We start from the raw sequence: 70117 nt of genomic DNA on the forward strand, positions 1-70117 counted from the left end.
AACACCCTGTCCTTGCTCTCAGAGGCTTTCATGACCCCTCTCATGTGGGACAACTGCGCAGGCCCTGAGGCGGCTATTTTTCCACTGGCTATTTTCAGATCATCTCTAACATGAGAGTGACAGTAATATAGTACACAGTGTCAGTTCCAGAATCTAAAACAGTCGCTTCAAATACCATGTCAAACTTATAGTGTCAGAGTTGGCCCACCATCGTTTTATTCAAATTTGTGCAAAATCTTAATTATTTCAAACCCGCCCCACCCCCACCCCGTCTCTGCTTAACCTTCCCTCTCCCTTCTCTCTCTCTCTCTCTCTCTCTCTCTCTCTCTCTCTCTCTCTCTCTCTCTCTATCTCTCTCTCCTATAGTCTCTTGTCCTCAGCTGCACCACCCCCCCCCCCCCTGCGATTTGATTTTCCTTGCCTCACCATGCAGAAGCATTACTGTAACCCAGATGCAGGGCTGGACAGGGGAAGGTCTGCAGTAAAACTTGAATGTTGCCCATTTAAACCCCCTGTTCTGAACATGCAGGACAGCAGCATCTGTGAGAACCAAAGAAGAGTATGGGGATCAGATGGCTGAGCGGTTAGGGAGTCGCACTATTAATCAGAAGATTGTTGGTTCGATTCCCAGCCGTGCCAAATTACATTGTGTCCTTGGGCAAGGCACTTCACCCTACTTGCCTCGGGGGGAATGTACCTGTACCCACTGTAAGGCGCTCTGGAAAGGAGCGTCTGCTCAATGACTAAATGTAAAAGTAGTAAGTGAAAGACAGTTTGTCCTTGGTTACTACATGTCATGTCTGTGCTTTTGTCTCCCGTTTCCACAAGCATCCACACTATTTAAAAAGAGTGAAAAGGCCTCTTTTCTTTTTTCCTTTTCTTGCATAATGTTTTGAGTTGTTCTGCAGCTCTGTCCTTGAAGTTTATGTAAGAGCAGGAGTTGCAATCAAGCTAAATGACGTTCGTGGTTTTGAGGGATCAGAAGTGAGCTCAATGAGAGAGGGAGAGAACCAAATAAAGGAAAGTCGATGTATTAATCTAAGATCTGAGTGCCATAGCTAGGTTGAAAAGGCTACGAGCTTAGAACGTCTTGACCTGAAATTCAGATAGCAGTCTCATGAATCACTGTATGGAGAACCAGGTCATTCATTCAAATGCTCCTTTCTTGTATAACAAGATCTAGAAAAAACACAGGCAGTTCTCAGTGTTACCAACATTTGCATAAATTGTCCAAATATTTTACATGACAATGTAACAACATGTCCATGACATTTTGAATTCTCAATTTGTTGGTATGTTTAAATCTCAAACAATGTTTTCCACTAGTTCTTCTGGTCCAGGCATGTCCTACTCAGCGAAAAATCCAAGTCTTCTAGCTTCCAGACCATCATGTGATCATGAAGCCTTTCATTACAGCTGCACTTCTTTTGCGGTTTCCTCTTAAATGGAAGGAATTATCCAGAACCAGGAACTTGCATAAGGCTCTTCTGTCAGCTGTTCTATAACCGCACAGCTGCTCTTGTGTGGATGAGCTCTGTTCACTTCCATTCAACACCACCATGTGGAAGGTTCTGTGTGTACTATGTGTGTCCTTTGTACAAACGCAGGGTTAAACAGACAGATTGTTTTTAATCTGTTCCTGATTAACATGGTCGGGACGTCTTTTACCGGATGTTGACAGATTGTACTGTCTCTTAGCTAATGGTATATCATATTGCCTGGGCATTTTCACTTAATGTACAGAAGGGTGACACATGATTTTAGCCACTCATCCCCGCCTCTTCCTGCAGTCCAATGGGAGAGCTGCATGGCCCCTGTTACAGCACTGATAATCCCAGAGTCATCGTGCTTTGGATACTGTAGTTACCACAGCTGCTTGCTCCTGCCCCCCTGGCAGAGTTCTCCCTTCCCTTGGGCAACCCATTATGACATGGAGGGTCGTCAGCGGGGAGCAGGAGCGGCCAATGGAGAGCGAGTTGGCCCTGCGGCCAGGGACAACTCCCCCATCCTGTCAAGTACAGAGAGCAGTCTGACTTGGTCCATGGTGGTGAAAGAGATAACTTGGCTATAAAATGTTTATGTCTCCACACAGCATGATTTTCCCTGGCAGTAAAGCTTAAATCCCTCATGTTTCAGCACTTAGTAAAAGGTTTTAGGTGTTCCCCACAGAAAACCAATTGTAATTTGTTATTTTCTCATTGCTATATCCTCCCTCCTCCTCAGAGATGAGTCCAGTCTTTGTCTCCAGAGAGGCCTGCGGCAGGTTGTCTTCACCTGCTGACACCCTGTCATGAGACTCCGAGAGAATATACCAGGAGAGCAATACGCCCATTCTGAAACCCTCGTTCAGCACTGTGACTTGCGCATGGTCTTGAATAACAAGAATTAGTGCACAACTCCTTGGACATTGTTTGAAACTGTGACTCTTTAGGCAACTTTCTATAGTTGTAGGTTTTCTTGACTTTTTTGTAATCCCCCAGGAGGAACCTACACAGCCCACAAGGTTATAGAGTCAGCTCTGTACATGATCATCTACTTAGTCATGAACCTGTAGTAATGTCATGTGAGACAATTTAGAACACAAAGTATTTGTGTTTGTGAGAGGGAGATAATACTCTAGATAATGGACACCGAGACATAAAATGGCAGCAGTCTTAAGTCTGAAGTCTAAAGCCACAACATTAGTTGACATTAATTTGATTGAATGTTATTCATGGGGTCAGACAGGATAACTTGTAATTCACCATCCACAATTTACCAGATCTCATTTACATGCAAATTTTGCACTTGTTTGAAGAGACCTTGTTTTCATGAATAAAACTGCCTGTTCAATGTCAAGCACATTCTCCTCTTTGATCATATTTCCCATATATGGAAGATAAAGCTGCACAACCAGCTCAACACAAGTTTAGTTTCCATCCACCCCAGCCAGCGACCACCTGAGGTGGACCTTGGTGGATCTTGTTAGGAAAACAGAACTGGATCTTTTCGGTTTTGTTCGGTCTGTAAACTTTAGTTTTCCCAGCAGCGTGCAGGCCTTCTTAGAGTGCTTCTGGGGCGGAGTGTGAGTGAGGTCAACAGTGATCTAAAAACAAGGGGCCCCCCACTGCTGCAGCACCTGCAGGTCAGCCCTTCTTCCTGGCATGTTCTTTCTTTGGACACCCCATCTCTTTCCCCTCCTCTCACGCCCCCACCACCACCCCATCCATTTCCCCCTCCTTCATTCACCTCCTCCTCCCCCTTAAATGTTGCGTAACTTCGTCGGGGAGTGGGAGGATGAAGAATCGGGAAAAACACAGGTTTTTCTCCAGTCACATTTTATTCGACGTCCTGTGTCCCTTTCATTTCAAAACATTTTTTACTTATTTTGTTACTTTCAAATCACACTTCATTAATGTAATTGTTGTCTTGCGTTTTACAATGACAAAGTCAAGACCACTTCAATGCTCCAGCCTGCTTCCAAGAAGGTGAAAGAGATTTCTGTGACTACGCATTTTCAAAGGCGAATTAAATCCAGAGAAATCATGTCGTCTGTGGGGACATGATGGAAGCTTTGAAGGGCACTTTGAAAAGGGGTCTGGATATTCTGTTAGTGAGCTGGATGATGATCAAAGGTGAGCACGAGGAGGATGACAAGATCAAGAGGATGTCATCGAGAGACCACAACTGAATTTCTCTCTCTTTTCCTCTCCTTTGAGCTGTCAAGTCATTAGTCATTGTTCGGTCGAGTTTAATATCTTTCCCTTCTCTCCTTTTTGCTCCGGCTCCCTCTCTTTTTTTCCCTTTCACTGACTCGCTCACTCACTCACACAAATATGAATGTAGATGTACTTACCTCTTGTTCTCAAGGGATGTTAATCATCCTGTTATCAATTATGAATGCGAACTGGTCGGCCCCCTACAGTATCAGTATGGCTGGATGTATAAAATGTTAGAATCAGACGGACACGCGCGCAAACACACACAGACATAGTTCAGTCTATAGGTCAGTGCATCAACTTAATCCTACATCTCCATCTCCATTCTTTGAATGGTGTGGTAACAGGAGTGTGAGAGGTGTTGTGTAACCTAGTTGATTCTCATGCATTGGACATTACTGCTCACATTGTGCACTGGTCTGCACCAACACACACACACACACACATGCATGCACATGTGCAGGCAGGGAAGTAGTCACTCACTCATTCACTCATTCACTCCCCCACTCACTCACTCACTCATTCACTCATTCACTCATTCACTCCCTCACTCACTCACTCACTCACTCACTCACTCACTCATTCACTCCCCCACTCACTTACTCACTCACTCACTCACTCACTCATTCACTCCCCCACTCACTTACTCACTCACTCACTCACTCATTCACTCATTCACTCATTCACTCCCCCGCTCACTCACTCACTCACTCACTCACTCACTCACCCCTGGCGATGCTCCATTGAGGAAACTCAGTGTCTGAATTATTTCTGCCAGATGACAACTGTTTAATTTATATCACAAATCAGGGTTATTTTATCAGACTTGGTCTACTAATATAATGCCAGTTGTCATCTTCATAAGGATGTGATGCTAAATATTGGTATTAGTTTAATCAATCCGGTCTGTCCACAAAGTTATTGGACTTCAGAGAACAGCTGACACAGACAGACAGTATATTACAAGAGGGACTGGGTGGCTATTTTTAAAGTCCATATTTTCCATGATGCCCTCTCTGTCCTTTCGGCTGTCTGGATACACTGCTGTAAGTTAAGTTGAGATGAGTTAGTAGACTTTCAACACTTTGGATACCTGATACCCAAACACTGGCTTCTGGCATCCTCCTGCTGCACACTCACTCTCTATTGACACCAGTTGAGTTGATTCCAAACAATCCTGATCCAATATGTACCTTAGTCAAGTTACATATATGTACATTTTTTTTTTTTTATCACGATCATGAATGTACAACCAATGTCATTAAAAAAATGTCATACTAATACTAATATGTTGTGCTGCTCTTTACACTATATGACATAAAGTTGACCTACTGTATGGCATTCAGAGCAACAGACAGCAAAAGGACTTGGTTTCCTGGACAAGAGGGAGATTATAAACGACTTTGCCAAGTGTGATTCAATGTGGGGTCAACACCTATTATGACTGTACAATATCTCTGTCTAATTATAACTGCTGTCAGGAGCTCTCATGCAGAGACACCATCCTTGTAAATCCTGCTTAAACATGGTCACACGTGACCGATGTCTTGGTGCAGGGGAGCTCAAGTCTGGTCTGAGACAATAGCTCAGTCAAGCCAAAGCCCAGCCAGCAGAAGGAAAACAGGTCTTACATTCTTCTGTGCTCAAACGTCTGTCGTTAGCAGATGAATTGCACTGCCGTCCTGCCACATCCACTTCCCAAACCGATACATGCTGTACCTGATCAACTTGACAAACCACTCTTGATTGATGAAGGAATGTTGTTAGCTATGGCCCACGGACATGTAAGATCAGAACATGTCCGTGGGCCATAGCTAACCACATAATTACAGGCAGGGGCAGTAAAATGTCCTTTCTGGCACTATGCACTTTAGAGTGTACTGGAGCTGTTGACATTCTTAAGTTATTTCTTAAGCTATTCCTGTGATGCCTTCACTTGTATTTTGTATTATTTTGTTCCTGCATTTGTTGTCTCGCTGTGCTTTTTAATAATTATGTTATGTCCACCGTACTGTCCGGTCTGCACTGTTGAATGTATCTCTGTTTTCAAGCTCTCGGTGCAGAACAAATTCCCCTCGGGGCAATAAAGGTTATCATTCAGGAGTGAATTACCTGGATGTTCCAAGGGCCCTGGTCCAGGCAGGAAGCCCTCGGAGCCCCAGCCCTGACAGATCGTCCTTCCTCATTGCTCCTCCACTTGACCAGCTAATCAGTCTGAAGACGGCAGCGTGCAGGCTAGCAAAGGGTATTTAGAGAATGTCCCACAGTACAGACAGGATAAGCTCCTTCTTTACCTCCTGATGAGCTGAGCGCTGCTACTCTCTTTCGTAACCTAGAACTTTCAAGGCAGGGTGACTTTGCAGTTTACTGTCGTGATTCACAGCCATTGAAACATTGACTCATTTGTTCAGGTGCTTGAATTTATAAGTCAATAAAAGGGACGTTGCAAAACTGATTCAGCCTGATATGTAGAAATAGAAAACAAATAGAATTTGTAAGAATGCATCATCAATTGTAAGGGTTGGTCAGGCGACAACACACGCATGGAAGTCTTGTGTGTTCCTGTCTAGTCAGCACTGTACCAGGAAGAAACTACCACAAAATATGCTAAACGGCATCAATCATAAGACATTATTTTCCAAAATGTGTCCAACTTTGGGCCAGTCAATAATCAAATGTCTGTTGCTTTAAAAGACAGATCTGTCTCACACTTCAACTCGTCTTCACAGTTTCTGTTCATACCAAGTATCCTGCTTCATCACATTATTCCTCCCTGACTGAAAAATTCAGTCATCACTTTTAAGGAGTTTTACGGAATCAGTCTGTATTTATTTTCACTTCCCAGTGTGAAATGTTTAGTCAGCATTGGCCAGTGTTAAAAGGATTGAAAAACATGTTTTCTTGGGATGGTCGTTCCATGAGATGCCTCATTTGACACTGAAAGCTTTCAAGGATACATTTCTATTTCAACAAGTGGCATACAATTAAATAGTGGGATGGGAATTATCAAGGCAAAAACTGGTGTCCATGAAATGACTCCCAACATAATGGTGTAACAACCCTAACTTTTGTTGGTGGTAGTGGCAGTTTGTTTAAATCTTTGGGTTCCACATTAGAGCAAGGAAGCTCCGCATCAACAACTGCCATACACCATTCGTTCAATATCAATAGAGGATGGAGTGAATAATGCCTTAAGGTCTTATTATGCAAGTGGCCTTCAACAGAAGCATCTGATGATGTGAAAATGACACCCAGCACAGCCAGTCAATTGCATTACACAGTGAGACATTAAATAGGCCTCTTTTTTTATCACCCAACAGCCATGGTGTTTCTGCATGACATAGCACAGCCTATTGCCTCACTGGCTGGGGTACCAATGCAGTCTATTACAGCAGGGCTCTTAAAATAAAACAATGGGCATGCTTTCTCTTTCAGGGTTATAGCAGGTACTGTAAATTCATGTTGATGCATCACCATGTGGATGGGAAATATGTGCTGTTATCAGTGGCAAACAGCTTGACTGCCTGTTTGCAAAGAGGATGGAAAATTAATTACAGGAGAGGGTCCAATGGGACAGGCAGCTTCTAGTAACAGAGAACATCACTGTGAGGAACCAGGAGCAGAACATCACTGTGAGGAACCAGGAGCAGAACATCACTGTGAGGAACCAGGAGCAGAACATCACTGTGAGGAACCAGGAGCAGAACATCACTGTGAGGAACCAGGAGCAGAACATCACTGTGAGGAACCAGGAGCAGAACATCACTGTGAGGAACCAGGAGCAGAACATCACTGTGAGGAACAAGGAGCAGAACATCACTGTGAGGAACCAGGAGCAGAACATCACTGTGAGGAACCAGGAGCAGAACATCACTGTGAGGAACCAGGAGCAGAACATCACTCTGAGGAACCAGGAGCAGAACATCACTGTGAGGAACCAGGAACAGAACATCACTGTGAGGAACTAGGAACAGAACATCACTCAAGGAGCAGGCAGGACTTGGTTGCTCTCTTTCTTTTCTTCTTTTTTACTGTGATCATTTTAAACTCATCGTGTTTTCAAGATACAACCAAGTGAAAGAAAACTTGGCAGACATTTAAGATTTTTGCTTTGATGTCCATAAAAAAAATCCCCTTCTCATTGAATAATTGCCTACGTATCATCTATGACCCAGTTGTTTCTTGTAGCATTGCATTGTGTGGGCATACCAGCCCCCAGCTCAACACCCCCCCTCCCCACCCCCACACTCACATTGTCTCCACTGGCCTACAACTCTGGGTAGTCACATAAATGCTGTCAGACCTGTAAGTGTTTTTAACCACCTCCTTCCCTCGACTTGTTCCAAGACATTGAATGAAGGAGCAGGGTGTGACTGACGGCCGCATCTTTATGAGCCAATTAGAGATGCTTTTAGAAGGCGGCATTAGGGGGCTCCCGTATCATAGAGACCGGATTCTCCTGGGCAGGTTTCCCCCTCCTCACGGGAACGGTAACCTGACACCTGCTTTTGTTTTGTTACGCAGGTAGATAAAGGAACAGGTGCGGGGGAGGGGGAAGGCTGAGTAGGGATGCATCACTGTTCTTTGGTTTCTCGGATTTCAATAGTGCGAGGAGAGGGGGAAGAACCCGAAAAGAGGAGACAGGGAGGGAGTCAGAAGCACAAGGGAAGTGTAGTGTGGGGACATGAATCGCCAGACTTGTGAATTGTCTACTTCCAACCGTGCTGCAGTGAGATAGAGAGAGCGAAGGAGGGAAAGAGAGGAGCACATTAAATTAAGAGAGCAGCCGCCGACAATTTTACATTCATTCACACAAGACCAGTCAAGAGACTGCTTCAGACACAGTGTCTCTCTCTTTCTATCACATACATTCAGTTGGCACACCCAGAAGCACTCACAGACCGCAGACAAGAACCAGAAGTCATGAAGACCGGCAAGAAATCCTTCATAGGTAAGAACCAATTCAATTAATTGAGTGTGAAATACAACAAGCACGTGTTGTTGACGGCAGCAGCAGTCTACGGATGGGGTAACTGCTTCATTTTTCTTTTCTTATTCATCGCTGTTCGTCTCCTATTCTCTTCTTCATTGTGTGAACGATGTGATCCTGGTCTGAGTGGAGGGAGGTCATATCACCTCCAGGAGAAAGCATCCTATGCTTCACTCCATCCATTGACCAAAGAACAGCTCAACAGAACCCAGGCTTGGAGGCTCTGAAAGACAGATCTCAGTCAGACAACTCTGTCTGATATCTGGACTGTGTTGGGACTGTGTTGAGACTGTGTTGATATATATTCTTGCACTGGCTACCCAGTCAATAATTCATTCACATTGTCACAACCTAGACCATGTATGGAGATAAAGGGGGGAATCCACCCTTGAAGTAACTTGAGTCACACCATTCTGACATGGACTCAATGAGGCCTATGAGCATGAAACGTGTATTGGCTTGAATGAGGAAGGTTGTTCTCTAATACATCTGTCAGCTGTGCCATTTACTGAACTGTGAGAAGATGAGGGATCCTGGCGAGGTCCCTGACACGCAAAAAGTATTTAAAGATTCACCTGCTGCACAGACAACTGTGGCCAAGGGAGCGAACTGTAGGGATCTACGAGTTTCTCACAAAATACAGATACAGATACAGATATCCCTGTTCTTAGTTATAGGAATTTTAACAGTGAAATGGCCATAGTAGAAGGTCATAGAGTTATCACTGGTTGCCCAGTTTAGGTGGTTGTGTCAGTTAGCTTGACTGTTCATCTCCTTCCTTAAGTTCTACCAGAAACACTCCAAGGTTGTCAAAGGTGAGCTCATTAGATGGGATTCAATACCAAAAAACAAGTGAAACAACCAGCCTTTCTATCTAGTTGAAAAAGTGAAAAGTTATTTTAGCCTCTCTGTTGGTATAATTTTGTGTGCCTGAGTACAAGAAGCAATACCAGTGATACCATAACGCTTAAAGCACAGGGTGGACACAGACGTTAATTCGAATAGGCACTGGCAGAAAAAGAGCTGCAAAAGAAAGGAGGTGTCGGGTGAAGAGGCTCTGGAAGAAAAAGAGGAAAAGAGCCATCGATAGAGAAAGACAGGAATGACGGACATCGGATTATACGTGATTAAACAGGTGAGACGTTCAAGGAAATTACAGTGTGGGCTTATTACCTAGAGGCACTCTCATCAGGGAGGGATAAATCAATGGAGCTGGAATGACTGAATGGGCAGAAAGCCTTCGCTCCGCTTGCCTCTCTCCGAGCAAAATAAAAGCGCCCCCACTTGCCACCCACCTGAAACTCTGGAGCCCAATCCCACCCCACAGCGTGAGGGGAAGCGGGGGAGGCCAAAGTGACTCATGTCCCTGCTGCACCTCCAGACGGCCTCCCTACCTTCCCACAGCCACCATACCAGAACCAGGCAGATGGAGGCCCTGGCTAGGCAACACACAGCCAGCACACCTATCAACCAGGCAGAGGCTCGTGTAGTCAAGGCAATGGAAAATAATTGTAGTAACAAGTGTTGAGAGAAAACCTGGTGTTTGAGGCTTTCACTGGCACTTCCAACTGCAATAGCGGTGCCATTTGTGCCACCTGTCTACTTGGCATTAATCAGACAACCAGACTGCAAAAGAGAAAGGGGAGGGGGGGGGGGGGCGATTGCATTTAGACTTGGTTTTGAAAGAGTGGCTAAATATAAAAGCTTTTCGCTAGTAGTGCTGACACTGAGGTGTTTTTTTTCTATAAAGATAACGTATCTGTCCCTACATTAAGCAAATGTAAATTCACTAGGCAACTATTGGTTTAAGCTACCACAGATTGTCATCAGGCCTGGCAACCACCTCCAAGTTTAGTTAGTGGACAGAAGACAATGGCAATGGATGTTTCATTGATCACAATGCATCGTGGTCAGGTTTCAGACATACGTCTGATCTGAGTTGTCTTACAGTTGTGTTCTTTTTGTTCTTCTCATTCTACAAATTCTCACCGGTCTGCGAAAGCTGAAGTTAGACAGGGTTGAATTTTCTATAATAACTCTATGATTATTTGTAAATATGCCTCATTGACATACAGTGAGGGTAAATAACACACAATCATTTTTTCATTCATTTCATTTCATTTCCTTTCTCAGTCCTGGTTTGAGACTTTGACAGTGACATCCGTACCTTTGATGTGCTCCTAATCAGCTGACACTCTGGTATGACTTAGAGGAGACTGTGGGAAAAAGACAAGAGGTCAGATAGTATGTCCTGCCAAGACGGCTGTACGGTGTCAGTGACGTGCAACCGGATCTCCTCTGAGTGTAAAGAGATCAAGACTGAGACGGCTTGCTAAGGTGACACAACACAATTCTGACCAAATGTCCTGTGCTTTCCTACCAACCAGCGCACGTTTATCAAGCTTAAAGAACTTCTGTCCTTGTTTTACACACGTTGCGTCGCATTGAAATGCACGTTTAACAACTCTTGTTGAATTGTAATCAGATCAGAGCATATCAAGGTAAAGAAATAGAATATAATTGAAAAACTGGACGATGCAAAGTGTGACAACGTAGTTAGATAACTAACAATTTCCTTTGTGATCTCACATACTTATAATTCAGGCTTTGGTGAATCAGGCTGACATAGATAGGCTAGATTTGACACACATATATAACTTACATAACAGGGTCAGTGGACTACATCTGGATAGTATGTTGGGCTTAAAGGAGCATGATGTCATTTTAGAACAGGGGTTTATATAATGTCATGGCGATGGAAAGCCACCTTTCAACCTTGACCTCCAGAGGCGCTGTGAGCGCTGCAAGTTGAGGACATCTTCATTTGGTCTTATGTCACCAAGATGGACATAATGACGTTTCTTCTTTAATTCGGATTTGTACAGTGTCACTCAAAATGCACACTACTTTCCCCACTGTTTTTTTTTTGTGATGTTATACAATACGAACAAGTCACCACATCTCTGCTGGAAATGCAGACTGGAAGCTGGAATGATTTAATCATGCAATGGATTCCCTCGTCTTCATGAATGAATCATTACATAACATCATTGGTCCAAGCAGTCTGTATGGGATACATTTCTTTATGAGATCTGTTGCAGAAGTCAATATGATTATATTATTGCATCCATTTTTATTTCTATTGATACAGACTGCCTTTAATCATTTGGTTTCAGCTTTTAGGCCAGCAGTATCTTTCCACTGAGAGAAAGAGGTTGCGGTGAAGAGGCGGAGGAAATGACGGGGTGATCGTGCCTTCGGCATCTCCGCCAATGCGGTGAGCTCTTCTCGCAAGCCCCCGCCTCCTGCAGGCAGGGCGAAGAGCTGCGGAATCCCGTGACATCACTTAACCAAGAGTTGCCTTGGTTACTCTGATGATGTCAGTGTATTTTGCGTCCCGAATCACGTGCTCTCTATATAATAACTGGTTCCATCTCGCAGTGGATAGGCAGTTAGAACGGATCGCTTCCTTGACAGGTTCTATAGGCGCGCAGTGAGGCATCTAGAGCAAGCAAGTTGGGTGACTTATTTTATCAGCTGTTTGGAAGCCTGTTTCTGCGCTTGTTGGATATACATTTACATTCCTCACCATGGCTGTCACAGAGGCTGGATGTGATTTGACTTATTGCAAAATGAGGGGCATTGTAACAGTTCTTACTGGTAAGCATCATTGTTCAACCTTAACTCGTGATCGAGATTGTTGATGAATTAACTTTTGAAAAACCTGTAAACGGCAGTGTATGAGAATGTCTGGAGATTGGCTTCACCTGTAAACCTGTTGTTTTATAGGCGACCACAGGCAATTTTCTGTTTGGCTATGATATGGGAGTCCGACATCCCGGCACCAGAATTTGAATTGTCAATTGTTCCTTAAAAACGCTTGCACAATCTCTATATTGTGATGGTTAGCGTGTTATGTGATTTTCACATTTTTGTATTACCGCATTCATTCTTTAGATATGGCGGGGATACCCAAAACAGTTCCGTTGCGCAACGCATAATATCGTAGCCTAAATGTACATTTGGCCCACAACAAATTTTCCCCTACACCATATTATAATGTTGAATATGTTGAAACAATCTCAGCAGCTCGGCTTGTAGCTCACTTTATTGTTAACATACATTGAGTCTGTAGGTGCTGGCACCGCACAGCGCAGGATTGGAGAACAATATGACTGATGATGAATTATCTAGGTTCACAACTGACGTGAGCTGCCTATATGCTTATTATCCAATTGCAGCTTTCATCAAGGAAAGGAAAATGGGCCTGAATGACTTCATCCAGAGGCTAGTGTCTAACCCGCACATCTGTCAACAGTAAGTATAAAACGTGAAAAATATGGTTTCAGAATGGAGCTGTAATAATAGCCTACACTCCAAATAATAGCAAGAAACCCCACCAACACTCAAATGCGAACATTCCCTCTTTGTGTGTCACTTAAACCTTGAGCGTGTCTTAATAAAATAAATGGAAGATCAGGTCAACGTCCAGTTTCCAATCCAATCAGCCTCATTCAGCCGTTGCTTGGTTTGGCTGTACATTCTGTGACCTGCGTAATCTGCCCTCAAGCAGACAAAGCCATAGCCAGAATAGTTCTTTCGTGTTCCACGTAATGTTCCCGCTACAGCTTCTGGAATGCATAAGCACCTTTATGCAAATCCCCTTGGTCCGCTACACTAGATAACACCATAATTCAATCAAGTGCTCACCACACAATATCCTTCCGCCATTCAAGTTCACACAGGTGTCCAGGTTCGGACCTGTAAATGTCCTAATTAGCTCATTTGTCCAACTGCTTCCTCCAGATGCTTGGGCAGTCTGTCACTACTTTGATGTCTTGATTTCAAGGCCATATATAGATAGTCCTAGCCTCTTGTTAGGAACCCTTCCTTGATCAGTGTTGTTTTTTTTGACGTTGCTCTTAATTGACAACTAAAATGTCTGGAATACATCCTATACCCAGGAATGAAGATACCCTCATGGACAGTCCTATTAACAGTCTCTCTTTGAGACTCATGTTTGCCCTCTCCCTTCCATTGTCATTTAAGCAAAGCACAGATTATTTTACTCACAGCATTGAACCTTATCATAACAGATACTGAGAAACAAAATAATCAATGACTATTCAATCTAACATTGTTCTCTCTCTCTCTGATCTGCTTGTGTCTCAGCTCTGAAGTTAACACATTCCTAAAGATTGATGAAAACCAGAATGATGAGATGGAAAATGATGAATATGGAGATAGTCCCGTAAGTAATCTGCATGCTTGACTATTAAGACTAAAATGCAGTAGGATAGTATGTATTGTTCCTTAGCGATGGATGTGGCATGGATGTTACTCTAAGATGGATTTTCATCTGTCTTCTGTCCATCCCCCTTTTCAGATGTGCTTGAAATCAACAAGAACCTCATTGGCTGAGGAGTATCAGTAAGTAGACTTGACACCTCCTTATGTAAAAATCTATCTCTGTCTCCTCATTCGATGTTTTGCATGTCCATCTTCACCATTTTAAAATGTTATCTTTCCGTCTATCCTTTACCTTGTACCTTAGGGTAAAGCCATGTGACTTTGACTACCTGAAAATCATCGGAAAAGGAAGCTTCGGGAAGGTGAGCGTCTGTTTGTGCAGCACCATTGACGATGATATTAGACCATTAGTAGTGTGATAGTTGCACTCTTTCAGTAGTTGAGCTTAACATGTTGTCTGCTGTGTTACAGGTGTTACTGGCTCGGCATAGGGAGAGCACTAAGTATTATGCTGTCAAGGTTCTTCAGAAGAAAATCATTTTAAAGAAAAAAGAAGTAAGCGTCACTCTCAATTACTGCACCTAATTGCTGTACATGTCCTGTTGTCCTCTGATGAGTCTTCTTTGCTAACCCAATTGCCTCTGCCTTTCCCCATCCAGCAAAAGCACATAATGGCAGAGAGAAGTGTTCTGATGAAGAATATCAAGCATCCCTTCCTGGTGGGACTGCACTACTCCTTCCAGACAACCGATAAACTCTATTTTGTACTTGATTACGTCAATGGAGGAGAGGTAAACCACTAGAGTTACCTATGTTCTGCACCAAATGCTGAAAAGAGGAACTTGAGTTTATCCACATTAAACCTACATTCACTCAATTACTTAATCCTGCTGTATTTTCTTTCTCAGCTGTTCTACCATCTCCAGAGAGAGAGGGTATTCCTGGAGCCCAGAGCCAGGTTCTATGCTGCTGAGATAGCCAGTGCACTTGGCTACCTCCATTCCCTGCATATCGTTTACAGGTAGGAACCAACAATCCAAAGCGCCCCCTGCTGGAGAACAGGGGGTGACACAGCAGAACAATTTCACTGGAATGAATGGTCAACGTGCATCGTTGGAATTTCATTGAACACATTTCCTTTCTCTCATTCACAGAGACCTCAAGCCTGAGAATATCTTACTAGACTCTCAGGGCCATATCGTCTTGACTGATTTTGGTCTTTGCAAGGAGGGTTTGGAGCCCACTGGAACTACCAGCACCTTCTGTGGGACTCCAGAGGTACGGCAAACCCTACTACAACCCTCTCACCTCCTCCTTGATTCATGTGTGATTTAAACAGCTGAAGACAGTCTGGATTGGGGCTTTGGAAGGATTTGTTTCCAATTGTGCTTTCATGTCCTCCACAGTACTTAGCCCCTGAGGTGTTGCAGAAGCAGGCGTATGATCGCACCGTTGACTGGTGGTGTCTGGGGTCCGTGCTCTATGAGATGCTCTATGGCCTGGTGGGTGACCTGATTTCTTTTAATCACCTCTTTTCCTCCAAAAACCTTTTCTGGCCAATAGGTTATAGCGTAGTCCATATATGATACCTGTTCATAGTGAATGTGGCCCCGGTATCCTCAATTGATTTTCCTATCTTTGTCTCTCCCCATAGCCTCCCTTCTATAGTCGCAACACAGCGGAAATGTACAACAGCATCCTGCACAAGCCTCTGGTGCTGAAGCCCAACGTGTCCAATGCAGGCAGGGAGATGCTGGAGGGACTCTTGCAGAAAGACCGCACAAAGAGGCTGGGCGCGAAAGATGATTTTGTAAGTAAATACAACACATGCTCACACACACATACATTGGGATAGGTTGTTTGTGTCGGGTGTTTTCTGTCAGTGGATTGACAGTGTTTTCTTCTGCTTTGCTCTTGCAGATGGAACTCCAGTTCCATTCGTTCTTTTCACCCATCAATTGGGAGGATCTTATGGCCAGGAAGATCATACCTCCATTCATTCCCTCAGTGGTAAGTAAAGTACACATCAATGTATGTTTACATTTACATGTATTCATTTAGCAGACGCTTTTATCCAAAGCGACTTCCAAGAGAGAGCTTGACAAAAAGTGCATAGGCTAATGATCATAAAAAACGAGATAGCCCCAAAACATTGTGGGTAGCCAAAACATGAAGCATATTTTGTGAAAAGGAAATAAGTGCCAATGGGAAGAAACATAAGACTGTGTATGTATGTATGTATGTGTGTGTGTCGGTTTTTGAACATGCTACAACATGCCATCCTTGTTTCCTTCACAGAGCGGACCCACAGACCTGCAACACTTCGACACAGAGTTCACCCACCTCCCAGTGACATCCTCCCTGTGCAACACTGACTCCCTGATGGTGACCAGCAGCATCAAGGAGGCGGCTGGAGCCTTCCCTGGCTTCTCCTACGGTCCACCTGCTGACCACAACTTCATGTAAAGGCACATAGCTCTGTCTTCCTCATTTCCGACCCAAAGACCACAGAGCCTGAGGACAAAGACAAGAGAGGACACAATGCATCAGTCTGGGAATTCAGAACCGACTAGAACACCCTGGCATGGTTATGGCATGGACTGCTGACAAGAAGTCTGACATGCTGATCTTGTGGATATGAACTTGTGAGGGGACCCCTACTCCTCTCCACTGTTGGAACTGATGCAAAGAGTGCCAAGTTAAGAAAATAGTGAAAACTCGTCCTCTAAAAACAGAAGATGTTGCTTGCTAATGGTTATGGACCACAGCCTCTGCCAGGAGACCTGTGAAGTGCCTGAGGCTAGAAGGCTATTTGAAAAAGTAGCTATTGAGCTAAACAAGAGCCAGTAGCATCAAAACTTAAGACTGACTATCTATGTGGACCACTGACCATGGAGGTAACTGTAGATTTCCATGGCCTGATGATATTCTCCATCATCTTAAAGAACAATATCTCTTCTCATTTCTGGTTGTTTTTTATGTGAATGATCAGTTGCACTTGAGAAAAACAAGGCCAATCTTAAATGAGTAGATAGCTGCATATCTGGTCCCTTTTAAATTCAAATTTCAGTTACAGAAGGTAAACAACCAATTGACCTGGCATTTCAACAAAATATTTGCATTTGTTAATACCAAATGTATTGGACCAAATGATGAACGGTACTTTTAAATAGTTTGTTGACCAATGTATTCTCAAACTACAGTTTCACAAAGTCAGTTGTCACAATCCTTGTGGTATCTTTATGTTGTGGCAATGTTTTACACGACAGTAGCTTTTTTGGAAGAAGAACTGTCTAAGAACTTAAAATCTGTACCTGCTCATTATTTGCTTGAAACTCAAATCTTATATATTTGCTATATCTAAATGTTTAACTCTTACATATGACATGAAAAATAATAAAATTCATGTTTTATTTTCTTACCTTTTGTCTTTGAATATCTTCACTTCACCTATTTACCGTCAGAGTCTATGTTGACTTGAAGTCACATCTACTGTTTGTAAACATTCATATATTTTTATCCATGAATTCAGAGAATGCGATGTGCAGTTTTCTTAGCAATAATAGGCTTGTATTGATAATACATAATATAGCAACTTCTTGTGTGAATGTGTGTTTCATATCAAACACTCCAGATAATCCACCGTCAGATTGTTTTATATGCATCATGTACAAAGTTCCTAGAATAGAGAGCTGTGAATGTTTTTTATTTTATTTTGTTAAGTGTGCCTGTCCAGTGATGTAAGGCTCCTAGCTTGGCAGTCCATCATGTTTGTACTGTATGTACATATATTGGATCTTCTCTGTAATCTTAAGGCTCTATATTAGGACCTGAAAAGCTTTGAACTAAAGAAAACTAAAAACAGAAAGAGGTTTTCAGATAGTACTGAAGTCATTGCTACACATGGCTCTGGAAAGTGCAATAAAATCTCAGGCAAGAAAAATTATATTAAGCAGTCAAATTCTGTAAACATATAATGAAATCTTGAAAACAGTTGTGTAATCCACTGTGTAATATCTGCTACAAACATATTATAGATAGATAATATCGAAATAGTTCTGGATACATTCTTTTTGATGGGTACTCTTTGATGAGTTTTACTTAAATATACTTGACTTGAAGTCTTCTAAAATACTCTCTCGGGTTGACTCTTGGATGACAACTTGATCCAACCAGTTGAAAACGAGCAAAAGGTAATACAATTTTAGGAAACCTTCTTCCATATTTGGAAGCTTATCTTACTTGTTTTGAATTGCATCCATGTATATTTATTTACATGTCATTTCACATATTGTACTGTATGTTTTAAAAATAATATATTGTATGGTTTAATTTAATATCGAATGATAATCTGTTCATAATTTGTCCAAATGGCTAATAAAATATGACCAAATTACAAACCCCCAAATTGTATATTTCTGTGGCTTTCTTTTATTGAGCTGAGGAGTTGCATGTAAATGTGTGACATTATAGGCTTCTGAGAACAAAACGTTCTCAACTAAACTTTTTACCCAATGGTTAGGCTACTGTAGGCATACCTTATGTGGATAGAAAAGGCTTTGTAATAAGCAAATGGACAAATCAATGTGCAATAAACTCCAATACACTCTCGTTGTAGAAAGCACCCCTTCAGTTCATGGTTTAGAATTAGGCTACCTTACCACAACCCGTTCTCTCTACAGTCTACTCCAATCATTTAAGTAGGAATTTGTTTATATATATATATATAACAAATAACTTGTCGACACATCTAAGAGCCTGCGTTTTGACCTGGATGCATGCAATGGCTCTGGCAAGTAGCCAGGTGCAGCATGCATTACTGATGCTGACACTCCAGAGCAGAGGGTGGCGGTAATGCACCAATAAACTGGAGGCCAACCACCGTAAAACAACAAGAAGTTCGTTTTCTTGCTCGACTCCTCGGCCCGACCTCGCTAGTTAGCTTACTTGAAATAGCGTACGGTGTCGGTGAGTGGTCAGAACTTCCTGCAAAATATAGTTCCCTAACAACAGACAAAGCTAGCGAGCTAGTACTTGTAGTAGTCTAGATTGTCTGGATTCAATACGAATACGTTTATTGAACAAAAGCACAATTCATCCCCTTATGGTAAGGTTAATAACGATATTTTATTGAGCTCATCTTAAATATAGCTAGCTAGGGCTACATTGTTTCCAGAACGTTGGAAAAAGAAGAGGGCAATGCCATCCAAACCCTAGCTGGCTAGATGGAATTTACTGTTGCGTTACACGTTGCCTTTTGCTTGCTAGCTAGCCTATCTAGCTGAGTGTTATTGTTAGCCAGTTAGCTAGCTCTAGCTAGCGTAATAATGTAGCCAACCATCTATTAAAGACATGTCAATAAAGCCAGATTAAATACTTAAATGCTAGTTGCGAGAGACATTTTATCATACCAACTTGCTAGTTGCATGGCTGGGGTAACGTAACGTAGACTACAGTAGCAAGAGAGTGCTGTAGCAATCTTAACTAAGCTAGCGGTATGAACTGCTTAGCTGGCTAACGCTACATTGCTGAATTTCACCTTCAGAACATACTGTCCTTGATATGTAATTAACGAGGTATTGTACACACTATCTCCACACGGAGTAAAGAAAAATTAAGGATGTGTGTAGCTCTAGCTATATTCTAGCAAGTTGCATTTGCGAGTTGGCTTAATTCGCGGATAATGTTTACAGTTAGGCAACTGCTGGCTGCCAAAGCGTAACGTTACTCACTACTGTGGCAATGTAAACTATCCGTCTTCGACACACTAGTAAGCAAGCACATATCTCAGGAGTCAATAACTTTGCGAGTGAATGCATCGTCTGTAATAGCAACAACAACAAAACATTTAGACTTATTTAATACCTAACTACTGTGAATTTCATTTCATTATTGTTTCATTTGATTTTTTTCAGTGTCTGAATACATCAGGTTTCTGTGAAGACTGATAATCAGAAAGATTTTACGTTGACATTGGTCGACTAGCGTAATTGATCGAACTATCTTGATTAACATATAACATAGACTACACTGTTGAAATAAAAGTTTCAAGGAAATAATACATGTCACCGTCATTGCATGGTCAAAGGTCCTCCTGTTGTGTTGAAAAGAAACGTTTTGAAGTAAAAACTATTAGTGAGAACCTTGTTCTTGGTGCTCAATTATTCAAGCATTTAATTCATTTTAATTTGACACATTACAGGTAGTTAAGGTACCCCAATACCCATGGATCCACCATCTACTTCCATCCATCAGGCTTTAATTGGAAAAATAGCATTCATGACAGCACAATGGTCAGCGGACATAAACTGAGCTACTTTTCCTGACCTTTTCTGCTTTTGTCAGATTGTAGCCATTGCTGCATTGGTCAATAACTTCCTTCAGTCAGCCACCATGTGCTCTGGCACAGAGGTGGAAGGGATGATGGGAAAGGTTCACAGGACAATAGAAACAGCCGATGACAGGTGTGATGTCCTTTTTTACGTTACCTAGAGCAACGGCAGGTCTCGTGGGCCTGGGTTATGTGTGGTTGCTGGTGTCATGGCATGTTATTATCTGTCCACACCCCTAAAATGACCTTGTACATCATTTAGTTTACTGAGATTTAATGTAGGACAGAAACGTCAAGCAGTTAGTAGACAATGGCTGGTAAAGCCACTTTGAAAAATTGCACTGTTAACTTTATAAGCCATTTACTTGTCTTAAACAAAATAAAATCATATATCCTACATTGTGTCTCACTGCTTGTTAAAGACAAGTTAAACATTTTAAGCAATTTAACGTTGTAATGTTGTTCATCTCTGAGGTTTGCAATGCAATTTTATACACGTTGCGGAATGTTTCATTTTGACATGCTGTAATTCCCTTCTAACCTGATGCAGGTGACCCCCTGCTCATGTGCTCACATGTGTCTGATATTTTAAAAAACTATGTCAATCGAGGTGGACTGGAGGTAAAACTAGGTTAGATCTTATCCCTCGGACCACCTATTTATATACGACAGCTTGCATCTGAAAACCTAATGCCTCTGAATGATCCGCAAGGAATACATTTCGTCAAATGTAGGTCAGGTCACATGTAAGGAAGCACCCTCCCTCTAATCCAACTGTAAACACAGGAGTTGATGAGACAAGGGGGGTGACGTCTGTACGAGGCCTACACGTGCCTCACATGCTGCTCTTGTGTGGGGGATTAGGCCAGTGTGCCCCATTTACTGGCTCTCGTGGGCGACATTGTACCTCTCTTCTGATCACCCGTATGATAGGACGGGTGGAGGGGGGTGAGGATGGACAGACCATAGAGGGACTACATAAAGCAGTGGCTCTGTCCACTCACTTGTGCCATGTGTTTGTGTGTGTTGTTTGTCTTGTGGTCTTGTGAAGCAGGGTTCTAAGGGTCTTTCCAGAAACAGCAGAGTGTAAGACTGCAGACATGTCGGGTCACTCGGCAGACATGGATGACTTGCAGGAGCAGCCGGTAAGTTCGCTCATCAGATACTTTTACCCGGATATCTAAGATATGTTCATCCTCGCCATGATGTGTTAAACTCTTCTTTTTTTTTACAGACAAAGAAGGCCAGGCACGAGCTAAACATGGGACTTGATAAAGAGCCCAGGTCAGTTTTTATTGGGTATTTTGAACCTAGGGATGATTTTAATTGCCACTTTTACACTGAAGGAAAAACACGCAGGATGAAACAAAAAAGACTGCAGGAGCAGGAATTGTCTGCCAAGGTTATCAATGTCTGCTCCCTGGCTTTTGTGATTTCTTTTGGGGGATTTTTCCAGTTCACTTTTCATTTAACTCTGTTTTGGAATGACATGTCAGGAACTTACATTTGTTTTCAGACCGAATGTCACAGAGTAGTTCTGGCTATCTGCAGACACTGTGTGGGTTGTGGTTGGTAATATCTACTGTTTTTTTCCCAGGGGCTTAGGTGATGAAAGTAGTCCCTCTGCTCTCTTGGGCTCAGTAGAACAGGACAACTCTTACTCCACCTTGTCCAGTGCCTCTCTTGGAGGTGAGTGGATGGCCTCCTCTTACAACCGCAAACATACTATCTTACAGGACAACATGGACAGATTTAAGGGAGGGCACAGACCCACTTGGAGGCGTAGATATTTTTTGATGATGAGAAAATGGCCTAAGATTGTATGTGTGTGATGTTTGTTTTGTCTTGTAGGACAGCCTGGACCAGAAACTGGGTCAAGGCCTCAAGCATGTGATGACAACATGAATTCGTACACACACACTGGTAGGAATTTTACACATATTTGTTGAATATTCTTTATGAATAAGACATTTACTCAATTCAGACTGACTTTTTTTTTTTTTTATTAAGCTGTGACCTGCAAAGAGCTTACCACAACAACAGCCTCTGAATATACCTCACAGATATACCAAGGAAACAAGTGAGTAGCACTGTGTTAGGGTCAGACAATAAAGATTTACATACATTTTGCTTACTATATAAAGAAGGGTCTTTGTCCTATACCTATATACAGGTCTGTAGCCCCAACAGCTGCCCCGACTGTTCTCTCTTTGTTTCTCTTTTCTTTCTCTCGTTCACTCTCACACATTCTCTCTTTCTTTCTCGTACGCTATCCCTTTCTCTCTCCCACACCATATCTCTCTCTCTCCCACTCCATCTTTCTCTCTCACACACTCTTATTATGTAATGTAATTGTAATTTTATGTGATGCTGATGATTGTGGGTTGGAGGGTGTGTGGTGGGGTTTTTAAACCTAAAAAAAGATTGATTTAACTGTGTGTTTTTAATATGAGAGTCTCTATAAAGAGCGTCTCTCTCTGTCTCTCTCTCTGTGTCTGTCTCTGTCTCTCTCTGTCTGTCTCTCTGTCTCAATAACCCCTCAGCCCAGCAGTGACATCCTACACCAGCCAGGTGGGCTTCCCTCCTCTGGCTCAGTCCACGGTCTACACACCCTTCCCCCAGGCAGGGCAGACATACGGCCTACCACCTTTCGGTCAGTTTCCCCCTCTCCTCTCCACATCTCCCCCACAGCCCTACTTAACATCATCACCTGGTCCTAACCCAGCTCCCAGCCCTCTTAGTTTACGACGCTGAAGCTGTGACATGCTTTTGCGCTGTTGATTTAACTACCTATGGTCTCTTCTTGTCGATGCTAGCGACACACGTCCTAACAGAGAGGTCTATTTTTTTTTTTACTCTCCCATCTTGCTTGTTCCCCTGCTTTTTACACACACACACACACACACACACACATACTCTTTTCTTTTTCTGCTTCTTTTGCCACCTCCCTCTCCATCTATCTTCAGGTGCTATGTGGCCAGGCATTAAGACAGAAACAGGGCTGCCTGAGGCGCCCTCTGTTGGCCAGCCTGGGTTTCTCAGCTTCAGCACTGCCTATACCTCCACACAGCCAGGCCAGGTGCACTACTCATACCCCAGCCAAGGCAAGCCATCACCTCTCCCTGTCTCACATGTGTGTCTGGCTCTCTACAAATGTGACCGAAAAGAATGTTGAAATCGGTTCTTGAATTGAAGGTTCCCACGTGTTTCCCCTTCTTGACAGGCTCCAGTTTCACCACATCCAGTGTGTACACTAATCTCACCTCAGCTACAGCCGCCACCACAACCTCGGCCTCTGTGGCTCACCAGGTAAGAAGGACAGACCTCAGAGGGTCGGAACAAAACCCTCTTAGTCCCTCCATCCATCCCACGCAAATCCACCGGCCTTATCCCACTGATCTGTACATTTCCCCTTTTTGTTTATGAAGGAATTCAGCAGTTACAACTCCTTGGGACAAAGCCAGTTCCCCCAGTATTACGCCCCGGCCCCCACCTATGTGCCCGCTGGCCTGCCCAATAACGACGGGCATGGTGCCAATGTGGGCGTGGCTGGTTACCCAGCCATCAAGACGGAGGGCAGTGCCTCAGCCGGGCTTCCCAGCACTACAGGTACTGCCAGCACCTGCCACCATCTGGATCTGCTCACTTCTATACATCACAATCTGAATCAGAAAGGGGTTTTGATCGCCATGAAAGTTGGCACAGACGGAGGAATTTACTTTGGCAGGAAGGTGCATACATTCAACATAGAGGAGTAAAAACACATTGTGTTCACATCAAGATACCATGTCTTCTTACGTTTCTGCCAGCTGCATGCATCCCACTACCCAATCGAGTAATACTCATGTGCACTCATTAGCAGTTAGTAGTAGAGTAGGTGATCTTCATCATCTGCATGCGTGTAAAATATTCTGTTCTTGTCCCTTTAGTGTCTGTCACTACCTGTCTGTTTATTTTTAGATGCGTCCCCACATGAGAACCTCCCTACAGGAGTAGCTCTGCCCTCAGGGGTGGGCCTGCCTACGGGAGCCAGGGACCAGGATGAGGCTGGCCGCAGGAACTCTGCTGGGAAGGCCAAGGCCAAGAACAAGAAGTCCGACAGCTCCCAACCCACTGACACGGATCTGGAGGTATCTGTCACGACTGGCGCTTAGGCTGTAGCATAAAGGAGTCCACACAGCCAGCAACATGTCTGAGCGGGGCTGGCAAAGGAAGAGGGGAGAGTTTGGAAGGCAGGCTGCACAGTGGCCTATTAGCTCATAGACGGCCTCTTCAGCACTCTGACCCCGGTCCTGCTAAGAGACCATAGCCAGGCAAAGCAGCATGGAGCAAGCAAGATGTCACCGTAACCACGTGTGAAACAAAGCCACCCTGTCACATGAATAGACAGACGTGTGTTTACATGGCCGGAGCGCGAGCCTGAGGGGCTACAGCACAAGTAAGGGGTGACAACATGACGTGTCTGGGCCAGGGGACTGGATCCTCATGTGACCCATGGGGTAGGATAGGAGATGATGGGGGTCACATATTCAGAATGTGTGGTTTGCAAACACCCACAAGTTACGAAACGTCATTATGAAAACCTGCATCGGTTAGGTTATAGCTAGGTCTATAGTCTTGTTTGTCATTCATAGCTTAGCTCATTCTCAATTCAATTTGTCAAATGCTTTCTTACGCAGCATACAATGTATTATAGCTTGAATAGGTGAGGTCACATGTATTATAGGTTTATATTATTATTATTATTATAGGTTTAGTTAGACCGCTAGGCATTGTCAAGAGAAACAGGACATCATATTTGCAATTTACCTGTACTTAAATGGCAAATACAATGAAACTTGAACGTAATTGATAATGCTTCTGTTCTCCTCATGAAGCGGGTGTTTCTCTGGGATCTGGATGAGACCATCATCATATTCCACTCTCTCCTCACTGGCTCATTCGCTCAGAAATTCGGCAAGGTTTGTCTCCAGAGTCCATATATGACTTGATCTCAATCCGTCAGATGTTACTATTTAATATATAGTATCTGAATGAGTATGTTACATGGAAGGTGGTCAGATTTTCAGATTCAATATGTATATTATATGTTAACTGTATGCACCTGCCCACCACAGTCAATTCCTTGTTTGTGAACACTGACTTGGCGAATAAACACAATTCTGATGGTGATTGGGATTGCCTCTGTGTGTCCTGCTGGGGCTTTGTAGGACCCTGCTTCAGTGCTGAACCTGGGCCTGCAAATGGAGGAGCTGATTTTTGAGCTTGCGGACACACACTTGTTCTTCAACGACCTGGAGGTACGGCATGAAGCCTCCTCTGTCTCAGAGCCCTCAGCTAGCCTGCTGCCGCGTGAGGCCTCGCACCTGTGCTAGCTTCCACTAACAGCCGTGTTTGTGATTGGATGAGGGATTCATCTCCTTTTGCTCTTCCCTCTGTAGGAGTGTGACCAGGTGCATGTTGAAGATGTGGCCTCTGATGACAACGGCCAGGATCTGAGGTTGGTCTCCAGCTACATTTAGTCATTTAGCAGACCCTCTTATCCAGAGTAAGTACAGGAACATTGTCCCCGAGGCAAGTAGGGCGAAGTGCCTTGCCCAAGAGCACACTGTCATTTTGCACGGTCGGAAAACGAACCGGCAACATTACGATTAATAGCCCGACTCCTTTACCGCTCAGCCATCTGACCCCCAGCTAGGACTACTGCGGCCAACAGGTTTTGACACGCATGACGCACCGCTGTGCACCGTGATGACGCACACTGACGTCTCTTTCTCACCCCTCTCAGCAGCTACAACTTCCTGGCGGACGGCTTCAACGGCCCCAGCAGTGGAGGGGCCTCTGGTGCCTCCACTGCGGTCCAGGGAGGGGTGGAGTGGATGAGGAAATTGGCCTTCCGCTACCGGCGACTAAAGGAGATCTATAACGGATACAAAGGGAATGTGGGAGGTAAGAGAAAGGTGAAAGGAACAGAGAGAGAGAGAGCCTCTACGGTACCACCTACTTGCAGTTGAGACGTTATTGCGGTATTGCACCGTGGGTAAATGATTTTGTTCACTGTGCATGCCTGTTCACTGTGCATGCCTGTTAGCGGAGACGTGGTTACTTTGCGATGTGGCTGGCAAATACAGACCGTTCCTTGACCCAGAAATACCTTTAGACCCATGCTCTTCTGATCTTCTCCTATGTATAATAACAGTGTCAATGGAAGTGTCACCTCGGTGTTTCCCAAGGTGATCATGCATTGCTATACTCCTCTGCTGTCATATCCTGCAGGCCTGCTGAGCCCCATGAAGAGAGAGCTGCTCATGAGGCTGCAGGCAGAGATAGAGAACGTGACAGACGCCTGGCTAAGCACCGCTCTCAAGTCCCTGCTTCTCATCCAATCCAGGTTGGCTGGTTATATAGCATAGGCTGGTTATATAGCATAGGTTGGTTATATAGCATAGCCTGGTTATATAGCATAGGCTGGTTATATAGCATCGGCTACATACACAGACATGTATAGCATAGCACTACATAGTTATGTACATTACTACAGATAGCTATGTAGCACAGGCCATGTAGTGTTTTCCTTGTGAAGTCATGTATGCCTTTATTCTTATAATGTGTGTGTTCCCAGGGGAAAGTGCATGAATGTGCTGGTGACCACCACCCAGCTGGTGCCTGCTCTGGCCAAGGTACTGCTCTATGGCCTGGGAGACATCTTCCCCATCCAGAACATCTATAGCGCCACCAAAATAGGTAAAGCACATGAGCACACACACCCAGAGTCGTCCTTGAGAATATATGCTCTTTCTTGTCCTATGGTCCATGTTTTTCCTGTGGTTTGTTGAATAGGGAAGGAGAGCTGCTTTGAGCGTATCATCTCTCGCTTTGGGAAGAAGGTCACCTATGTGGTGATAGGAGACGGACGGGACGAGGAATTTGCAGCGACACAGGTAGCACAAGCATGCATCTTGAAGCCAGGCCAAGCCACGCAAACGCCGCACAGAACATGCAGTATTTCCTTGACTGATCACCTGACGCTTTACCGTGAGAAATGACTCCTGCGTAACAGAAGGGACTCATGTGGTCTTTTGTATTTGCAGCACAACATGCCTTTCTGGAGGATCTCCACCCACGGAGATCTGGTGTCCCTCCATCAAGCCCTGGAGCTGGACTTCCTCTAGAGCACCACACGCTGGAGGTCATTCTCACTAAAAAAGGAACTACAGTCACCTGCCTCTGCGGCCCAGTGGAGCCCTTAGCCCTCCCTCAACCCTCCCAACATTCTCACACACACACACACACACACACCTGCTCTCTGTAAGTCCTTACTTGCATCTGACAGCCTTTGACTAAAGTGGATTGGGATGGTGGTTTGGGAGGACTTGGGAGTAGAGCAGGACCGGACCCTGCCCAAGCGACTTTTCTCCCTATCTCGGCAGCTAACCTCTCTCTGGCTGAACCTGGCACTTAACCACAAACATCTCTTAAGCTCCGAAGTCTGTCTTTTCACCCAACCACCAGTGGCTGAGACTGTTCTTCTGTTTTCTCTCTACCCCCCCCTCCTCAATGTAGTGGACTCACCAAAGGGACTACTGACTGACCAAAGGTCTGCACTGGCATGGTCTCTTTGGGTTGTTTTCAGCTTTCTTCTTTTCAACCCCTCTGGAGGGTGTCCGGGAAAGTATAATGTCATTTCCCCATTGGAAACATCAGTTCGTCTTTTTTTTGGCCTCTCATTCCAAAGCTTGAAAGCATCTATTATGTTACAGTCTTTGAATAAAATTCTGAGTTAATGAGGCTGCATTGACGAAGTCAGCCATCATTTACTGTAGGGTCTTTCCCAAAGTCGTATGAGGTATTTGGAAAGTATTTTTGCCGCTCTAGCCTTTCCCACTAGCTGACTAATGGTAGTAGTAGTCAACAGTCAGATGATCCGACCATGAGGCAGTCAGCTGACATGACCTCTCCACTGTTACACCAGTCACTCCTGTGGAGGCTTTGCAGCCAGACAGTCTGTCAGAGGTATATTGAAGAGCCAAACCTGCATTCCCCTCCCTGCATGCTTAGGAATAGTATGAGAATTGAATAGTGTTTGTAAGGATTATGGATTCATTGAAATCAAGATGTTGCTTTTTATCAGGTAGTATGGATGGGCCCAAGAAAGCAATGCATGGCATTGCATGCTTCATCCAAACCCTTTTGGCTAACTGTTCCTCAGTGCACAGCCCTAAGTGTCCTTGAAATCCTTTAAAAGAGACTTCTGTTGACAAGGCATTTAAACATTGCACATTGCATAGATACAGTGGAACTGTTTTAGGTTAGGTTGCAGAAGTGTATTTTTATGGAAAACATATTGGATATTTGTCTTGTTCATTACAATTTCTTAACAATTTGATCCACCACTAATCCAATCCCTTCATAGGGATTTTAAGATGCAGGACAACTAACCCAAACTCAGCTGTATAAATCTACACTCCTGTTTAGTCTCTGTCCCAAAGCATTGCAAACCCTCCCTTGTCATTATAGCCTACATGTTGGGGAAAACAAGGGATGTGCAATACACGTATGTCAGTGGTATGCTCTTAAACTATATTTCAAGGTAAATAACTGTTTTGCCTGAAGTAGCTGGTAAAGAAAGCTGGATGGCCAATAATCCCTGGTCAGTGTAAGATTGTGACTGAACAATACTGAGCCTGAAGAAGATTGATACTGAGCCTGAAGAAGATTGTGTTCCTTGTTTTTTCTTTTTTTTTTTACTCACATGCAGCTTGACAATTAAGAATGTGTTTTCTGTGTATTTGTTTGTATTTCCTGAGTGTTCATAAATATTTATATAGTGCCTTGTAGTCAATACCATTATGAATATATAATATCTTAAGGGAATTACTTAAATGTGTTTTATGCATTATCAATAATGGTTGTTCCACACTTAAGCTGAAGTGTTATTTTTCTTATTGTGTTACCATACCTTTTTTTTTTTTTTACGATATTACAATATACTTTATTAATCAGTGCAACGACTTAGTTGGTCCTGTTAGACCGATGCACAGGAGTAATTGTTACCTGAGGAAATTATACCACTGAAACTCTTTCTCTGCTATAGCTTTGTCCACTGAAGCAGTAGCATTCCCATTAGCCTTTGTAAATTGGAATCACATTGCTGTTGCTTTCAGTGGCTTGTATGACTAAGACAATCAATCCGTAAACTACAAGGTACTTTGATTTATGTTTAGACACACCGATTTGGGGTAACGAAAGTATACAGAGTGAGGTCATGTTAGCTCTCTGTTAAAAAAAGAAAAGAAAAACTACCTAAGTGAATCAAGGAAATGATACTGTGACAGATCTCTTTTAAAATAAGTCCTTTGGAAAGTAAATGTTGTCAATGTAAAGTAAATATGGACTGATCCATTTTATTTGAACCACCACACAATCATTTGACTTGTTTTCTAGAGACCGTTGAAGTTTACCAATTGCAAAATACATCCGTTTTGTTGCATTTTCTTTCTTTAATAAGTTCTTCTCTGCTTGCATTGTTTTTCTGGTTGATTGGTTTGATTTTATTTGTTTTGAAGTGCATGCATTTCTATAAATGTTATTTCTGTTTTAAAGTTCGTTGTTATGAAATGTATGAGTATGCGTTTTTTTACTATGAGGGTCTGCTATGGATTTTACTCCCCACACTTGTTCCAAAGCCAAAAAACTAAGTACTGTTTGTCATCTTGTTTCTAGATCTGTCTGTGTTGGCTTATGTAGATTAGTGTGTGCAATATCTCAACTCAATGCAAGAAGCTATGATGGCATATAGCTTTGTAGGGATCAACTTTATCATGTCAATATTGAATACACTTAATAGGCTAACTTATGTAAAGTAAGAACAGATGCAAAGCTTTCTCTTGTGTATGTTTGTTTCCAGTCTGTTGGATAGGACCGGAACACTGTTGATCACCCTGCAAGGTTTTCCTGTGTACTAATATTACCCATGTACATTTAAAAAAAATAATAAAACTTTGAAATGTACTTAAACTTATATTTAGTTGACCAATGCAACATATGGCCAAAAATATGTGGAAAGATAAGTGACAACCCAGGGGCGATTCTAGGATCAGACCTTTAGGGGTGCTCAGCCCCCAATGAAAATGTGACATGAATACAGTGCAAAAGTGCTAAACCCCCTTGCTTATAGTCAGGCATGCAAACAGGTCAGGGGTGGAAAAACTTGAGAAGGATACGGAAAATGTATTACATTTAAAAATTAAATGCATTAATCTGGTGCACTTGGAGAGCAAAATTAAGAGGCTAGATCTATGTACAATCTGTGTTCTTGTAAACAATGTCATTTACTTTTAACCATAAATATATTTTTTGTATAGCATACATCATAAAAAACAATTAAACAAATGGGATTACCTGTGTTAAACTACTTCTGAAAAAACTGTAAAGCTAACACATCCAATAGACATAATTTGTAATATTGTATAAAAAAAAGTGTTTCTACTAGATGATGTAAGATGGGTCTGTAAACCTCTCCCTACTTTGCCTCTGATTGGCTGTGAGGTTTAGGCATCGGGAGTGATGATTGGTTCCAGAGTCAGTTGTAAAGTTGGGAAGCACGGGTAGAATGATGTGTTGGCCAGGCCACTACACGCCACGCCACGCCACTAATTTCACTGGAAAACTATTAATACATTTATGTATTATATTGCAAAATATTGAATGTATGAAAGCCTAAATAACCCTAATTAAGGATGTCCTTTTCTTTGTGAACTACCAGCATCAAGTGATAATAAACAATAATATATATATATATACTTTTTTTTAGGGGTGCTGAGATTACATTTAGGGGTGCTTGAACACCCCTAAATGGTTTGGAAAGATTCAACCCCATCAAACACCTTTGGGATTAATTCCAACGCCATCTGAGGTCCAAGCATTTTTTCGAAACATTTAAAATGTATAGAAAAATATATTTCACTATTATACTTAGTTTGTTATACTATCCAAAGAACTTAGTGAAGACGGTCAAATTACGCTTTACAGTTTACAGTCCAGAGATGTTCCAACGGCTGCTGCTGTAAGTAAGGTCATTTCCTGAACATGAGTCTTTGTGGAAATCATTCACAGTACTTCAAATCCATAGGTAGCTTTTTTTTTTTTTTTTACAGTTCCTGAACTCTGTCCATCTTCCATACAAACTGGATTTAATTTAAGTTTTGCCACTGTAGAAGTTAACAGCCAATTTCTCCATTCTAGTTTTGACTCTGGCAGGTTCTGAAGGGCCTTGCATGCTGCGGTCCATCAAATTATTATCTACCTCATCCCCGCCCTCTTGAAGAGCAAGAACTCTCATTTTAGACTCAGGCTCATCTGTTGTCAGATGTGTAACAGTTGGATGAAACCATTGATAGTAACCCACTCTAACCAGGATCCCAAGACAATACAAGACAGACATACCAATGAGCACTGCATAAGGCGGCAGAGAGGATTCAAAGTAGGGAGGATCAGTGGTGATCCTCCAGTACCAAACACAACAAAGCAAAAATGTATCAAGTGTTATAAAGCCGTAATATAAAAGGCAGTTCCTCTTGGTCGGCCCCGCTGACACATTAAACCAGCTAAAGTACCAGATGAGGCCTACGGTGGCCCGGAAGAGCGGCTCTCCACCAGAGCTCTCCATAAATTCGGTGTTTGCTCGCCATGCACAGAAGACTAGAATAATCCAGAGGGACAGGAAGTGTGCAGGGAAGTAGCAGGGCAGGACTGACGCGAAGAGTGCGAGGGCAATCACACGGGTACCAATCAAAAACAGGTTCCACAGGAAGTATACAAAAGATGATCCCCAAGTTTGTTTGGTCTTATCAGGAAGGAAGGCACGCAGGGAGCGGTGGTACATGGTCACGCTGATAGCGATGGCGGCCACTGATCCAGCTGTCTTTAATACTGTGAGAAAAACATAAATTGTCACACTCAGTTTATCAGAGAAGTGTGTTATGATTGAAAAAAGATAATGGTCGGGTTAGAACGCTCCTAAGAAGCTATTAGCGTTAAGAGCTTCTTAACGAGTCTGGGAAACCCAGCCAATAGCGGCTTGCCATGGTTTACTCACCAGTAATGGGCTCCAGGACACCCCTGTGGATAATGATGGCGAGCATGAGGACCAACTGTGGAGAGCTTTCGGAAAATGTCTCAATCAGACGCAACATGTTGAGGTCATGAGATAGGAACACTGCACTTTCCTCTGGGATAGAGTTCCCAGTGCAGAAGGATTGTGTTGAGACCTCTACTACACCGGCAAACCTAGGAGTAGTAAAGAGTGATGTTGTGTTGTGTGTGTAGATGAGCCAGAGTCCTGCATCCTCATTTGTCTATTGAATAAAACTGATCATAACCACAACCAATTTTAAACGAATGTTAAACATCCTAAATGTATTCTGATGTTTAGGGTGTTACAGAGTACTTTGGTAATGATGTTGCTATTATATTGTGTAATGAACATTATAAATGATCATACATACACTGTATGAGCTTGACATCTCCTGTAGGTTGTGCTCTATTAATTCTTAACACAAATTGTATTACTTTCAGGAATGAGCCCAAAAGTTAAGTTCAGTGTTGTGAGAAACTTTCTATTCAAGTTGAGACATTCTCTCCATGTGTATGTGGCTGGCAAATGTTGTTGTTGAACAACTATGTGTACAAGCACAGCCTCTGGTTATTTAAACATTTCTGTTAATAAGTTAAAGAAGGTTACACCACCTGAGATAGACTCCCATCTGACACAAGTGGACAACCTTGAGACGGAATCCATTGAAAAAGCCTTCAACCTTTGTCACTGTCTCAAATTCGTCATTGCGATACCACAGCCAGCTGTATGCCTGGGACAGCACAGAGGAACCCAGAAGCAGGAAGACCAGCACTCCCAGGGAAACGTAGTCCTCCTCCTGGTAGAAATCCACAACCGCATACACGTCCAACGCCACATCCACCACGCACACAACTAGACTACCAAGATTCAGAATGAAATCCCAGCAGTCAAGCTTGAAGTGTGGTTGATTCTGAATCATGTCTGGTTGAATTCTACACGTTTCCATTTTTCTACATGTCACGTAGAAATGTGTCTATTCTTGTCCCACCCCGAATGAAACTGAAAGCAGGTGACTAAGAGGCTGCATACTTGTTTCGCTTACATAACATCCCTTCAAAAATATTTATCTCTTCCAACATATAATGTATTGGTGTAAGAACAAACAATTTGACAATATTGTCAAGTTACCAATTACAGAAGTGAAATTGAAAAATGAAAAATTGAAATTAAATAGAAATGTTTTCTTGTTCCAACACACCTGATTCAAATGAATGGTCGTTAGCAGGTTTCTGCATAACTAGATAACAACCCATTCATTGGAATCAGGTGTGTTGGAGCAGGGAAACATCTAAAACATGCAGGGCAGGGAGGCCCAGGGACTAGGATTGGGAACTCCTGAAATAGGTAATTACCGTAATCATTACATTACTTATAAAATGTGTATTCATTACAGGATGTTCGTTTCTTCCACATGAAAAGTAAATAAAGGAAGGTCCAAAGTATAAAGTGTAGTTGTCCTGTGGTGTCCCCCAATGGCTCAACAGAAGTTACAGCATGCGTAGTACCTCAAAACTGAAAATGCTTTACATAACTGATCCAAAACTTGGATTCTTTTTGAAGTGTATGAGTATTACTTGTTTTTTTGTTTTGTTTTTTATCAACAATGTACAGCCTGTAAACATAATTGTGGAATAACTGATTATGACTTAGGAGGGTCTTTAATTATTCAAAAAATTGTGGTTGTGGAAGAACATTATTTATTTGTCATGCTTATGATGCTTATTGTGCCTTGAACGATAATTTAAAAATACACTCTCCAACTTCCAAACAATAACTCCCTGGTGTTACATAGAATCTTCAACAAACATTACTATAGTTACAATATCAGATGGATCACCATTACATATTTTACAATGTTGGCACAGATCATCATTGACATATATACATGTATATATGTCTATGCAGATCATGAGACATACGGCATGTACGCCTTATAAATTAAGAGAACATTAAAATAAAAATAACTTGAGTTGCACTACTGTACTGGTCTTAATTTAAACACAAACGACATTGTTGCCTTTGCCCCTTCACATAATATGTACTTAATATACTGGCTAAAAAGAGATGTATTCTGGTCAAATACTGTACATGGTATGCATAACATATGTGTTTCACTTTTCTCAAAATGTTGGCCATCAGTACAGAGGTTATGCAATAAACAAACATATTTCAACAAAACCAACCAGTTGAAACATCCAGCATTACTTCATAACCTGGAAACAGTAACAGTATACTACTCAATTTGTACCAACGGTACAACTTTAGCTGCTCTCATAACACTTGCTGTGATATCAAAACCTTCTAAAACTAACTATCATTCATTTTCCACAGTTTGCAATCGGTTGCAAAACACTGTTGGCATCACATCCGTTTGTTTTACCAATAAGGTTGGTACTAGCATCTCTCTGCGAGTAAAAGCGATTAGCATGATGGGCCATCCTCTTGTTGAGAACCTGAGAGGAAACTCCCACCTGGGAAGCCATGGCTCTCACAGAGACCTGACCATCAGGCATCTCAATAGCACCTGTGTCCCGCGCTGGGGGCCTCCACAGTTTGGGGTGAAAGCAGCAGTAGTAAAGGACTTTGAAAAGCAAGCCCACAAGGTAAGTGAGTGGCAGAGCAGCAAGCAGGATCGGGGCGTAGGAGTCTGTCAAGACTGGGTCTCTGTACCACCACCAGGTAATCAACAGGATCCCTCCATCCACGACTATGAAAGAGTGGTAAATAACACTATTCCCCCTTGTCCGCCCCTCTGCCACGTTAAACCAGCTAAAGTACCAGATAAGACCTACAGTGGCCCGGTAGAGCCACTCTCCGCCAGCACTGTCCATGAAATCTGTTTTCTGGCACCAGACCCAGTACACCATTACAAGCCATATTAAAAGTAAGTGGACAAAGACGTAGCTGCACAGGACTGAGGTGAAGAGAGCCACTGCAGCCACACGTGGGGCGATAAGCAGCAGGTTCCACAGGAAGTAGACCAGAGAAGAGCCCCAGCCCTGTTTGGCCTTGTCAGGGAGGAAGGAGCGCAAAGAGCGATGGTAGTCCACTACCATCCAGGCTATAGAGGTGGTAGATGCTACAACGCTTACACCTACAAAACAGAAAGGGATTGAAGACAAAGAGAAGTTGGGTCATCACACTACTGATTAGAGCAAGACAAAGTCACACAGATATAAGCTGTGGTTGGGATAGTGAGACAGCAAGTGAACGTTTTTATTTTATCTAAGTGAAAATGTGATAGTTATAAGATAAGTTACAAACGATGTGTTAAATACTGTAACATCAAATCAAAATGTATAGCTATTACAATCACATAGATTGTTGATTCTTGTAGATCGCACACAAGTCAGTTGCCTTGAACAAGAATGTGTGTGACAGGACACCTCTACTCACACTGTACAGTCCTTGCATGGTTGGTGTAGAGCATGATGTAAGCCATGAGAGTGAGTTGGGGGGCACTCTCACAGAAGGTCTCAATAAGCCGAAGCATACTGAGGTCATGAGTCAGGTACACAGCATATTCTGAGATCTGATCCCTTCTCCACCACACCCGGAAGCCTTGCCATATGGCAGAGATGTGCCTGAGGACGAATGACACTCAAATAAAAAAATAAACAACAATCAAGGTATAACTTGGGCCAAGCTAAAACCATGTTTGAATACATCCATAAAAATATGATGGTGCAACGGATGTTGTTAAAAGTTGGTGGTTGTTGCTTCTTTAGATTCATTCTCAACATCCAACGTGTAAAAAGATTATCTCAGTTTGCTTATCATGTAACTCCCTTCGGCTGTATGTGTTAAAATAGGGTGCCTATGGAATCTGGGCATGTTAAATTGATATGGCTTAATTGACCGACCTGTTAGCATCACTTAACAAATGGCCTGCAGCTCACTAGTGCTTTAGTACCTTCATTTATTAGGCCAAATACAATTCTGAGAACCTCTACTCAAGGAAAGTATGTTAGATGTAGGCCTGCGTGGGACTTTCAAGGTTTAGCAGCCAACTATATGCGGCTTTGAGTTAGAATTAAATAGCCTAGATAACTTTCCTTTTAAGATAGCCATTGACCACTAATAGGCAATGTTTACAAATCTGCACCAAACAAACTAATAAAATACCTGCAGAAGAAGCCCAACTGAAAAACATGTAGAAGGCCTGAAAGCTTGCGGTGGTTGCCAAAAAGAACTGTATCTGTTGAGTTTTGCGCATTGAACCCTTCCAGTTTGCGGTCGTATTTGAACCAATACCAGCTGAACATCTGGACCACTACTGAAGAAAGGGCCATGAGGCCGACAAGCACTCCAAACCATGGAACATCCCCGCGCGAATACAACTCTGTCGCTACCCATACATCAGATCCCACATCGAACAAATAAGTGCATACACCGATAACCGAAAACCAAAAATCCAGACAGGAATACTTAGAAATTGCCGGGCTTTCCATGGTTAGCTATGTTTCCCGTTAACATTTCATCCAATTTCACCATCTCGAACGCACACTCCCCGCTTGCGCTGCTTTATATTGGGCTTGTTAATTTATCGATTATCTCTGTTCGCCCATGTTGCCCAAGCAAAGAAAACTTTCCGCAAAGTTATGTGTTAAGATGGCGTTGCATACATAGCTACTTTGCTGCGATCCAACCGCGAACTTTTTATCTAGCTACAAAAGCTCGACATCAGAAACTTTAAAAGCCCCTCCCACAACAACAAACGTAGTGGACTCTTAACTGTTCCAGACAGACTACAGCCAATTTATATGAAGCAGTGTGACGAAACCCACTCTGACAAGACATTTCTAACACTACTGGCTCAGTGGAGATGAATGCGAATGAACAACGAATGAACAATACGAATAATTAACTAAATCCTATCAATCCATTAAATATATACAGGATATAGCTGCCGGGAATGCCCTGCGTTGATCCTATTACCAATGTGCGATCTCATAAGGTATGGGGTGGGTCGCTATACTGTACACACAAATAGTCTGCACAAGGGGTTTCAGACATTTATTGAGTGGAAAATAATAATAAGGCGAATAATAAACTCTGGAGTCTGTACGGGCTAGGTGTGCCCAGGCCAGGGGCGTAGCCACGGGTAGCCACTGTGCCTACCCAGGCCGATCCAATTTGTTCTAAAGCCTACCCCACATCGCAAAGTACTTCTTTTTTTTTTACTGAAAAGATGCCTATCCATATTTTTCTAGCCGTACCCCAAAATATTATTCTGGCTACGCCCCTGGCCCAGGCTACTAAACTTTTACTATTAACGTAGGCCTACGACGTAATATACCCTACTACTGTATTAGCCAGTAGAATAATTAGTTCTATGGTGCGCTTTTTCCACAGATATATTTTTTGATAATCAAAGTCCACTCTCAATGTATAAGTGAAACAAATCGTTTCATGTATTCATTATCTGTATTTAAATTGGTTTATCAATTTTACACACAACGGTGTTGAAATTAGACACTTCAGATGTGATAAGTGAGACACGCCCACTTCATTGCGCGACCTATGGTGTTCAAGAAGCACGTATAACGTAATGAGCGTTCAGCCTCCTCGCGCCATAACGTGTGTTTTTCACTTTGAGTGTGCCAGCGGACGCACACATATTTCGCCTGGACAATGTCAAGAGTATACATTGGAAGATTGAGCTATAGAGCAAGAGAAAAGGACGTCGAAAAGTTCTTCAAGGGATATGGAAAGATACTGGAAGTGGATCTTAAGAACGGGTAACAAATAGAACGGCACCCTTGTGTAATGGATGCAGCTAGCTAGTAGCATTGGCTAACCCTCGTTGTGTTTGGGGCCTGGTCGGCAGGCCTACTGGAGTCGACCAGATAATAATCAAAAACGTCAAGATGCATGTAGTCACTTTTCTGTGTACTCGAGTTCAATATATCTATTTCTAAGAAACGAATCTGCAATTGGCTAATAAAAAGAACAGATTAGGCGTCATTTGTTGGCGACATATCCTGCAAACTAGCTAGCTATGTAGCCAGCTATCTAATAATGGCGACGTGTCGTGTGCAGTTCGGGAAGAATGCGTCCATGATGGTGCAGTCAGTATATTGCAACTAGCTGTTGAGCTAGTTGGAGGGCTACGTGTCAGTCAGCTAACTGTTTGTTTGTTAGCCTATAGCTAGCTCTGTGTTGGTTTTTGGTTATACGTTTTAGCGAAACAAAGATTACATCGAATACAAAATGCATTCCGTCTAGCAGTGTCAGAGATAAAAGCGCCATCTTCCTCTGTAAAATGGACGGAGTTGGGTCAGTTAACCACAGGTAGTTTTCAGCCTGTCCTACTTAAGTCATGAAGTAATGGCGACACGTTATATTTTGTTGTTTTAACAAGCTAACATACTGTTTATTCCCGTAGGTATGGGTTCGTTGAGTTCGATGACCCCCGTGATGCAGATGATGCCGTGTATGACCTGAATGGCAAAGACCTGTGTGGGGAGCGAGTGATAGTGGAGCACACCAAGGGGCCGCGTCGTGACGGCAGCTATGGCTCAGGAGGACGAAGTAAGTATTCAACGAAGTGTTGTTTAATCATTAATGGGAGGAAATGTGATTGAGGAAGATCTTTTGCATGACTTTCCAACATGTCCTTGGTGGCTCCTTTGCACACAATTTGAATTGTTTGTGGTGGAACAGTATTATTTAGTTTCAGTTGCCTTGGGTCACATCCAGGCAATAATCCACCAATAATATATTCACCCCCTCTCCAACATACCCACACCATTGCTGTGATTGCATCAAGTCTCAGTTTGATTCAGGTTTACGTGTCCCTGACTCTTTGTCACAAATTGTGATTGAGTTCACAGATTGGAATGTGGTAAGCAGTTTGGTTGCTTTTATTTACTCTAGCACCATAACAATTCAGACTTCATGGTGCTCTGCACCTTTTGTTTGTAAAGTGGGTGTGAAGCAAGGATTTACATGTGATAGTGGAACTGTGTGCATCTTAGCTACCAAGGACTATAAATGATCTTGGGGGAATCCAGATGCGTGAATGATCGTGTTTTGGGTTTTTTCTAAATTAGTCTGGGTTAATAAGGAGAAGTTATCCTCTGAGATTTACCTTTTTAAATATATTTGACAATGATTGTGCTTGTAGTATATGACATGTATGAGTATGTATGAGTATCTATTGCTGTTTTATTCAGGATTTTTTATTTTGTTTAAAAATGTGTGTCAATAAAGGTAAAGATTTAACAAAGAACCTCAATGTTTTAATTGAAAGAGTCCTTTGCTGACTGCCTGCCCCTATTGCTGGCCATGGTGTCCCCTTTCCAAGAGTGTGGTTTGACCATTCTGGGCCCCTGGGCAGACCAAAAAAGGGAGCCATTGTGAATGAAGACCGCTTTTGCCATTAGGCCCAGGCCGGGTGGTGAGGATGCCATGGGGTTAGGAGCAGATGTGGGTTGAGCTCTTAATAGGTGCCTGAAAAAAAAAAAAAAAAAAACAATTGTAAAGTGAAATGTCTGTGTAGATGTGTTAGTTAGGACATACTGTAGTTCACCGTAAGTACTTCTACAGTCAGTTTTTGTTCCTTTTTTGTAATTTTATGTTTCTGTTTAGATTCTTAGACTCATATGTTGGCCTAAAAGACTAGTTATGGTACAAAGCTTGATAGTTAAAGTTGTCAGAGTTCATGATTGAAAAAAACAAACAGTTCAGTAAAATGAGCATTTTGTTTGTTTTCCCCCTTTTAGTGTCTTTGCTTTCCCCCTTTATTATTTCTCCCAGATTTGATTTTGTTTATAGAATGTAGATGAAGGGTAGTATATTGACTGCTTTTTAATTGGTTCCCTACCCTAACTGTTCCTGTTCTTGTTACCTTGAAGGTGGTGGTGGTGGAGGAGGGGGAGGAGGAGGTGGTGGTGGTGGTGGTGGTGGTGGGTATGGGCGCGGGGGAAGAGACAGGTATGGCCCTCCTGCTAGGACAGACTACCGCCTGATTGTGGAAAACCTCTCCAGTCGCTGCAGCTGGCAGGACCTTAAGGTATGAAGCCCAGTATGATGATGCATAAATTCATGCAAGTCATTTTGTAGAAGTTCACAGCATACATTTTTTTTGTTTGTGTGCCTCCTGATTTTGATGGAACTGTTTCTAACCATTCCAAATGCTCCTCAGGATTACATGAGGCAGGCTGGCGAAGTGACCTATGCCGACACCAATAAGGGTCGCAGGAACGAGGGAGTGATTGAGTTCAGGCTTTACTCTGACATGAAGAGGGCTCTGGAGAAGCTGGACGGTACAGAGGTCAATGGCAGGAAGATCCGCCTGATTGAAGACCGCCCCGGTGCCCGGCGTTCTCGTCGCTCCTACTCCCGCAGTCACAGCCGCTCCAGGTAAACTTCAACTTAAATCCCGTCCTGCCGTTTCCACCCCCCTACTACAATGTTTTTTTTTTTTGTTATTCACGCCTCAAATGGTTTCTTGTTCCTCTTCTCGTAACCCTGCCCTGCTGTTCCTCTTCTCGTAACCCTGCTCTGCTGTTCCTCTGCTTCTCGTATCCCTGCCCTGCTATTCCTCTGCTTCTCGTAACCCTGCTCTTCCGTTCCCAGGTCTCGCTCCAGGAGCCGCAGATCCCGTAAGAGCCGCAGCCGCAGCGAGAGCAGCAGCCGCAGTCGCTCCCGCTCCAGGTAACAACCCCGTTTATAGCAGCACCTAGAATGCCTTCTGTTTCTCTTTTTCATATAATAATTCACTTAAATCACATTTGCAGTGTGTTTAGGGCAGAGGGAGGAATATAATCATAATAATGTGTTTGTGTGTTTGTGTGGATGAAATAACGTGTTGGGTTGTTCTCTGCAGGGCTGCTTCGCGTTCTCGCAGTCGCTCCAACAGCAAAAAGAACAAGAGCAAGGGGCGGAAGGAGGAGGAGGAGCGCAGCAACGGCGCCCACAAGGTCAAGGAGGGACGTCCTCGTGACGAGGGCCGCAGCAGGAGCAGGAGCCACAGCCCCAAGAACAAGAAGATCAAGAAGGAAGTGAAGAGGGGCAGGAAGGACGAGTCCCGCTCCAGGTCTAGGTCTCGCTCTCGTTCCAGGTCCCGTTCCAGGTCAGGGGTCAAGGATCGTTCAAGGAAATCTGACTCCAAGAGTAAGAGCCGGGAGCCAGTCAAGAGCGACGAAGAAGGCGGCGCCGTTGAGAGGGCTTCGTCCCGTTCTCGTTCCCGCACCCCAGTTGAGTCCAAGCCCAGGTCAAAGTCCAAGTCCAAATCTCCTTCCCCCTCACCTGCCAAAGCTCGCTCTCGGTCACCTTCCGCCTCACGCTCAGAATCCCGCTCCAAGTCTCGCTCTGCGTCTCGTTCCCGATCTCGTTCCCGATCTCAGTCCTGAGGTGAAATGTTATGACCCCTCTACCCGTCTTGAGCCCCTCACCCCTTGTCTTTCTTTTTTATATATATATATGAATCCAGTAGTGATAGAATAAAATGTGTCTTTAGTACACATGCTTCCCCATCTTTTTTTTTTTATATATATATATTATTTTCTTTCCCCCCCAGTAGTGTCCTCTTGTATTTAGAGACATTTGTAAAATATGTGGTAGGTTTAAGAAAAAAAATGCCTGGATAGACTTTTATAAGTTGTAATGGACTGTTGTAGTGGGTGTCTTAACATTTGTATTACATGCATACATAGTGTGCTGTCAATGTGCTGAGTGGGATTTGTTTTATTCTGTCTTTTGATCCTTGTGGAATTCCTTTTTAACAGTTAATTTGAAAATAAAAAAAAACCCTGATATGGAATGAACAAGCTGTTTGTCTATTGTCAGGTTGAAGGACCACCTTTCACGTTGGAGTTCAAAGTATGATAGGAAGAAGGGGGAGTGGAGGGAGACGGCACAGTGAACAGGATGCCAATTAAACGGCAACTTGTACTTGGCCAATAATTGGCCAATTATTCCGTTTTGCCACAAGATGGCGTTGCCCTCTTTTTCTTGACCAGCGGTCTTAAGAATTGACAATCTGTTGCATAGTTTTAGAGATATCTTATGCAGAGAAATATGTAATCTAATTAGATTTGCCACAATCAAGTTCGTAACCCACTAGATGCGTTTCCATAACGCACCATTTTTAAATAAGCAACCCGTTGCCTTGCTTCAAATTCCTGTGGATAGACATGGCTAACTTCAGAGTCATTAAGGAGAACGTTCATTAATGTAGCATGTGTTGTACTAAAATGTCCAATTACTTTAACATAATTTGGTTTTAAATACTTTGTAGTAATATGCTGATAAGGTGTCGTAGCCTATACCAAAACACGCACAACAACCATGACATGCATAACGGATCTACCCTTGATCCAAGTCGTGGGGTGTCAGACTGGAGGAGGCGCCACTGAAAATCGGCCGTCGAACGGGTTGTTCAGCTAGTTTTGTGAGGTTGAAGGGCACATGTGATTTTAGGAAGATTACCTATAAACGGGAAACATTTTTTTTATTTATTGGAAGACTATGCTGAGTACCTTTTGGACAAACCAAGAAGCTCCATGCCGACGGTGGAACAACCTCTTATCAATGCAAGTAGGATGTTCAGCTCAAGTGATAAAGCTATATGCAATTGTTTCGTTCAGTGCAGACTGCATGGGTAATCGGACGAATCGTAGTGCACTGTTTGATATGAGTCGGAGGACGATGAGACGGCAAGAGAACACAACAGGAGCAGCATAGGCAAGTAACTTAACCTTATTCAAAAGTAGCCTAATACCCTAGTCGAGCGGTAATGCACAACTGGTACAGCTCAACGCTTTGATGCCGATGAGAACTTCAAACGAACGTGCCTTGTCTAGAAGGTCATTGGAGATTTAACATTTTCACCTCACAAATCTGCAAACGTTGTAATTGGCTGCGAGCTGTATATGCTATTTCTTTATTCTATATAAAATGTTTTACTAAATTGCTGGTTTTAATGACGTTGTAGTTGAGGAAATGACTAATTCCACTGCAAGGCTTATCACAGTCAGACAGAATCAAAGGAATGCAACATCACGTTCCGTCAGGTTTCTTGTAGTCACAGCAAGGAATGTTTTGTGTGTGTTTAAATAATTGTTTTTTAATGGCTTAAAAACATATTAAACATTTGCAACCTACAGGTGGAGGTAGCATGCCCTGTTACAAGTTAGACACAGAATAGATGTTAATATCATATTTATTCCAATTCGATGCGACCTTATTTGCCTATTTAATTCCATCTAAGAATCAGTCTCTACGTATACTTAATGAACTAAGTGATACGCAAGCTACCCATTTAAAGAAAACGAATTGGGTGTGTCATCATTAGTAATCAGCAATTAATGTAAAGAAAAACATTATTAAACGTTATGTAAGGTATAATTCAAACCTGAAGATCTTATTCCCTGATCACTACTTTTATGTTTAGATTAGTTGGCAATAGTCCACATTCCTCACTCATTAAACTGCGAGTGGAAAAACAAACTAATGATAGGCATGTCTGGTTTGCATCATTCATTTATGATGGCCATATCAGTGACCATATACATGGAATGTTCTTGCCAGTGGCAAATCTTTCCAGAACAATTCATGCTGTACAAAGACTACTTATACTTTCCACCGGACTTTTTTAGCTAGCCTGGGTCAGCTTTATTCAAGATTATCCCCTTCCAGGAGTGTAGGCTACACGATCACTTGAGGTTTAATCCTTCAGGGTTGACACTCAGGTAGATTTACCCAGGTCACAACCTTTTCTTTTACCATAAAGTATATTTATGTTCTACTAGTTAAAGAGACAGTCAAGCTTTTCTGTTTTAGCTGTACTGTACATATATATACTACATTGCATTAAGTTGCTCTTTGATTTGTCATTCAAAGTTCTAAAATCCTCTCTGAACAGCTTTAAAAACCTAAAGCCAAAGGATGTGGCCTGACTGACTCATTTGTGCATGCATGGTAACCAAACAGCCAGGGAGACATGTTTCTACCCTGTGCCAGGTTTTTAGTGAAGGTCCAAGAGACCTGTTCAGAGATATTCTGTTTGTTTGTCGCCAGTACAGGCTGACAGGCAGGCTGTATAGGCTGATAGGCAGGCTGTACAGGCTTACCTGATAGTCATCCTTCTGGACCGAGGTCATGTGCTCTGTCAGACGATTTGGTGGAGACAGGATTTTAAAGGCATTGCTGCATATGCCGAGCCTTACAGTAATTGCAGTGTGTGTGTTTGAAGCTGTGTTTCCATTTCACTGCACCTTGTTTATGGTTGTGTGGGAACTGAAGGAGAACAGCACATGTGCAAGTGTTTCTCAGTAGCATCTGAGTTTGGAACTCCCTGAGGTGTTATCTCTCAAGTTACATTTTTGTCTATGATGATTAACATGGAGTTCAGTATTTTAAACACAGAATGTTACGGTCAGTTTAGATTGCATTGGAAAGGAGGCTAGATGTAGACAAGGATCTTTCATCTATATTTTAATTAAAGGTAACAAAAAAAACAACATTTGGTTTTAACATCAAAGGCAATTTGTCAAAAGATAACAAAGGAGCAGTTTAATAAAGTCAATATTTATGAATATGTAATGAATGATAAAATTCAATGCTATATGAAGTATTTATTTCTAACATGTTTTACGTCCATTTAGAAAGAAAAATCTGGGATTACAGACTTTTAATCTATTAAAATCTAGATGATTCCATAAACAGTTTTCTTTCTCCAGAAATAGCGATTAAAGATGCCAGTGATTTATTCATTGAATCTTAAAAGGATTACATTGCCGTTTTTGTACTGAAACACTTCATACTGTACATAGGAGTCTAGCTTTAAAAGTTGTGTCATTAATCCCTGACCCTTTCCACCACTCCGTAATCTCCCAGGGGCTGTAGTTCCGCACGTGACCAGGACCAAGAGTTTTGGATACTCAACCATGAAGACCCCGAAATCCAAGGGCGAGATGCAAGGCTCCCCCTCCCGCTCTCGGAAGTCTCGCTTCAGCCTCCGCGGACGGAAGAAGAAGGAGAACCTGATCCAGGGCAAGCTGCGCATCCGCTCCATGCCAGGTGTCTTCTTGGTCCTGGGTGTCATCGTGGTGGTGGTGGGCACAGCCCTGGCCGTGGCAGGGTACTGGCCCTACCGGACGCACCGCTCAGCCTTGCCTGAACCGACTGATGGAGGAGGGGTTGGGGAGCCTAAGGCTTCTGGCTGGAGTCTGGGGGCCAAGAGTTTCTTTTCCACAGCCAGCCTCATCCACAGTGAGAGGATGAAGCTGCTGGGCCCTGTCATCATGGGCGTGGGCCTCTTCATCCTCATCTGCGCCAACACGGTGCTGTATGAGAACCGCGACAGGGAGACCCAGATGCTCCTGGCTCAGATGCGCAACGTCATCTGCTCCGTGTCGGCGGCAGTACCTTCGGCCGACCTCTCGGAAATTGCGGCATCCAACTCCATGGCGAGACACTACCAGTGGTTGAGCAGTCTCCCCGCCGCCCACCTCAATATCCTGTGTCTACAACAGCTGGCCTGTTCTGAGCCCTTATTGCAGACCAGGGACCTGGGGGAGGAAGACATGCCAGACAGAACCTACCGGCAGGCTACTCTGAGGACAGAGGCCCTGCACCACCAGGAGTCCGCCTCCACCCCCTCCCTCCACTCATCCCACTCCAATTCCTGCAACTCCAGCAAGACAGACTGCAACACACTGGCAGAAACGGAGGTAGACCCCCAGCGCGCCACCCTCTTTAAGCTCAACAACTGCCTGGTGTCGGCCAGCTCCATGTCCACCCTGGGTGTGGATGACTGGGATGCCCCCGCCACGCTGCCCAGACGCTCCCACAGTGTGAGCTACAGAACTAACCCTCGTGGCGCACACACCACTGCAGTGTGTCTGGGGGAGAAGCTGGCAGCACCCTGCGGACAGGGACAGTTAGGAAGGGCCAAGCCTGCCCGGAGAGAGTCCAACACAGACGTGTGTGTGAACATCTGTGGGCAGGAAGCAGAGCCTCCAGAGCTCAAGTCTGTGGAGGTGCAGAGGCATCGGAGCTGGCCCCGGATAGACCTGGGCTATGCCAGGCGCTACCTGAAGCTGGAGAATAAGGAGGACTCTGTAGACAAGCTGCTGGACCAGCTAGAGCAGCAATGCTCTCAGTGGGATAAGAGCTTTGGCTCGGGGCCTTTCCAGTGAGGGAGATCTTGGCAAGGATCCATCAGCTTGTTGAAGAAGAATTCCCATGGATGCTAATGCATCAATGAGGAGTGTAGGCTCTTCCTCTGGATCATACCACTGCACTTATTTCCATTGACTCCTGAATTCCGAGAGTCCTAATGCAACCTCAGTCCAGCCCATGTATCATTCTGTGATAATACTGTCACACTGTCGGAAACTGTTTTCTTTTGGGAGGTGCAATGTGAAGGAGCTTCCAGTGTTAAGATATCTAAAGATACAACACTTGGTCATTGCTTCTTAGGGTGTGAACTTCCAAGAACAAAAGTTGGGTTCTGTGGATGAATTACATGGAGTTGGCAGGCAAACATTAGTTTTTCTAAGAGGGGAAAAACTCCATATCACATACTGTCATAGTTGAGTGAAGCGGTTTGCCAGTCTGTTTACTGGATTGCATTTGTGGTTGGCAGAAATATGAGGAATCAATTTTGTCCTTCTTTGCCAAAGCATTACTTGTTTTCAGGATACAGCAAGCACATCCTATTTGAATGAGAGAGATAGATTGTAGGCAGAGGGACTGTCTTCACTGTGTAATCCATTTAAAACCAAACCACTAGAATATGCAGAGCCTTAAAGGTGCTGATAGCTTCTGACAAGTGCAGCTAGACTAAAGAAAGGTTGGAGCTTAGACATGTAAGGTCTAGGAGACCACATTAGTTGCATGATGAAGATGCCGTATGTCACATTGTAATAATTATGCAGAACAATGGCTGTATTCGTTGTGTATTAGAGAGAGAGAGAAATATTCAAGGTTCCCAGTCATGATTAATGTGTCATTTTACAGTGTCCTTTCCCAGGTTATTAACTAGATTACCGGAGTGATAACAGTAGATGAGGCCTCTCCATCCTCTCCTCTGTTGATTACCTCTCTCTGATTCCTAGAATGAATATCATATGTCTAGGGGGGTGTTCAGGAGAAATAGAGCTTCAAGTATTGGAGGGCATCAGCAGAGAGACATCTCTGTTTGATTTAGTGGGACGATTCAGTGTATTTGCATGCAGTCGGGGATGTTGGGGGGTATCGTAAAGGGGAGAACATGACTCTTTTCCAGAGGACACTTCCCCCTCCTCTTTCTTCTCTTCCTTCTCCCACCCTTCACTCACAGATGTGAGGAGAGGGCCCCAACATGTTTACAATTCCACAGTCTCAATTTGTCTCGCTCTCTTTGTCTGTACTGCCTGTTTTGTATGCCGTGTGTGACAACTTGTGGTCTAACTGTATATCAAGCAATATCAATGGTCTGACAGAACAATCAATGGCCACGTCTGGCCCTGTTGACCCACAAAATTAAACATAATGCCATGTCATGCCTGTGTTTTAAATATAAGGCAGAGCTAAGAAAAACACATTTGTACTGTCAGTCATTTAATTCATTCTAGTTGTCAAGATCATGATCTCAGACTCTTTCTCAATGCAGTATAATTAAATCTTTGCTCAATGCTGATGACCCTGCTTCTCAGTAAACAGGCATTTTTGCATTTCACTCTGCCTCACAACCTTGACAGTGTCAACTTGGGATTTGCACAAGGTTGCCTTCACCATCTCCAGAAATCTGTTCCTTCCACACTATTACCTATCACCGCTGAGCAACACACCGAGGGTTGGATTTGGGAGTAAATGGAAGGATAAGAATGGAGCAATCTTCAAAGCCTCAGCACTCATCCATCTTCCATTCCTTCACGGATCTCGTTTTTATGCTAAATTCTGTTGTTGGGTTGACATCCTCTGACCTTGTGTTGAGGCACAGCCACTATTGCTGAATCCTGACAGATCCTGGCACCTTTGTAGAGATTTGTGCTGGTCACATCCTCGGTTTGAAGCTGTCCTTAGGGGAGAGAGCGGAAAGAGAAATTCCCTTGCTGTAATTATACTCGGCAACACCCTTAATGCTGGCCAACTCCCCCCCCCCTTTCAGATTTTATGGTTCCTTCCGGGCAGGTATGCAGTCTCTCGTGATCTCTTCTCATTTAATTGGTCGTCTACAAGATGGCTTCTGCGATTCTAACAGCTCGTAAAGCTAGCAGGCAAGACCTGGGGCCCCATGATTCCAAAAGACATGACGAGGTGGGGGCATGTGGGGAGGGGGGTTGAGGCTCCTATCGTTACAGGAGGGCTTGGGGGGGGGGGAGGGTCGAGGTGGAAAAGGGAGAGTGACATCAGCTACTGCCAATGACAACAGTACTTGTCTCACTTGACTGTGCACCTCCCACTCACTGTTTCTGTCCATTAAGCCTTGTAAGTCCAGATGAAGGGCATTCAATCAGAGCAGTGCCAAACAGGAAGAGGCTTGAGATGTTTGGAGGTTTTCATTGATGGATGGATCTCATATATGGAAGATCCTGCTTGGTTGGCTAGCATTGGCATAAGGTGCTGCCCATTACTAGATCGAGTGCATTAGTGTCTGGCAGGCAGAGATTAAGCAAACCTGAGCATCTGCAGAATGATGTCAGTGGTGGTCAACAACTTCCAGTTCTGCAGTCTACAGACTTTTCGCTGATTCACTTAGACTGGGTACCATTCATTAACAGAAAATACTGTCATTTTAAAGGTATTTATTGTTGTTTCATCTGAGATGTACATCAAAAATCGTATTAGTCTGTATTCAAAGTTAATATATACGACCCAGAAGGCAATCCACAGTTACTATGTGAATATTTGGTCAAGAATTCTGACCTTACAAAACGTACTGTAGGTACTTTCTCCGGCCTAACTGCAATGTAGCATTCATAACTTGACTGCTAAAACAGCCATTAAATACTGGTGGGTGGGAATGTCATGTCTCCCAACTCAGCCCAACAGTCTTGCAATTAGTGTGAGAGTGTGAGAGAGAACAGGAGAGAGGGAGTCGGATAAACGGCTTCAAGCTGGTTGTAATCGTTTTTACTGCAGTCGCTCCCAGAGGCGCAGTCTCGTTGGCCTGGGTGCAGGAGTCAATGGGATCCAGGTGTAGACAAGCAATAGTTTCAAAGAAGATCCTTCCTCTGAAAAGAGACAGGGATGAAAGTCGGGGTGAAGAATGACAAAACATGTTGTGTCCTTGACTAATTCCCAGTACGTTTTAGTTTGGAGTTCACAAAGCATGGCTTCCAACCTCCCCAAACTATGCAGATCAGCTCTGCCTGTAGGGTTTCAGTGGAGAGCGACAGGGAAAACACTTGAATGGAGGTTTCTGCTTCCTTTTTGTCCAAGCACTCCAAGTCACCAGCTTGTGGAAACAGCCTCACACAAAACAGGCTTTACAGGCTCTCCAATGAGGCAATGAGGTAGAAAGGGATTAATGACAATGGGGTAATTATGGAGCCCGTTTACTGCAGCAACAAAAGAGGTAGGCTGCACAAACCCGGAGTTTCGGAAAGGCTTTCCAGCATTATTCAGACATGGAGGATTATACTTGCATGTGCTCAAAATAGTCAATTACATTATATGTACGGTCATTATCCAGATTCCAAGGTAGCAAACACCCCTGTTTATTTTTATTATGTGTTCTTAATGTGATTTTCCTATTATTTCCTTGCTGTGGTGGAGCTCTTGAGGATGAGGACATTCAGACTAGTTTCTCGTGAATTTTGTATTTTTTGTGTTCACATTTCCTTTATGCAGATAAACAAAGCACAATCTGATGGCTGGGAAAATTGGATGACAATGTCATTCAATAACAAAAGTGTCAATGACAGTACATAACCCAGCTGCATCTGACCCCCCCCCCCCCCCCCCTGTATGTTTAGCAGAGAGTTGGCCAGTGGGAAATTCATAGGAATCATGGGAATAGGCAGGGGTGGGTATTAGCTCAGTGGTAGAAAATTTGACCGCAGATCAAAAAGTAACACGTTTTAGTAAAATTTGAGTCATTTCAGGGATTTGCCAAAAACCTTTGTCTTAAGAGTTAAATAATAATAGTAGCTGATTTGAGTAAACCTATTCAGTCAGAACAGTAATGAGTTAAAGTGTCGTTTGTTTTTGAAAACCTTTTCAAGTGACCTTTCTAGCTGGAATTCTATGAGCACAAGTGGCCATGTATGCAGTTGGTGCTTGTCTGCCTGTCTGGTGGGACTTTTATGACAGCCGGCTGGCGCTCTTTCTTTGATGATGCGTGCCCACGCGCAGGGAGGCAGGGATCCCCGCCAGCGAATCACTCGGCTCATGGGGAGAGTAACTCGTCCTCCATGTCAAAAGTGTCTTTGTGACTGAAACTTCATTATGTCAACAGTCAACCCTATCAGCTTACATCTAGTCTGCTATTTGCCCACCAATCAATAGAACAAAGGGCTCGCTTCACTCTTGAGAGCAGTGTGTTTTTTAAATTTATTTAACACTTCTCAGACTCCGTACTGTAGGGATCCCTGGCAGAGATTCCCCTCATCTTCCCCTCATCTCTCTCTCTCTCTTTATCTCTCTCTCTCTCTTTATCTCTCTCTCTCTTTATCTCTCTCTCTCTTTATCTCTCTCTCTCATTCCTCAGCTCATATTTCATGATTATCACGCAGCATCACACAGTCCCCACAGGACACTTGACTGTGCGCGCGGGTGTGTGTGTACGTGAGGTGGAGAAGGAAGAGGAGGGAAGTCGGGGGCTGGTTTTCTGCAGTGTTCTGATACGGCTCACTGTCCAATCAGGATGGAGAACATAACCATCCAGCAGAAGGTTTTCAAAGCCTTTGACTCTGACATGCTGGAACTGACGAGGGTGCCTAGCTGTCGTTGGTGTATGCCAACACCAGTCCTTCTGGAGATGGCTCTGGAGGTGTTTGTTAAACATATCCCATTCCTTCTGACTGTTTTATTTTAGGACAGCTGCTCTGCTGCCGGATGATGTGTGTGTATGTGTATTAATTGGATTTTCTTTCTCAGATGTGCTGATGTGTGAAAGGAGCGAGCCTATGTTTTAAACAGTGAGTCAGTGTGCATGGGGAGCAGGGAGAGTGTAAGATGGGACTATCTCTAAAGCCTAAGTGATGTTTACTTTCATCTGGCTCAGATAGCACATCCTTGCAGACCGCACACAGACAGAGTGACAAATTAAGGAGGAGTACTGCGTGTGTTTATGAACATGCATGTTTACCGTTTAGATTTGATTACATCGCCATAAAAAAATGGTAATCTTGTACATTTTTCACAGAGGGTTCAAGCCCGTTTACAATATGTGTGCGTGTTTGTGTGGCCAGTACGACATCACTTTGTGGAGTTCCCGAGAAACGCGATCTTGTTTACCATTAGTCTCCAGGTTCCAGTCACGAATCTGCTCTGCTCTGGTGTGGAGCGAAGAGAGCCTCTGTTATTCAAACAGAATAATCAAACCTCACCCCTCCTCCCTCGCCTTTCCTCTGGTCCATACTTCACTCTGCAGTCTCCTCTCTCTCCACACGCCTACCTTACATAAGGTTATCAATTTTGGATGGATATACGAAGATGGCGCGAGAGCCTGAAAGGAATAACTTTTTTTTCACCAGCAAATTATGCACATGTAGCTGACATCGGGCCGTCGTCAGCTTGGGGAGCAGACTACAGAATGAAGCCAGACTAAGTGTTAATGCAGCTGAGAGGGCCGAAGTTAGCAGTGGTCACATTTGTGTAACACAACGTGTGCGTGCATTAATCCATGGACGTTTTATCCAGTTACGAGTTCCATTAAACTCAATTTCATGTCACTTCTCTTGGTAAAAAGGTTTATGGTTATACAAACCTTTTAACAACAACCCTAACCACCACCACCAACGTTTCAAAAAGTGGAGAAATTGAAAGATTTGTTGACATTTCCCCCTCTTTGCTTTAAGACTTCACCTTTTCTAGCGCTAGCATTGGATGTGCCGAGTGGCTATTTTCCTTTATTTAAATTGTTGACAGGCAAAACAGCTCCGTTGCAATAATCCTCAGCCCATGTCAATAGCGTCTAATTATGCATTTGTTTCCATCATTAATTCAGCTCCAATAGAAAAAAAGACCCCTTGCAATGCAAAGCTTAGCCAATGCAGCCATAGGATGACATTATCAACAACTCCCACATGCTCTGCTCTTCAAAGCGCAGGATTAAATAGGTGTCAGCTTTCTTGTCAGAATCATAATGTGAACTCTTGCATCTCTCTCTCTCTCTCTCTCTCTCTCTCTCTCTCTCTCTCTCTCTCTCTCTCTCTCTCCACACTACCTCATTCTCTCTATATTTCCTCTCTCTCTTCTTGCTACAGTGTTCCAGTGCCCCTGGTGTCACAGAAGGCCCCTGCACACCTGTCCCTGTTTCATGCATGCTAGGTTAACCTTGTTTTAGTACTCAGACACTCCTATGGCTAAGCAGCTAAGCATCAAGGGAAACAAATAAGGGAAAAAAATAATTCCAGTCATTACACAACAGTTTTTAAATCACATGAAACAGCGAGGTGTGGCCTCATCCCCGTAATACACTGAGTAACACCAGATTTGCTGCTGTTACACATGGCTTAAAGGGGTTGAGTTAAAACAGTCCTGACACGTTCTGCCCTCACTTCTGTCAAGAAAAAACAGGGGAATGTTTTAATGCTGGCAATAAAAGCATGCTCAGAGATGTTTTGTAAGATTTAAGAACGGAAGTGGATGGCTTGTGAGGCATCATTTCATTAGTGAAGCTTACAGGGTGTTGGAAATGCGTCCTTCACTATAAGGATCCTGTTAGTAGTTGTGTCACAGTGGCCCTCAGTGAGAGATTGATGAGCCTACGTGATCAATACTAAGATGTAACCCATTCCAATGATGTTATATTTCCATGGTCATTTTAAGGTGTATATAGAGGTTACTGCCTTTATACTAGGAATGCGTACGTCTGATGATTCAAAAATCTATATGGAGAACTTGAGCATTCTGCAAGCTCTGCACTTTTGAGCAGAGCCCCAGAGGATATAATGTGTCTTCAGTGATGGACTCATAAAAGCACTGTAAAATCCAACCATGGCATCCATTCTGAGGTCCACAGGAACTTACAGTAGACAGGGCCATAGCTGTCTGGGAGGATTTGCTCATCAACACTAACTCAAAGATGTCCAATTCAAATCACTGAGGCACCAATTACAGCCTCAGTTTAATACTGGGGAGCTGACCTTAAAGGCCATCCAGAGACTCAGTGATTCTGCGAATGAATAATATCTAGGTGCCTAGCATTTCATAATAATAATAAATGTTATTTCTAACAGGCTCTTGTTAGGGATCCCAATGAGTTCACTTCACCGTAGACCCTGCGTGAGGGCACTGACAAGCAGCGCTGCATGTGATGCTCAGCTTTGACAGCTGATGGAAGACTGGAAAGACAGAGGAATGAGATTGCCTGGTATGTGGAGAGGGAGAATGTAGAGAGATAAGAGAATAGCTGTTGTGGTGAAACTGAGGGGAGTCTAACAATGAGAGCTGAAGTCAGAGATAGTTCTCAATATGCTGTTGTTTTATATTAAATAATGACTGGAAACAAACTTAGCTATAGATACATTTCTAAGAAAGAAACATTTCAATAACTGCATAAAGATAAGGACTTTCAAGATCTATATTTTTTATATTTGAATAACTAAACCTTTTGGTTGCATTTTGTGTGTTCATCCATCTCTCGTTCTCCTCAGATGTTTTGAAGCCTACTTTCACAGATTGACATTTTATTTAATTCAACCTTTATTTTATCAGGCAAGTCCAGTAAAAATGTATTCTTATTTACAAAAACAGCTGGATAAAGGAGCTCCTTGAACTTGGTTGAGGTGATGAAATTGTACACATCCATATCATCACAGGGGAAAGTGAGCGTTGAGGATCCTCTCCCGGAGTTGTCACAACAATGCGTGATGTATGACTCTATCCTCTTCCTGCAACCTGACGTGGATCTCCAGTTAAGTAAACACAGAGCGCTGCGCACGCTGTCTTCTGGGACACAGCGTTCTGTTCTAACCTGTGTGTAAATTCTGACTGAAGATCGTCTTTATTCTGTCAGGTGAGATCAAGTCTGTTGAATGCAGATGGGTTGGGAATGGGATGAAGCAGAGTTTACCACTATGCTGGATGTTTGTCTCTGGCTTTGGAGTGGAGTTTGATTCCCCTCTATCTGCAGTGGCCTCCTCAATGCCTGAAAAATGATTTTTCATGGTTTGTATTTGCCCTGACTGCTGCACACTATGCGGGGGAAAAAAACCTAAGCATAAAGGACTGAAAATACATATAGATGAAAATGCTGAATAGAAGAAAACATGAACTGGGAAATCCTCCAGCAATGGGGAAAGGCACTGCACAGATAGAGAGCTTACAGTCAGGGATGGTTTAGTGCTGAGTTACTTCTTTATTCCTCTATTATTTATTTGACTTTTCCCACACGTCAACAGTAAAAGTTTAATCTTTTTTTTTAAAGCAGAGCATATTATCAACGTAGTTTCTTCTAACGCTCCCTGGATGTCTTTAACGATCTAAACAGCCTCTGATAGCCCCGGACAGCCTCTTCAACATGGCTGAGTTAGTGATCCAACGAGTTTTACTGTGACAACTCTTCTCTGACCTCCATATTAAGGCCCTTTTTCCCAAATTAGACTAATTCTGTTTGACTGTGCGAAACCATCCATAGCCCGTGTCTCCAATTGGATTTCGCTGCCAGATCAAACTGTTGTCAAATATGATACGTTGTAATGCACATCAGCAGACCGATGATATAACAAAGTAATCACCTTAATCCTATCGTTTAAAGTTTAACTTCTGTTTTTGTCTTTTGTAGGGTTTAGGGAGGAATGCACAATGGGCTTGAGTGTAGGTAAACACACAGTACAACAACATAAACAAACAAAACGCCTTAAGGTACTCGTACTCAGATTTCAGACGGACCCCAAGGGGCAGAGTGTTTAGGATGGAATATATTTTTAGCCGCCGAATCATAGAGATTGCTACGTGACAACAGAAACAGAAGGTCCCACTCCATCCCTCTTGCTTCTGTCAAACACAATCTCCTCCTCTTCCCCTCGAGAGGCGCTCCTGTGGCGCTGTCTCTATCTCCGTCTGAGCCACCTCCAGCCCTGAGAGAGAGAAGGGGGAAGCACGAGTCTGAGTGAACGTCCTCCTCCACCTCCTCTTTTTCATCTTGCCCAGAAGAAAACGTCCGGTCTCCCAGATCAAACGCAGCTACTAAATCCGACAAACTGGAGGAGAGTGGGTTTAAAGAGCTCTACCTATCACATTCGCGGAGATGGGTGACACCAGTAGAACTAGAGCTGATTGGACCATTATGTAAGTAGCAGGTGCAGCGGAAGCAGGAAAATAGCTTTAAGGACAAGAGTAAAACACTGACGAGGAGTCGCTAAGTGTTACTGAGTTGACCTTATACTTCTTGTATTTTCTCTCAAGGCTTCTACGAATGATTAATGTTTTGCCATGTAAAGGATGACACTCATTATACATTCGTTATCTATTCTGCAAACCGGGTTCTATTGAGCTTCAACAAGGGCCAGGGCAGTGGCATATCTCCCAGGGTCACTTATCTACTCCGCTCGCCACTCTACCACCACAAAGCCCACCACACTCCACTCTTAAAGGCCAGATACCACAGACAAATTGATTTACAATAACCACAAGCAACCCCCTACAGATAAGTGATGTCTAATTCTGTTTCCATGGTCCCAGGCAAACATATACAAAAGATTAGATGGCACAGACTCGCAGATCACAGAGGCCTCTGAAGAGTCAGGGAAGATATTAGAGTAAAATTATCTCCACTGTTCTCCATGTATTTTCCTGCTGACTCAGGCACGCTACAATGGAATCAGTCAAATGGTATTGTTTCAGATGTAATTGGATGGAAAGCCGGCTGGCTGTGCAGCCAAGGAGCATGCAAAGAGACCCCAGACCTGATGAAAGTAATTGAATGACTGTAATGCCGAGAATAGAGCCCCCCCGCGGGGGGCACATCAGAGAGAACCCTGCTCCTGTTATCATTCTGGATCCCACTGCTGTACACATCCAGTCATCCCACTGCTGTACACATCCAGTCATCCCACTGCTGTACACATCCAGTCATCCCACTGCTGTACACATCCAGTCATCCCACTGCTGTACACATCCAGTCATCCCACTGCTGTACACATCCAGTCATCCCACTGCTGCACACATCCAGTCATCCCACTGCTGTACACATCCAGTCATCCCACTGCTGTACACATCCAGTCATCCCACTGCTGCACACATCCAGTCATCCCACTGCTGTACACATCCAGTCATCCCACTGCTGTACACATCCAGTCATCCCACTGCTGTACACATCCAGTCATCCCACTGCTGCACACATCCAGTCATCCCACTGCTGCACACATCCAGTCCCCCTCACATCCCCACCATTAACATCAACCCCCAGCCTGTTACCTCCCAATGTTACACCAGCATTCGAGAGCTTCATTTTCAGCCTAGCATGGAGGGGGAGGGGGAGAGGGGTTATCAAGTGAAAAGCAAACACTGTCTCTTTGTCTCCCCAGAATACCAACTCAAGCAGTTGGTTAGATAACACTTCTCTGCTCTCATTCTGATATGATGTATCAAGATTGTCATCCACACGCTGCACAAAATCAGGGTTCCAAGCATACACTCTACGTTGCTAACGTTGCTCTATGTAGACGATGCTAATCTGAGTCTGAGTGAATGACTATTTGTTGAAGTCTCTTTCTCTCTCTATGTCACTCTCTGTCACTCTCTGTCTCTCTCTGTCTCTCTCTCTCTTTCTCTCTCTCTGTCACTGTCTGTCTCTCTCTGTCTCTCTGTCTCTCTCTCTCTGTCTCCCTGTCTCCCTGTCTCCCTGTCTCCCTGTCTCTCTTTCTCTCTCTCTCTCTCTCTCTCTCTCTCTCTCTCTCTCTCTCTCTCTCTCTCTCTCTCTCTGTCTCTCTGTGTCTCTGTCTCTCTCTCTCTCTCTCTCTCTCTCTCTCTCTCTCTCTCGCTTTCTCTCTCTCTCTCGCTTTCTCTCTCTCTCTCTCTCTCTCTCTCTCTCTCTCTCTCTCTCTCTCTCTCTCTCTCTCTCTCTCTCTCTGTCTCTGTGTCTGTTTCTCTCCAGCTGGTACAAGGTACACACAGTATTGCACTCATGCAATTTTTTCTCTGTATAAACTGCTGATGCTATCTTGCTGTCAGACCAAACACCAGCCTTATCGCAATGCCAGTGCAACAGTGAGATAATGCTCTTTATGACAGGGCGAGTGCTGCGGCTCCCTGGGGTCGTCACGGATTCTACCCCAGCTCCGCTGGGTCTGTCAGAGAGGGAGGTTATCTCAGCGAACCCCCCCCCCCCTCCATCCCTGAGTCAGAGCGGAGCTGAAAAGAAAAGCAGGGCTGAGGAGATGCGTCAGGGTACAGGACAGGCTACGTCGCGTCAGTCCCAAACCATCACGATCAAATCCCACCAGACACACAAAGGGAAACACGGACGGTCTCAGTGGGACAATGAAGACGGATCAGACAGGATGTTTTCTATTCACATCACGAGGGACTTTTATAGTCATTTGGCTTTTTTTTGTAAAACCTTCTTGAGTACTGGGGCCAAATGAAGGTTGCACGCACCTGTGCAGAAACACTAACTGGACAGGGTAATAATAATGATCTTATAACACACATCATAAACGAGATTCACACCTTAGTAATTTGATTGTAAAATACACACACAAACTTGATGATCTGTCTTTGCCAATGTGATGGTCATTAAAGTCAAGTTGTTTCCCCAGTGGACTCTGTGACAAGCCAGCATGTGTTGTGAGAGCAAGAAATCCAGTGTTAGCCTGAGGTGATGCTGAGTGTCTGCATTCTGACCTTGGCTCAGCAAACACCCCCACGGCAGGAAGACAGACCAGTCTCGCACAGCCCACTGCTAGACGGATGCTCTTCTAAGCCACACTCCCAGAAGAAAGCACCAACACATCCACACGCACACACAATGTTCTTACAAAGTCTGCAAGTAAAAGTAAAAACAAAAGTGAACTCAAGCTGTTGAGTTTGCCAAAGGAAAGCTGAGGACAGTAGAGTGAGGAAAATGATGTACAGTCATTCCATCTATGCTGAAACAGGACCCATGGTTAAAAATATGTTCCAAAACACAGCACCCAACCAAGACGATCTGAGGAAATACACCCTGTAAGCTACTTACAACGCGGCTCAATAATTCTATCCATAAGTAATACTGACATCTACTTTTTCACTTGGATTCTATCCTAGTCACTTTCCTGACAGGTTATTAAACGCTGGGAATAACATTCACACCTCACGTCGGGATGGGGATTAAACTCGGCATTTGCCAAGACCAGTACTTTTCTCGATGGTGTGTTACAGGACATTTTATTTCGAATCTATCGTCCAGTAATAACAATACTATCCTTCAAAACAGTTGTATTAAAGCTTGTTTTAGTTAGGCAGTATGACTTGGCCACCCAGCTCTGCTTTTAACATAGTTTGTTGCTATTTGAAACGTTGTTATGACAAGTCAAACTGAGAGGGCTTCAAGAATATCTGCATTGCCCAGACATTTTACTAAAGAAACAGCTTGGGTTTTCAGCTTGGCTCAGTCACATGATTTAGCAAGACGCTTACAAGGACAACAGCCGAAATCTCGCTTTCAAACACCCAAAAAACACAGATGTTCAGACGATACTGCTGTATAATGCTTTTCTATTGACATGGCTGAGCATTCCAGTACAGTGAAAGCATGTTTTGGAGCACAGCTAGTGTGTGTGTGTGTGTGTGTGTGTCAGTACCTTTTAGCGGCAGGGAAGACAGGCAGGGCAGGAGGGGCTGGCAGGAGGGAGGCTGAGGTCCAGAGGCTGAGGGCTGCTTCAGCGATGTCCTGCTGGGACAGAGAACGAGACCTCTTCCTGAAGGATCTGTCCGGAAGAGCCATGTATGCCAGGATGACAGTGACAGCGCTCACTTAGCAGTTACCTTACCCCAGGAAACATCAACACCCATAAGCTATCTAAACCATCAGGAACTGCTAGCATGACTGACAGCTAGTCTCCCTCGAGAACAGATAATCAACAACCCACTAGAGAATATGTCACACTGAAAAAGAAAGTCTCTGAATTGTAGGATGGATCGAGTGAAACAGAGGGGTTTTGGGAACAGATTAGGATTGCATATCCATGACATATATATATACATCTACACATCTAAATATTTGAATACAACCCCGTGTATGTATGTACACATACATACACACACACACACACCCTCACCGACATCCCTTGGAGGTGATAATTAGGCTTTTCATCAAACTGTTAGCTGTTTATCATGCAGAAAGAGCAGAGTGGTCCAAACGAAGTATAGGAGGATGATACAACCTTGTGTTCTTCACAGCTTCCTAATAGAGTATTGCAGTGCAGTAACCAATCCCAAGGAACCCTTGGGGCATAAATAATCACCAATCTACATGCCAAACAACCAATGAATGCAGATTATATTGAATTTCACCTCAGGTGTCCAGGCATTTGAAAAGCATCAGACAAAATATGCATTAACATAACCTGACATTGAACTGCCTTGCCTGTTCGTCTACTCAAACAATGTGCGCCTAGTGTTTTCATTATTAATATTTGAGATGGGGGGGAGGGGGAGGGTGATAAAATAGAAAAGGAAGGCTCTGAGTAATCAAACTTCTAAAAGCCTTGTCTAAACTGTCTTCCCTTTTCTAACAAACGGTCCATGAAGAAAGTGTTAGGCTGTTAGAAAACACAGTGCTTACAAAGATGTTTTCAAAACCAGATAAGGAGGCACTGGGATCTCATGAACAGTAACTTGTCTTCCTGGTGTAGAAGAGAAACAAAAACACATGGACAAATAAGGAGAAAATTGGAAGAAAGGGAAGTTACCAATGGGACAAGTTGTGAAGGTATGAAGAGGCCTCGGAGGAGGATTGGACATGTCAGACGATTCCCTTCTCTCTTCTGGTGATTGTGGCCGTTGACAGATAGACCAGGGCGCATGGAAGCCGTTTGGGAAGTTGTGTGAGATGGGGGGAGAGGATGAGGTCTGTCAAGGACACCAACATTGAGAAATATGGAAATGCATCACAGGGAGAGGTGCCATGGAAGATAAAAGAAAAGTGGAAACCAATGAAGATTTGTCTACAGGGATTTCGGAAGTACCGGAACAATTCTGATAGTCATTTTGACATAAATACAACCTTTCTTGGCCAGGAGTACAGAGTAATATCCTTCACCACTCTAAATATAACCTCAAGCCCCAGTCTATCATAAAACCAAAGTAAGATCAAAGATACCCTTCACCTGCTTGCTACATATCAGTAGAACAGGAGTGAAGCACCTCAAGCCCCAAGGACAGTTCTACACAACAGAGTTCTGAAATATTACTGAAAGTCTTTACAGACAAGCTGTATTGGGTCATTGAAACATGAGGGGAATCTTACTTTAAAATGAATCTATTTTTCCTAATCATTGACAAAGCCATTAAAAGGGAAAGTGAATTAAATAGTTCGACCTGATATCACTCGGAGGCCTGTTTCAAGCAGAAAACATAGTAAAGTGTGAAAGTCTCTTTCCAGAGAATAGATTTATTCGCTCTCATTACTGGAGATTAAATTGTGCTGACCCAGTGCTGGATGACCGTAGGCTAATCGGTGGGAATCATCTGACAGAAGCATTGAGCTGCTCTGACACGCGGGCCCCACCAGGGTTTCCATTGCCTGGTGTTCCCATGGAAAGATGGTACCATGTCAGCCTGATGCCACTGGGGAGGTGAGCATTCCAGCCAACCCTCCCTCGTACACTGACTCAGGAACTATCCCTCAGGCCCGTTGTCCAGACTGGATCCCCGCAGAACGCTTTAAGAATCACTCTGGGTCCTCCTTTGCTCTGCTGTGGGTTCATGACGCCATAATGAGGCACTGGCTTATTGCTGTCATTAATCTGAGAGCTGAACAGAAACACAGGTCCCATAGTACTCGTTTCGCCTTAGAGTCTAAATAACTCATATCTGTGTCATCTGGACCCCCAAGCAATGAATGTAAAAGCAATTGCCGCGGTATGCAGGCCCGAAAGCCCTTGTTGGACTTCCAATTGCATCATGGGAAATATATGGTCTTTCCAATACATTCTTATACCCAATAAAAGATTGCTCATTGCAGACGAGGGTGGATATGAATCTGAGACGGTTTGTGGTCATTCAGATGCAGTGACAGCAGGGCAGTGGGCTAGTTTGTTATCTTCCACGACGATTCCAGAAGAGAGGACTGATTTACAGCCCAAGACTGATTAAACAGCAACAAACAGCAGCTAGTCTTCTCCCACATGCATTAGACGGAACTGTCAATCCCAGCATGGGTTTAGCATCCAAGTCCAAATGAAAAAAAAAAAAAAATCTCTTTGCTCATTTCACAAGCTCTGTCCGGGCCTGAGACGAATGCAGAATGAGACGGCCCTGCTTGGAGGGGCTCAACGGCTAGAGGAGTCTGATGAAGACCAGAGAGGAGCTTCACTTCAGCCTGGGCAGGAATACCTCTCTGAACTGCCTTTTAATAGCTCTCTCTCTGGGTGAGTATGTGACAGTATCTGTCAAACCAGGCCTGATGTAATAACACATTGCTATAGCTATAAGTATGCTGTCCCTGTGCAGTAGGAGGGGGAACAGAAAGTGTGTCTCTCTGGTCTTTTCACTGGCCATGTGAGGACCATGCAGCCTGAGGGAAGGTGGAGGAGGTCATATTGGTAAAAGAGTTGAGGTTATCACAGGCATTCACTTAGCATTCAGGGTGTGTAAGGGTCAGATCACACAGAATGAAAGCCAAAAGCAATAACAATAATTGCTAATCATCAAAAACAAATTGAATGTAACACCATTTTTGCACAATAGAAGTACATACTGTACAGTCCCATATATACTTCTAGAGAATAAACAGTTATACAGGTAATCTTGGGCATCTCCTGTGAGTTGGAATGGATGAATTAATGGAATAAAAAAACAAAACATTTTAACCTCTGTGGTCCCTCCCCTGATTGAATCTTTGCTGTTTAATACATCTCAACCTCTGAATGTGTAGATCAGGATGTGTGTCCTAGGGCTAGCATGAAACCCATGTAATTCTCTTGCTGCATGCTGGAATAGTCAGGGGACTATAATTGCCCTAATCTTCAACTCCCACCGATAATGGGCCAGAGACAATCTGCCTGCGTCCATCAACTTAAACTGTCCAATCACATGGCTATATGGGTCCAACAGAGAGGGGGGCCTTATCACATGTAGGACCGTGTGCACAGTAAAAAAAAACATGTTAGCCCAACTGAGCCATGCTGTCACAGAGAGGAAAGGGATCAGTGAACCATGTATTTTCCTCTACGATTCAGACCAGCAGCCGGCAGAGAGAATCAGAGGATGTAATCCAGAGAGAGGGAACACACACGAACATGATACCATGTGCCGTTTGAATACAAAACAGTCTTGTTTTTCAGGAGTAGCATTTAGCAGAGAGAGAGTGAAAGCCAAATGACTGCTATCAGAGACACACATTTCCAAAGTGATAAGGTGGAGACAGTCCTGGGCTTGTGAGGAGGATAAGATCTGCTGCGTTCCATCAGTCAGAGGAGCTGCGTCTTGTTCCAACGCTGCATACTACTGCTTTGCTAGGCCTCTGCCACAGTTACCACTCCGTGGCAACAGACGACAGGTTTAAAAGTGTTGTTGGGAAGAGTGTTGAAGGAGTGGTGATTTGGGGGATATGTTCTCCACCAGCTTTTGAGAAGTTCTATTTGGCTCCAGAAATGTTCTGTCTGTTACATAAATTGCTAAACAGTGACGTCAAAAAGATATGTCATCCTGCGGGGAAACAACAGAAAGTATCCAATGTGTTTCTCTTTTGTGCATTGAAAGGCATTGGAAGACCTTGATAACAAGCTTGACTACACACTGGCAGGGTTTTCAATCCCCTGTCCTCCTGGACGAGGTTTGATCACAAAAGCATGGGAGGAAATGAGCGCTGGAAAAGAGACGCCTGGAGAACAGCCTCTCTCTGACGAATTAGTAATCCAGCCTCCCTTCCGCAGCCTCCGCCCAGCTCTGCAGTCGTCTGTGCTTTCAGCGAGGGTCGAGATAAGCTTTCCCCTCAGCCCTTTTGCTCTCTCTCTCTCTTCCACCCTCTTTCCCTTCTCAAGGCTTTTTTGTGAAGATTTGGGGTGATGCTTAATCTGTGCTCTCCATGACACTTCCTTCAATGGCAGACAGCTGTGCAAACAAAATGTCAGCTCCATCAATGATGAAGCGTTTGTTTGCTTTTTACCTGTTTCTCTACAAGAATGGGACAGGTCAGTTCATTGATAGAGGTCATAAGGTTTGTATTGATATTGTTAAGAAAGTTGCATGAAGAAAAGAAAGCAGATATATACAAATTTAAATAATTGTGGTGACAACTGTGCAATTTATACAAAGTACAAGCACAACGATGTGGCCCAAAGGAATGCACTGTTGTTTATCTGCTTGCTTTGGCTTGATCACATCCTTTAGGGTTAGGACGAGGGTCATTTACACATTCACATACCCCATTTCACACTGCATTAAACTGTCCCAGCAGTATACCGTGTCATGTCAACAAACAGCACATAAATGACTAGTAGAGGTAATTATGTATTTTCCCTCAAGAGCTTGTCAAGTCAAAAGTCTGAGTCATGTCGTCTTTGAAAACTTCAAAGACGTTAGGAGAGGTCTTTATCAGTGTTTGAAGCTTTGACGGAGCCTAACAGATGGAGAGGAAGGGTGACCTGGGGATGTATTTATAAAATGGAAGACAGTGATTTATTTCATAAAGACACACAAGAACAGCACACAGTGAAATAATATCTGATGAAAGTGATGCAGGGTTGGCTGACCCAAACAACCAAAGTAATCATTCATTATGAAGGACCAAAAACGCTTCAGAGTGCTCAAAAAACATGGCGTCACGATTAGAGTGATTTCAAACAAAGGCCAAGGGGTTTGATAAAAGGCTTTGCAAAACCAATTAAGCATAGACACTGAGAGCAAGGGATGTTTGAATCAGCGTATTTCAGGAGCGGGGGGTTATATAACTCAAGCCGACAATACTGAAGATGCAAATTGCTGTAACTAGCAAGACCATACTGTCCCAAGGCCAGGGAGAGCACAGCACACATCAGGCTCTCCACCCAGACAGACTTCAATAAACTTCTTATCCCTTTGATTCACGGAAGACAAAAATTCCTTGAACCCTTAGGTTTATAGACAATGTCAGAGATACTTCACCACAATGAACAGTTGGACTACTCTAGATGGTGCAATGGAGCAAAATATGTTTCTCTGTGCTATACTTTCCCATGACATTTGATATGACTACAAACAGCAAGTAATTTAAAGCTTATGTGGGATACTCGAATTTGGTTTGGTATGTTAATTCGGGCAGGATAAGATGATGAAATGAAAACCAAACGGAAGGCAATAAGGAATCTTTTACTTGGGATGGTTTTTCATAAAGTACTATAACAGCATTGCTTTGCAGATATTGTGTTAAGGCACACTGGGAGAGACAATGACTTAAGGACTGAAGATTAGATACAGACAGACAAATCAAAACTCAGTTGGAATACGTGTTCAAATATGCATGTGTTCCTCATTCAAGTCCAAACAGACTTAGATGCATTCCATATGAGGTACCATAAACCAAAATATATAGAAACAGTATATGAAGAAGATAAATATCGACATGAATACGAACATTAAAAAGCAACTCCAATTGGTGGACGTAGAAGTCAACAGACAAACCGGGCTTCCAGTGAGCCCTCCTGGTGTGAGGATGACACATCACTGAGCCACATGGTTCCAGCTTGGGTCTGGTTGCCCTTGGCAGCAGCCAAACTTCGATTGCCACACACCTCAGTGGAGTCTGGCATTTTGTGCCTGTCCCCTGAAGAGTTTGGAGCCCTGGGCGCCGGAAGTGTCAGCATTCGCCTCTCTTCTCCCAACTGCTGCAGCATGCGCTCATCTCGTCCTCAAACTGAAGGTGAACCTACTGCAAATCAAGTGGAAACAAGCCTCCTGGTCCAGACCTGAGATGATGGATAGATAATGGGCTTTGGAGATCAAGAGAAAGGCTTTGACAGCAGATCAAAAGATGTTCACCTTGTTTCGGCAAATCAAACTCGAGTGAAAACACTTTCCAGGCAGTTCACAAGCTGATTATATGCATACCTTTTAACCAATGGATTAATCCATTACTTTTCAATGATTTACAATCTCAAACAATATCCACAGCAGGCCTAAATCTAATTCTATAAATGTTTAGCTGTCCAGTATATTCTTAATTTGAACATAGAATGTTAGGTCAAGCTGGTGTTTTCATGTTTGATCAGGGCTCTGTTCTGGTTGTTTGGCCAATGTAAACCCCTTACACAGCCAAGACATGATATGCAGTAAAAGTTTATCTATGTATATGTATTTATGGGTGTATTTAACAGGGGACAGTGCACATAAATAAACATAGCTGTACATGCACCAGAGTTAGCCAAAGGGCTATTAATCATCTGTAATCCCTGGACAGATGTTACAAAGTCACCATATGAATATAACACAACATTTAAATAAGATTGAAATGACAAAGGTATTGAGATCATTCATAATCATGCAGCAAAAAAAAAGTGTTAATGTTTCCCATAAATAAATAAAGCCATACATAATACCATACATTATACATTCCATTTCCTGTCCTTGGTTGAAGGGTTTTGCAAGGCCACAGTCCAAGGTCTTGCTGCTCACCCAGCCTGCGGCCCACATTACACCCAGGCCCACTTGGGGAAGGCCATTAACCTGGGCTACAGCAGCCTCCAGCTGCCTCTAAAACATGAACATTGTCTCTGCTCATTCCAGATGCACAGCAGGCAGAAGAAAGCGAGCTTTAAACATCAAATGCCTGCGGCAAACACCTCCAGTAGGAACACAGAGGTAAAGACAGAGGAGGATACAAACATAAACACACACACATATACTCAATCACACTTGTAAACACACACAAACACAGCCACCACTTCTAATCCACCCCCTCACACACACACACACACACACACACACAAGTTTTCGGACTAGATCTACTTTGTGTTTACACATACAGATTCCATCTGCTGTTCCACTTCTCACCTGAGAATTAAGTTTGAAAAGCAAATGAAACAGATTGAATATGCTCCTATTGACCCAAGCTCCCTTGCCCAAGAGAATTCCCTTTTCAGAGATTTTTCAAAAAACCAACTCAGTGGGAGAGCTGGTACTCAAATCCTAATGAGAATGACGCAGACAGAAACAAACACGTTTGTATAGACTAGCTCTGTGTCCATGAAATAACAGACTTAAACAGTGAAACAGTTATTGAGTCTGACTTACAGAATGGACAGTTGGTGTAGGGTTACATTAACTCATGTTAATCACATCCACTCAACACAACCGGATGTGATGCAGCACAGCAGAGCACAACATAAAGAACACAGTAAGGCACCACTGAAGTTGATGGACTAGCTTTATTTAGAACCAAAACTGTCAACTGGCAAAATATAGCCTCAGAATCCTCTGGCTAGGTTTCAAAATTGCTTTATGTTTTGGCTTGACAAGTAAATAATCACCTTTCAAAACTTGCCAAACTAAGGGTAGCCCTGAACTGTGGCTTGATTCATTGTGTCTTTGACCACTTCATTTAATTTCCCAGGAGGCAGTGGAAATAGATTCCTTTTCAAGTCCTTTTCATTTATTTATGTGAGGTATGTAGCCAACCGATCCCCTTGTTAAAGGATTTCACGATTAGATGGATCTGCCGATACACATGACAAACAAACCTGTGAACACACGTCACACAATCCCACAATCTGTGGTGATCCCACAGGATTAACAAAAGGAATCTAAATGTATGACCAGTGGGACAAAAATCATAAACAGGAGGACAAATCAGGAATGCAGCGACAAGCTCTCTCATCATCCAGCAGTTGTTTGTGTGGACCTGACTAACCTCCAGCTACTTCTAATCAACAGAATGCAGCCAGCTGTAATTTTCAACCCACATGAGATTTGCTCTGGGTTTGGTTGGGCGGGGAGAGGGTGGATACTTGAAGGAGCGGTACAGCCCAAATCTTAAAAAGTATCTGAAGACATTACTGTAACATAGCCCTGGAAACATGTGGACAACAAGTGGAAACACCTGTAAACAGAGGACAAAGGGCAATGACAGAGGTTTCACTATGTTTTGTTCACTACACATATGTATTTTTCACAACTTCCCTTATTTTTCACAGATGACGGTAGCTAGCTCCCTGCAAATGAAAGGAATACCGAAATATAATACAGGAATGTATATCACACATGTCCTGTTCTCAGACACATTAGTTCTATGACCAGAGGACATAGTGTGTGCGTGTAATCTGACGCAATCCTCTGAATCAGCTCACATTAGCTGTGGTTAGACGTCCCCAGGGAAGGAGCAGGGTCCATGATGCCAGCCTTCCCACAGAAGAGAACAGAAAGCAGCAGGGGTGCAGGAAGAGACACAGAAACATGCAGATCATCAGGAGCTAAAAACAGACTTGGAAAGGAAGAAGACTGGGTCAGAAAAGGAGAGAGAAGGAGAGGTGGAAAAGAAGTAACAGTTGAAACAGAGACAGAGAGAGACAGCGAGAGACAGAGAGAGAGAGACAGAGAGAGAGACAGAGAGAGACAGACAGAGAGATAGAGAGAGAGAGCGACGGCTGTAAAAAAGTAAAGCTGTTTTTCCACATGGTTGGGTACCTCTGGGCAGGCCTGCCAGATCCTGGTCTCAAGATGAGCAGGACCTATTCACTGGCTGCCAGTCATGGGATCTGCTAAGAGGGTCAGTAACAAAGCCAACGAAGGGCTGTTCTGCTGGCGATAAAAACACATGCTACAAATGCAATGTTATCACAGCCAGGGAGATAATGCTAACAATCTGTTCCACTGTACTGCCAATGGGCAGGGAGGAAGTAAAACACCAGGCAGCAAAGACAACGCAAACACACAAAACCACACAAACAAACAAACAATGACACACAGACACATGCATACACACCTCCACCCACACGCACACACACACAAAAAACACACCAACACAATCAGTAAAAACATCTGAATGGAAAATTCAACAGACTTGATGGTTCACATGAGACCTATCTGTGCCTGTACAGTGGCAGCGGTCACATTGTGTGAAGCCAGCACATTGTGCCCACCTGCTATGTGACTGTCCCTCCCCACAGATGTGACAAAAAAGGTTGGGGACACAGATGGAGGATGGAGCATGGAAAACTAAGCATGTGAAAGCGCTTGAACCCCAAGAGAACACGAACAAACCCGGTCCCCAACTTTCCTGTCGTTTTCCCAGTCGGTTAGAGAATGTGACACTTACCCACTGAGTGAGCAGGTGGAGGCAGAGATTTAGCTGGCAGGGGAGGGGAATCAGAGGAGGGGAAAAAGGGAATGGAATAGAAGCAGAGTGAGAAAGAGAGAGAGAAATGCTGCACAAGTGGTGAGGGAGAGACACCGGGAGGAAAGAAAAAGAAAGAGAGTCGAGAAAGAAAGAATGAGATACGTAGATACGAGACAATCGAACGAAAGAGCTGATGAAAAAGTGTGTGAGAAAGCAACAGACTCAACCTGCTGCTCCAGGACAGGTGAGAATGATTACCTCTTACCTAACTCCATTCTAAAAATCAATTTAAAATAGTTTTTCTGCCTGTCTGAGCTAAGACTGGCCAGAGACACAGAGGCTAACGTCATCAGCTCTCCCCCAAGGTCACTCTCACCTGGAACGACACAGACCGAGGCTATGATCCCCATCCTCTGTGCTGCTACTTTCCAATCTGGCGGATGTTTTCACACGGCCCCTAAACCCCTGGAGTTTCTTCTCAGCGCATTAGGCTGGAGGATGGAGGGTGGAGGGTGGGGAGTGTGGTGCTAGGCTCTGATTGACAGGTGATCCGCAGGCACCCAGCATCACCCCAGTCCTGCGGGGCCATTCCCAGGCAGTGCCTCAGCTCAATGTTACCTCAGTCTTGTCCTCGTGTCTTCCTGTGGCAGAGAGACTGTGGTGCCTTGTTGGAGGGGGTTCAGTTAATGAGGCGCAGGAGATTAGGAGTCGTGAGAAGGGGGTGAGCTTCCCTTCAACACCAGAGTCATCATTACTGGCAGCTCATCTTTGCGGTACAAGCGATGGTTGGGGGAGAGGGGGAGGGGGCCTGGTGCTATCAGTCACGGTTTGAGTAATGGCACTGTAAAATATTTATTGTAAATCTTCCCCAACTAACCGTACCCAGCACAGTCCCACAGCCTTCGAAGGACATGAGAAAGAACCTGGCTCTCTACCCTCATGTTGACACGGTGAGGTGTGGGTTGTCCCTGATATCACAGCGGACCTGCATGACTGGGAGACAGTGCCGGGGGTCTTGACAGGGCTTCTCTATATTCCTACCATGCAGTGCTTGAACATTTAATCCGGTAATAAATATGCCTGTGGCCTCACGGCGGTTTTCCCACATCTCTGAAAAGATGACATAGGTGCCAAAACACCTGCCGGCAGG

At 43.6% G+C, this 70117-nt stretch overlaps 6 protein-coding genes across 7 annotated transcripts; 4 read left to right on the forward strand and 2 right to left on the reverse strand.

Annotated features, from left to right (window-relative positions):
• Nucleotides 1-12128: 12128 nt before the first annotated feature.
• On the forward strand, nt 12129-17359 carry LOC146295515 (serine/threonine-protein kinase Sgk1). The gene is made up of 13 exons (XM_084696421.1): nt 12129-12348; nt 12930-13005; nt 13861-13939; nt 14075-14118; nt 14243-14300; nt 14410-14493; nt 14598-14729; nt 14847-14959; nt 15093-15216; nt 15345-15440; nt 15593-15748; nt 15859-15948; nt 16237-17359. The coding sequence occupies exons 1-13, from the start codon at nt 12279-12281 to the stop codon at nt 16402-16404; spliced, it is 1290 nt and encodes a 429-aa protein (XP_084552547.1). The 5' UTR covers nt 12129-12278; the 3' UTR covers nt 16405-17359.
• Nucleotides 17360-18871: 1512 nt separating this feature from the next.
• Nucleotides 18872-30280, forward strand: eya3 (EYA transcriptional coactivator and phosphatase 3). 2 transcript variants are annotated; one of them, XM_084696419.1, is made up of 19 exons: nt 18872-19045; nt 21324-21414; nt 21504-21553; nt 21867-21958; nt 22121-22192; nt 22280-22349; nt 22813-22922; nt 23236-23373; nt 23493-23578; nt 23698-23878; nt 24230-24399; nt 25147-25230; nt 25480-25569; nt 25711-25769; nt 26058-26218; nt 26546-26660; nt 26892-27013; nt 27110-27210; nt 27361-30280. In XM_084696419.1, exons 2-19 carry the CDS (start codon nt 21370-21372, stop codon nt 27439-27441), a joined length of 1827 nt encoding a protein of 608 aa, XP_084552545.1. In that variant the 5' UTR covers nt 18872-19045; nt 21324-21369; the 3' UTR covers nt 27442-30280. The 2 variants fall into 2 exon arrangements, with proteins under 2 accessions (XP_084552545.1, XP_084552546.1); XM_084696420.1 differs by lacking the exon at nt 23236-23373.
• LOC146295517 (XK-related protein 8-like) lies at nt 30277-33341 on the reverse strand. Its single transcript, XM_084696422.1, has 3 exons — nt 33017-33341; nt 32367-32557; nt 30277-32200 (listed from the first exon to the last, which is right to left on the reverse strand). The coding sequence occupies exons 1-3, from the start codon at nt 33322-33324 to the stop codon at nt 31467-31469; spliced, it is 1233 nt and encodes a 410-aa protein (XP_084552548.1). The 5' UTR covers nt 33325-33341; the 3' UTR covers nt 30277-31466.
• Nucleotides 33342-34079: 738 nt separating this feature from the next.
• Nucleotides 34080-37139, reverse strand: xkr8.3 (XK related 8, tandem duplicate 3). Its single transcript, XM_084697191.1, has 3 exons — nt 36531-37139; nt 35802-35989; nt 34080-35499 (listed from the first exon to the last, which is right to left on the reverse strand). Exons 1-3 carry the CDS (start codon nt 36854-36856, stop codon nt 34724-34726), a joined length of 1290 nt encoding a protein of 429 aa, XP_084553317.1. The 5' UTR covers nt 36857-37139; the 3' UTR covers nt 34080-34723.
• Nucleotides 37140-37962: 823 nt separating this feature from the next.
• Nucleotides 37963-42181, forward strand: srsf4 (serine and arginine rich splicing factor 4). The gene is made up of 6 exons (XM_084696424.1): nt 37963-38146; nt 38794-38939; nt 40265-40422; nt 40555-40772; nt 40989-41066; nt 41239-42181. Exons 1-6 carry the CDS (start codon nt 38040-38042, stop codon nt 41762-41764), a joined length of 1233 nt encoding a protein of 410 aa, XP_084552550.1. The 5' UTR covers nt 37963-38039; the 3' UTR covers nt 41765-42181.
• Nucleotides 42182-45182: 3001 nt separating this feature from the next.
• Nucleotides 45183-47902, forward strand: tmem200b (transmembrane protein 200B). Its single transcript, XM_084695857.1, has one exon. The coding sequence runs from the start codon at nt 45302-45304 to the stop codon at nt 46553-46555; it is 1254 nt and encodes a 417-aa protein (XP_084551983.1). The 5' UTR covers nt 45183-45301; the 3' UTR covers nt 46556-47902.
• Nucleotides 47903-70117: the final 22215 nt, after the last annotated feature.

This window comes from Hypomesus nipponensis, chromosome 4, assembly GCF_054491055.1.
Source record: "Hypomesus nipponensis isolate SF chromosome 4, ASM5449105v1, whole genome shotgun sequence".
NCBI lineage: Eukaryota > Metazoa > Chordata > Actinopteri > Osmeriformes > Osmeridae > Hypomesus > Hypomesus nipponensis.

Excerpts from the sequence above, each read along its gene's own strand:
- eya3 (XM_084696419.1), top strand. The coding sequence starts at position 21,370 with ATGTCGGGTCACTCGGCAGACATGGATGACTTGCAGGAGCAGCCG. Across the intron at positions 22,193-22,279 it reads GAATTCGTACACACACACTG|CTGTGACCTGCAAAGAGCTT; the intron begins GTAGGAATTTTA and ends TTTTTTATTAAG. Across the intron at positions 22,923-23,235 it reads ATACGGCCTACCACCTTTCG|GTGCTATGTGGCCAGGCATT; the intron begins GTCAGTTTCCCC and ends ATCTATCTTCAG.
- srsf4 (XM_084696424.1), top strand. The coding sequence starts at position 38,040 with ATGTCAAGAGTATACATTGGAAGATTGAGCTATAGAGCAAGAGAAAAG. Across the intron at positions 40,423-40,554 it reads GCAGCTGGCAGGACCTTAAG|GATTACATGAGGCAGGCTGG; the intron begins GTATGAAGCCCA and ends AATGCTCCTCAG. Across the intron at positions 40,773-40,988 it reads CGCAGTCACAGCCGCTCCAG|GTCTCGCTCCAGGAGCCGCA; the intron begins GTAAACTTCAAC and ends TTCCGTTCCCAG.
- LOC146295515 (XM_084696421.1), top strand. The coding sequence starts at position 12,279 with ATGGCTGTCACAGAGGCTGGATGTGATTTGACTTATTGCAAAATGAGG. Across the intron at positions 14,960-15,092 it reads TCCCTGCATATCGTTTACAG|AGACCTCAAGCCTGAGAATA; the intron begins GTAGGAACCAAC and ends TCTCATTCACAG. Across the intron at positions 15,217-15,344 it reads CCTTCTGTGGGACTCCAGAG|TACTTAGCCCCTGAGGTGTT; the intron begins GTACGGCAAACC and ends TGTCCTCCACAG.
- xkr8.3 (XM_084697191.1), bottom strand. The coding sequence starts at position 36,856 with ATGGAAAGCCCGGCAATTTCTAAGTATTCCTGTCTGGATTTTTGGTTT. Across the intron at positions 35,990-36,530 it reads CAGTTGGGCTTCTTCTGCAG|GCACATCTCTGCCATATGGC; the intron begins GTATTTTATTAG and ends ATTCGTCCTCAG. Across the intron at positions 35,500-35,801 it reads CCATGCAAGGACTGTACAGT|GTGTAAGCGTTGTAGCATCT; the intron begins GTGAGTAGAGGT and ends TCTGTTTTGTAG.
- tmem200b (XM_084695857.1), top strand. The coding sequence starts at position 45,302 with ATGAAGACCCCGAAATCCAAGGGCGAGATGCAAGGCTCCCCCTCCCGC.
- LOC146295517 (XM_084696422.1), bottom strand. The coding sequence starts at position 33,324 with ATGATTCAGAATCAACCACACTTCAAGCTTGACTGCTGGGATTTCATT. Across the intron at positions 32,558-33,016 it reads CAGATGGGAGTCTATCTCAG|GTTTGCCGGTGTAGTAGAGG; the intron begins GTGGTGTAACCT and ends TACTACTCCTAG. Across the intron at positions 32,201-32,366 it reads TGTCCTGGAGCCCATTACTG|TATTAAAGACAGCTGGATCA; the intron begins GTGAGTAAACCA and ends TTTTTCTCACAG.